Genomic DNA, 69,014 nt, shown 5'->3' on the forward strand with positions numbered 1-69,014 from the left:
ATCTCACCCAGAACTTGCCTCTGCCCCTTCTGCCTAGCATCGCCCATGCACCCCCAGTGCAGCCCTGGTTTCTCGGGGGGTGCTCAGCCCTGGGCCCTGCCTGCCCCCCAGGCATCTCCCCCCCAGCAGGAGCAGGCAGGTGGGGGCTGTGCCCCAATAAAGCCAGTTAACTCTGCCGAGGGATTCAGCAGCTTTAATGGTTTTAGCTTATCTATGTACAGTGCGGTTACACACCAAAGCTCGCCGTGGGCACCGGGGCTGCCCGCTGGCCCAGCCAGGGTGTGATCCTGCCCCCAGGGCCAGGCTTCTGCCCCTCCTGTGCCAGGACGGGGCTGGAGGCTCCTCTCTCCGCCAGCATCTCCCGGGGACCTGCAGGGTCCCTCGCCGGTGCAGGATTTGTGCCTGTGACCGCTCTGCGTGGCAGGGGTGCCCGGGTGGGCTGTGCTCTGCGGTGAACGTGCCGGGTGGGTGGGGGGGTGCTGCCCCCAGTCCCGGGGGAGCTCGAGCCGCTGCCTCCGTCCCTGCCCCTCGCTGCAGCCCCCTCTGATGCATCCTTCCCCCAGCGCTGGGGGGCTGCGGGGACCGGGTGGGCAGCAGGGACTGGGTGCTGTCCTGCCCCTGCTAGGCCCGAGGGTCCCCCGGGGGGGTCTCCGGGGCGGGTGCGGTGGGTGGGAGTCAGGTACCTATTGCCAATGGGATGAGGTCTGGCGCCGAGTGCAGTTGTCTGTAACATCGGCACGTCGCTCCGGCCATGCCAAGCGCGTAGCTGCTCGCCCGGGGCCAGCTGCCCCGTGGTCCCCCCACAGCAGAGCCCCCAGCCTGGCATGGGGGCCAGGGGCCACGCGCCTCCTGTCCATGCTCCAGCCAGGAGCGGAGAGGAGCTGCAGGGAGAGGGGCAGGATGGGGCTCATCCCCACAGCTGTGGCATCCCCTGCCAGCCGTGACCAGGCTGTCCTGGCCCCGTGTCTGCCCAGAGCTGGCATGGCTGCCCACGGGCATCACTGCTGGTGGCTGGGCACGTGGGCAAGAAGATCTGCCCATGCAGGACCCAATGCCTTGGGAACTGACCCTCCTGGAGAAGGGGTTCACCCTCTCTCCAACACCAGCCTGTGACCCACCAGGGCAGGGACACTGCCAGTGCCTTCCCGCCCCACCCCGGACATCACCCCAGGGGCTGGGGACGAGCACTCACGTCACACAGTTGCTCCTCGGTCCTGCACCACGATGCTGGGCTCCTGTGAGATGGAGGAGGGAGGTGGATGTCAGCACTCCCACAGGAGTGGGGTGCCGGGGTGGGGGGCCAGGTGTCCCTTGGCCACAGCAATGACCCATGGCCCAGTGGGCAGAACCCCGCTGAGGCTCCAGGAGCTGATGACAGCCCGAGTGCCATCTCTCTGCCCTTCCCCATCACCTGCAGGACACATTGAGCAGCAGCTAACAACCCTTTTGGTGGCCCTGGCTGGGACCTAAGGGATGAGGGAATGTCCAAGTGGTGCCAGGGCTTGGTGACAAACATCCCAGTGAGGTCTCATCACCGTTCTCCTGGGACCCCATGTTGTGGAACACACCAAAGCAACATGCCAAAGCCTGGCGCACGGTCCAAGGCAAGAGCCTGGCACCATAGAGAGGACAGACAACGAGGAGGAAAATCACCGTGTCCCTGGGCTTGCCCTGCGCCTAAGTGCTTCCCCAGTGATCAGAGGGACCACAGCCATCACCCAAGGCATAGTGGGCCATGGGAGGAAGGAGGACCTGTTGCCACCTCTCCAGGTCTCTGGAGAAGGGCTACAGCCCATCAGCTCTGTCCTGCGTGGCTGCCTGAGGCTGCCCTTCTCCATGAAACGGCTCAAACCTTCCAGCCTGGCCACCAGAAAGCAAAGAGGGAAACAATAAACACAGCAGGTTCCTGCTTTTTCCTTAGCCTACGTTCAGCTAGGCACCTTTCCCCAGGCTCTCCTACGCTGACCCAGTCCTGCTCCATCCCACCTCCCTGCCAGGGGCTGCTGGCATGTGCCTTGCCCGGCCCAGGAGATACCAGGGTGCTGGGAGCTCCAGCTAGGGTGGGCTGTCCTCATCTCTGAGCACAGCCATCACCAGCCCCTCTGGAGCAGGGAAGAACAACCAAGAAATGACCAGTTGGCTTCACCAGTTCCTAGACTTCAAGGCAAGAAAGGCTCCTGGAGACATCTGTCTCTGCCCGTATGTTGCTGGCAATGTTGAGCCCCAGCACTGCAGTGAGGCTACAGTTTTGGAGAGACCAAGCTATGTGCAGCGGCAGAGCTCCCCCAGGTCAAGAAAAAGTGATCCCAATGGATGTCCCTAAAGAGCCCGACCACAAAGGAAAATGCATCCCTTACCCAAGGGGCAGCTGGCAGCGGGTCTGCAGCATCCCCCATGCAAGTCAACCAGTGACCTGCGTTTTCCCCTGCAGTGTGGGTACCAGCAAGGTGGGAACTGTCATGGTGACTCTGCATGCCCCAGAGATTAGAAAGCAGATGGGAAAATGCAATCAAAAAAGGTACGCAGAAACAGGGTGGGCAGGACAGGGCAGATCCCACGCCGCAGTCAGCCCGGCACAAGGCTTGGCTCGCCTGTCCCCACTGCACAGCTCACACCACCACGCTTGGGCTGGTTGATCTTGTCAGCAGCAGGACTTGGGCTGCTGTGCCACAACCCTTCAAACCCAGGGGACCACATGGGGACAAGGAAGAGGAGGAACTTACCTGCTGCCCCATGTCCTCTGCTGCGGGCCATTTTCTGCTGCTGTCATCTCTTCCCAACTCATCAGCCTGTTCATGCAGACTCAGGCTCCCATGAATATCCGACACTTCATCTGCCGACCCCAGTCCGGTCTCCTCCAAGCAGATGCTGGCTCCTTCCTGCACCAGCTCTCCCGGGATGCTGGGACTTGACCCTCCCAGCACCCGATGGCTCAGGAGCTTCCTCTGGTGGCTTGCGCTCCCGGGAGCAGTGCCAGCATCCTGCAGTGAGCCTGCCACGCCGGACCCCTTGCCGGCCCGCCTGCTGTCACGAGTGCTGGAGCTGGCTGGTGTGTTCGGGGCTGGGGTGCTGGAGCGACTCTGCTCCCCACCCTTGCTGCTCGGGGCACCCTTCTGGACAGCTCCGTTCTGCAGGCCACCCGCGGGGACAGTCCCATTGCGAGCCTGCTCCCGCTGGAGCCGGTCGCTGCTGTGCTCCAGCTCCTCCGTGCTTGGCTCCCGGCTGCCGTCGGGCAGGGGACCATCCTGCTGCTCATGGAAAGTGGGTTTCTTTCCGATGTGTGTGACACGAAACCTGGAATGGGGGCAGGATGGATCAAAATCCCTTCCCTCCTCTCTCCCAGCTGTATTTCCAGCTTGTCTGCACCTCCAGCCTCGGTTGTCCTCTCTTTGTCATGGACTGGTGCTGATCTCCAACCTTTCAGACCCATTCAACACCACTGAACCCCACCCAAGCCATGCCCCCACTGACCTAACCCCATTTTTCCCTTCATTTTTGGCAAAACAAACAGAAAGAGAAGGATGAAAAGGTCAATCCAGATGTTGGCGGGTGCAGACCCTGCCAGCCCATCCTCCATGCAGCAAGATGGGTCACAGCTCTTAGAAATGTTCTGAGATGCAACCTCGACAAACAGGAGCTTGTACAGAAACTCAGGTGAAATGCAAATGGTCTGCGCCTGGTGAGGAAGGGACGGCTGTGTAGAGCCATGTGGATGTTGCACCCACTGACCAACCACCATCGGGGGAACGAGAGCCAGAGTTTTTGGCAGGCAGTGCACCCTAAGTGAAGGCAGGGGCAGGGTTTTGGTAGGGCAAGCTACATTTGGGTACAGGGATCAAAAGCCAGGAGGAGTTGTTTGGCTAAAATCTGCCAGAGCACCTTGTGCGCCATCCCCTGGAGTGATAGATGATACCTAGGTGGTTCACCAAGGCTCCACCATGTACCAGGTAACAGGTCAGAGCTCCAGGGTAGGCAAGAGAACAACTGCAGAAGCTGGTCTGACACCCACAAAGGGTGCATTTATAATCGGAGGTGATGCAATATTGCACCTGCAGAGAAGAGAGAAGTTAGGGATCTACCATAACTTTGGGATTTGTGAGAGGTAACGCGTAGGCAAAGCCTAAAAGTCTGAATTGCAAGGGAGATGGTTGTGACTAACGCTGTGATTCCTCTTCGTAAGCGATGCAAGCCAGTGCTGGACCAGCAGATGGGAAATCTCTTCCACGGTGAGCTGGTGTCCACCAGCCAAAGAACGCAGATCCCACCACAGAGACTTCATGCAGCCCATGACTCACCCAGCAACTGCTCTTCCTGCGCTTGAGTCACTCATGAAGAAGCTGCAGATGGCCCTGGCTCTGCTGAGGTTCAGCTGCGATTTCAGCAGCAAAGTTCAAGCACTGATGGGGTTGAAAGAAGAACAAGACCCAAAGGTCAAGCAAATGGCAGTACGGCATTCCTGAAGGAAGAAGCTGAGAAGAAAGGTCCAAGAGATAAGAACAGATCCCAGATGAGAAGCCAGAGATGAAGGAGACTGCCACCAGACTGAGGATTGGGCTACAGTCTGTGGACAATACAGACCACTCAGCATTGCAGTCAGAAGTGCTGCTCATGACCAGAAGGGTCAAGAAGAGACATGCTCCAGCTCTGGACTAGGTACCCACAGGACTGCTCAGGTCAGGCCAAGCAGCAGCAAATGTGACCTTTCAGGTCTATCCAGATATTTGGAGACATGGCACCAGCACTGCGATTCGGGAAGACCAGAGAACGTTCCAGTCCCGAGGAGGGATGGGGAGGAGGCATGAGTGGCAGGATTATTTCTTGGTAAAGCTATTGAGCAATGTCAGCCTGGAAGAGCTGGGAATGTATTCAAAGGAGCAGGCAGGTTTCGGACTGGAGGGGGCACAAGAGGTAACATAACCAACCTCTGGATCATGAGGGGAAAGACAGGAGAGCGTTGACAGGCTGCCTAGTCAGCATCGCTAAGGCATTTGCTTCAATAGGACATGACACGCTGCAGGTGATCAGGCTAAGGACGAAGGGTCAGACGCAGATGCTTTGGTGGACGAGCTCTGCCACTGGCAACTGGTTTAGGGAAAGCCCTGAGAGAGATGGTAAATCATTCAATAATACGAGAGTGCAGATCATATAACCCTGATTACCTCAGAAGTATAGAATAATTTAGGTGGGAAAAGGCTTTGGGAGGTCTCCCGTCCAACCCTCTGCTCAAAACTGGGCCACCTCCCACCCTCAATCAGGTTGCCCAGGACCCTGTCCAGTATGGTTTTGGAAATCTACAAGAATGGAGATCCCTCCACACCTCTGGGTCCTGTCCCTGGGCTGCATCATTCTCAGGGTGATAGTTTTTCCTTAAGTCTTATCCAGATTTCTCTTGTTGCAACTTGTGGCCGTTGCCTCTTGCCCTTCCCAGTGCACCTCTGAGAAGAGTCTAGCTCCGTCTCCATTTAAACTCCCCCCCACCCCTGTCAGTAGTTTTAGAGAGCAATTTGTTCCCCCCCTTAGACTTCTCCAGGCTAAACAAAGCCCGTTTTCTCAGCAGCTCCTCACATGCCACATTCTCCAGCCCCTGATGATCTTAGTGGACCTCCACTAATCTCACTCCTTTCCACTCCTTCAGCAATGAGCCTGTGCCTACCAGCTGGGGACCAGACTCAGTCAATGAGCCGTAGGTAATAGGGAAGGGAGATGGACTCTCAACCACTGTGTCCAAAACAAAAGCAAAAGCAAAAAAAAAGAGAGGTGCAAGACCTGAGGATTGCAACAGAAGAGCTGGGTTAAAGGAGCTTTCATATGTAGGATCAGTCATGAACCAAGGTACTTCGTGCAATGAGGATGTTCACAGTAAATAAGACACAGCAAGGGCAGTCCCAGAAAAGTCATCCGGGATCTGAGAGCAAAGGGGCCAGCTTGGAAACGAGAACCAGAATTTGGAGGAAGTTTTGTACCTCATGGGCACATAGGTCCCTTAGCTGCTGGACCTCACACCAAGGAGATTCAGGAAGCGGAAACTTTTAAAATATAACCTCGGAGAAATGTAATGGCTATCCCATGGAGAAGGCTGATGTGACACGGGATATTAAGTATAAAAAGAGGAAACCGAGATTTGAGGGAAAGTGCCTTTAGAAAAGAAGTCCACCTTCTCCAGCACTCCGAGGTGAGTGAGAGGAGACTGAGAAGAGCATGGACGAAGGACATAGAGGAGTGGATGGAGCTGGGTACTTGCCAGGGAATGAGATTAGCCTTGAACATGCAACTTTTGCAGAGATCTGGCTTACCAAACACCACCCCTTAAACCAAAGACAGCTGACAGCAACAGGCAAAGAGGAAGCCAGAAGCTATCGGTCTCCAGAAGGTGTGATCTTAGCTGGAGTCCGGTATGAGGAGGTCTGGCATGTCTCTCCCCTTTACCAGCTCCCCATATAGCTCCCAGTTCACCTTCCTGCTGAGACTCCTAGCTGTGATGGTGGAAAAACCCACACCCCCCGATGCCCACTCTGGCTCAGCATTGCCATGAACGGACTGTCACTCTGGACCACAACATGGAGCTGCATCAAGGCTCAGGCCCTGAATGAAGACCTGCTGCAGATCTGAGCACAGCAGAGCTTTGTGCCTCACCAGGGTGGCCATCCAGGGACCATCAGTTGCTTGTCACCCTGTCCCAGTCACCATGGTGGTATGGAGCTGAGCCCTGGAAGACCTTGCTAAAGGTCTTGTGCCTGCTTTCTGCTGGGGAATGGGGCAACCAGGGCAAGCCTGCAGATTATACTAAAGGTTACTGACTACACAGAGACCACAGGCGGCTCAGGAAGTCCCTTGAGGTGAGACCAGGTGGGGACTGGAAGAGTATTTGTGGGAAGTATTGGGTACACTCCCCTATTCTTATATTCCTCCCGTGGCATCTAATTACAGTCATCATTGGAGGCAACGACCTGGAGGAGCATAGCCACTCTTTCATTCTGAAGGTGGTGGCTGGTAAATTGCACCTGGGACCTGCTGTCACCTCCTCCCGCTCCTAATGAGATCCCTAAAACTGGGGTCACTGCCCCTGTTGGGCAGCAAGAGCCCTGCTCGCATGTAGCTGGGACAGCAGGCTTTAAAAAGACGTGGATTTGGGGCTCTGCCCAGCACTGAGTCAGCAGGACAAGCCAGGCTTGAGTCACCTTCCCGGAGAAGGAGGAGGGAAGCCACCCGTGCGTCATGACCTGCCACATACCACAGGCATTTCCAGGTGCGGGAGGCACCTGGGTCCTCGCGACTCCCAGCTGCAGAGCTACTACTGGGGCGTCTAAACAGGGAAGAGCAAGAGGGTGCCTGGCGTGGGGCAAGTGGGGAAGGGAATAGGGGAACTGAGAAGACTCTCCTCAATGCTTGGTCCATCAGAGCAGATGGGCCATGTCTGGCAAAGCTCATTTAAGTACCTGCCCACTGAGAAGACGGTGGTCTCTCCAGGATGCATCCTGCCTTTGCCATCCTTGGACCGTCCTTGCCGATGCAGTGGGTGCCTCTTCCTCTTGCTGCAGTGGATGCAGGGGGCCTGCGTGGAGCCCAGATGCACTGTGTGGTGATGTGGTGGGCCCCCATCCTGGCTGTTACGGTGAGGACAAAGGCTGCAATAGGAGAAGGACATGACAGGTCATGTTATCTGGAGGAGTCTTCCCAACCTTGGTGCAGCCTCACTGCGGCAAGCCCTGAGAAGCAGCAGCTCTGGAAGGGACCTCCTGTGAGGACAGGAATGAGAGGGCTATTCCCCTTGACAGTGGGGTGAAGCACTCATCACAACCCTCAGGGGAGCAGGACTTCTTCTTGGGAAGATTCTTTATAACAAGTTGCAAAGGGGCTGGCTGCAGAGTCTGCAGACCAAGGTGATACCCAAAGGCTGCTTCTCCCTTACTCTGCAAGAGTCAAAACCTGGTATAGGCTTCCCTCACCTGGGCACTGGCACTGGGATGTCCCCTTCATTGTCCCCCAGCATCTCCTTGAGGGCCTCCGCATTTGCTGAAGAGAGAGGAAAAAGGGAATGTGTCAGCCAAAGCGGTCAGCAAGTCTCTGGGCCAGCCCTAGGAAATGCTCACCTTCATTTTGGATGATGCATCTCACAATCTTCTCCACAGTGTCCTCGTTCAGCTCCTCTTCTTCATCTGAAAAGAGAAAACGTGGCACTGAGGGCTGGGATTCAGACACTCAGCTTGCCAGTCCCTCCCCAGGAGCAGCCACGTTGACAGAGAGGTCAGAGAAGCCTTGTGTCCCCCATCACGCCCGGAAGCTCCTGGGGAACAGCAGATCCCTCGCCCTGGAAGAGAAACCGCTGAAACAGCAGCCATGTGTGCAAGGAGAGGGGGGTTTGCTCCTTCAGAACTGGGGAGCATCATGGGATGCAGGTTCGAAACAAGTTGAAAGAGAAGGCTCCTTATGGGGACAGTCCAGCCCTGGAGCCCCTGGATGCAGGATGCTGCGGGTGCTAAAAGTCTCCAAGGGTAAATGGGACGAGTTCACAGAAAAGAAATCTGCTGGGGCCTGTTAAATACGGAGAAACCATCTCTGATGGAGAAAGCCCTGGAGCTACACACTGTTAGAAGCTTAAAAGAGTATGCTGGGGAAACTTGGCTCGGTGTCTGTTCCGTTGTGGTTTTCAACCCCAGCATTCATCGCAACCTGCTTCTGGCCACTGTTGGAGGCAGGAGGCTTGGCTGGCTGGACCTTCAGCCCAGTCTGCAGTGTTATATGTTCCTGCGAGCAGGTCAGAGTTGTGGTCTGGCAGGCAGCCGCCTCAGAGAGCACAGTCAGGGGCTGCCGCTGCGCTCCTGGAAGCCCACAGAGATGTTTCCCTGGGCTGTGGCAACTCCAACGGGCAAAGCCAGTCATGGAAGTTTCAGACGCTGTCTCCATGTCATGTGCAGCCAAGTCATTGAAGCCAGAGGAGCATATCCAAGGACACCTGGAAGTTCCCGCTGCATCCGTGGGCAAGCTGAGGGAGCCACGTTTCCCTCCCATGCACAAGAAGTGGCAGAGGGAGGTGCTGACCCTCCTGAGCGCTGACGGTGGCACAGAGGAGCTGGAGGAGTTATGTTGCACTATTTGGCTGTTTTCAGGCAAGGAAGCAGCCGGAGGAATGTGTCTTCTCCATTTCAGCAGAGACTATGAAAACGCTAAATGACAGAGCTTGCTTGGCCTGAGCTCTGGCTTGCACCCACGCTGAATGTTGCACTGACCTCCTAATCCTGCTACCCAAGAGCAGCTTACCACGGCCTGAAGCGATGGAAAAACCCCTAAAGGTCCCCTTTCAGCGCGGGGCAGCGAACCCAAAGGAAACATCCCTGTTCCTCTGGCCTGCATGAGCACAACAGGGACTATAAGAGCAGGTGACTGAGAGCAAACACCATGCTGGTCCCATGCCGGACCTCCTAATGCCAAAGGGGCAGAGGGACAGCTCGTGTCCTGGCTGGGGATGCATTCCTTGTAGGGGACATGGGTCAGGCGCTGGGGGTTCGGCAGGTTCTGGCTGTTGATCAGAATTACCTTTTGGTGGTAACACTGCTTTGAGAAGGGCCAGATGCTGGCTCCCACCTCCCTGGCACCACCAGCCTTCGCCAGCCTGCGGAGCCGGCAGATCAGAAGGCTCTCTGGGCCACATGCTTCCGATCCCCAGGGAACACCACGCTGCTCTCGCCACCCCATCCCTTTTTTCCAACCCAGCAGCACATGATGGGTAACCCTCCCACCCTCAGCCCGCGTCCCAGAAGCGTGTTTAAGGAGCATCGGTCCACACCAGCAAAAGGCAGCACCCTGCTGAGCCCCCATCACCCCAGCACTCACTGGCCTGGAGCTCTGCCAGCACATCTTTGTTATCTGGGTCGAGCTCGTCCCGGAAAGTCCGACACCGGTAACCCTTCTTCTTCAGGACATGGCAAATCAGGAAACCCACCAGCCCCATGATGAAGAAGACGAGGACGAGGAGGAAGACCATAGACAGGCTGTGCTGGGGGTCTGACTCCCCATTGTCGGTGCTGTTCTGGTCTGACATGCGGATCTACAAGAAGGGGTAAGGCAGATCAGAGACCCTGGTGCTCACCCCCCGCCAGGCTCCCTGTGCCCATCCGCCTCCTCCTCTTCCTCCCATCTGCCTTGGGCAAGAGCCAGCTCAGGGTGGGCTGCCAAGGGCTCATCTCTCTCCCTGCAAGGTCCAGCATGGCAGGGGCCCCGTGGAGGAGAGGGCAGGCTGGAGTCGGCTCTGCACCGTCTCCCAAGGACACCGCCACCCCACACGCACCCGGCAAGAGGCATCCCAAGGGCAGCAGCAGCGGCGGCAGCATCCCTGCAGGCCTGCCCGGCCCTGGGCTGCGGCGCTCCCCTGTCCCTTGCAGACAGCTTCCCAAGGGCACCGGTTCCCCGGCCTCCCCCAGGCTCTGCGGCGGGCAGCATCACCCTGCTCGCCCTTGCAGGGGGATGAGCATCCTCACCGCGCCGTGCCAGCCCGCTCCCCCTGCATCCCTCGCTACTCACAGCTGAGGGCCTCCGCCAGCAAAGGCAAAGGCAGGGCAGGCAGGGAGCCGCGGCAGCCGGGCTGACAGAGGGCCGAGCCGGCCGGTGGCTCCCGCATCATCCGCCCGCAGAACCGAGCTTGCTCCCTCCGCCCCGGCTCCCCTGGGCTTTCCCACTCTCCCTTCCCGGCGGCTCAGGGCTCGGCCACCCACTCGCCGGCTCTGCATCCCGGCGCAGGCAGCGTGTCCCCCAGCCGTCCCCCCATCCCCACTGCAGCGGCAATACCTGGGCCTGCGGTCCTCCGCAGCGCTCTCCTCTTCACCTTCACCTGCCTCCTAGCAACCCCGCATCCCCGCGGCTGGGGACCACGGCGAGCATCCTCTGGCCCCCCGGCTCCCGGCTGCCTTCCTTTCTCGGGAAGAAGCCAAGCTGCTTCTGGCTGCCGCGGCAGCCTGCCGCTGTCTGCCAGCGAGAGCACCCGCCTGTCTCGACCCCGGAAAAATCTCTCCGAAGCAGTTTCAGCGGATGAAGGTGCAGAGAGAAGCTCAGGGAAGCGCCGGCAGCTGCAGCAGGGAGCAAACAGGAGTGCCGCTCAGGGAAGCCCGTGCTGGCAAGCTGCTGCCCGCCCCGGGGTGAATAACCTCGCCCGCATGCAAGCCAGCCCCGATTTCCCCTGGCACCCTCTTTACCGAAGCACTCGGCGATTTTTAGAGCACTGAGCTGTGGCGATGGGAGAGCAGAAGGGTGAAAGGGAGTCTCAGCAAGACCAGGACTGGTCCCACACCAGGGTGTGCGGGGGGAGAGGGGTGCAGAAATCTGCACCATGATCCCAGCACCAAGGAGACAGTGGAAAAGGAGCACCGGGAGACCCCGCAGCCCAACACCATACCCCAGGCCAACTGCCTCTCCCTCCTGCCTGAAAAAGGGATGGATAAGTCATTCAAAATCTCCAGCCATGGTCGTCCCATGACCTCCTTCTCCATCTCCACCACATTATCCTCACTTTGGGAGGCTTCACGCAACCCTCCTTTGCTACACCAAATTAGGCTTGCTCCTCTCTGTCCTTTGCCCAGTGGCCAGTCCTCCACCCAAACCTTGAAAAGCACAGGCAACCCTTGAAATCCCTCCCACCCCATCTCTACTGAACTAAGTGTCTATCTATATAAATACTCATTTGTGAGAATTATCCCACCACACTCTGCATTGCTGTGAGGCAACTAGCAACTCCTCCATCAACTATGTGATGATGAGGGCTCCTGTCCCTCTCCACAAGTGGCCAAGAGTCAGCTCTCAGGAGCCCAGGACCCTCCTCCATCGTCATGAATTCAGGAGGTCACCTCATTGTAGGTGCCACCCTTCTGTCTGCTGTCCTGGCAGGGAGACAGGCCCTAAAACGGACCAACTGTAGCAAGAAAAAAGACCACAGGCAGCAAGACTTATAGCTCCTGTCATGCATTGCTAGGGCTGCAGGAGAGAAGAGGTCTCCTGATGCTGGACCAACAAGCTGCAACATCATGCGAGTCTCTGCTGATCGAGACCTTAAAGGCGGTTTACTCCTTGCGCTTGTTTCTTCGAAGGGGGGCACCTCACAGGTCTGGGTTCCTGCGGAGCCCCGAGGGGATGCAGTCATTGTGAACTTATTCCCATTTTTCCTCGTGCCCATGCATGCTGTCCTGCACAATAAATCGCTCTTTCTGCTCCCGGGAGTTTCCACCCATCCGACGCATTGCTGCACCCTACCCCCCTTCCAGCCTTCAGCCATGCCGGGCGAAATGAGCCCGGGTTGCTCAGCCCTCCCTGCTTTGAGAGAAGATTCCCATTTTCCCACAGCCTCTGGTGTTGAAGCATTTCCACAACCCAGGGACACAGGACGGAGAGAGGGAGGACGGCACAGCAGCCTGCCTGGGGACAAATCCTGGCCCTGTGTGGGGTGAACTGGGATAAGGAGGGGGCTCTGCTACCATCAAGCTGCTCCCATGCAGCTCCGCAGCTGGGTTATCCCAGCTGATCACATTTCTCCTCCCAATACTCCCCCCAGGCATCACGTGCCCCCAGTCTCCATCCTGCTTCCACCACCCCAGCCTCAGCATCCCTCTGGGCTGCTCAGTCCTTGTCCGGCTGCGGGACCCCGTTAGCACTTTTATGGCCAGGCCGTGAGCCTTGTCCCATGCAGTGCCTCGCAGGTGCCCCAAAAAAGACACCACAGCTTCTCTCTGCCCCGAGACCAGCCAGCATGGCAGGCATGAATCCACACAGCCGAGCTCTCCGTCCCAAACAGGCTGGCCGTGTCCATCCCAGCCAGTGGGGGTGGTCCCTGCATGGGGCTAAGCCCCACACCATGCCGGGGAGGTGCAAACACGGCTCTGGGTTGGATGCTCACGGCATGTCTAGTGGTTGGGCCCTGCATCCTCCGTCCCCTCCTGCCCCCATCCCAGCTCCTGTCCCCATCCTGTGCGACCCCACCAGCCAAGACGGCGCAAGCTGAGACACAACAGCAATCTGGCCAGAGCTCTGGGGCAGGCAGCTGCCTGCTTGCTGCCTGCCCGCTGCACTCACCACTGCCATCCCCCTGCCCTTCCGCCCTGGGTCACCCACTCAGGGGTCCCCGGTGGGTGCAGGTGTGAATCCTGGAGGGACCTTGGAGGCTTCGGTCCCTCTCGTGACATTGCCTGGAAGCCCTTAAATTTCAAGCCGCCAGGTTGAGAGGTGGCCAGGGAGGGAGGGGACAGAGCAACCGAGCAGCAACGGGTGTAGGGACATCACCATTCCCCATCGCCCTGTCCCGCGGCCGGCTCCGGTCCCAGCGTATCGCCACGTTACCTCTCGTCCACTCTCTTCCCGCGCCTCCTCCGCAGCCATTACAACAGACGTCACCCCACGAACAATGTGAACGCGCCCACTCGGGGGATCGTCCGCCCTGGCCCCGCTGTTGTCCACGTGGCAGCTAAACAGGCCAGATTGCACAGCTCCGGCAATCCCGTGGGCAGGCTCCTCCTGGGGTCTCTACTACGATGCTCAGCCCAGAAATTGCCATCATCTCTGCAAAAATGCTACATCCCATCGTGTCAAACACCTCACTGAATCTTAAGCCCTTAAGTTTTTCAAACATCCCCAGCAAGCTAATGGCCTTTAAACCACAGCGTGGTTTTACTCTCTGAGCACAAAGAGCATGTAAAAATATCCCTCTCCGATGCTTTCTTTGCACCTCTTCAAGACCCGTGAAGATGCCCGGAGCAGCAACCGGCTTCCAGAGAGCAAGCTCAGCTGGCAAAGTGATCCCCGCTGGAGGCAGGGACGTGTTTCTCCCCTCCTCGCCCCTTTCCCCCGGGCGGGTGGCTCGGCCATGCCGCTCGGGTGGCTCAGTGGCCCCAGCCGGACGCTATCTGGTGGCAGCACCTTGCGGAGCAGCGACCGGGCGATCGTCATGCCGAGTGAGCAGCCCCCTCTGAGACGTCAGTGCGCTCCACGCGTTTGCTGCTACACCCTTGTTTTTCAGCACGTTTAAAGCCTATTTATTTAAGATGGTGGGTGCTGGGCTCAGTGCTCACTGCGCCAGGGATCACAGCTCTTAGTGTCCCAGACCACAGCTGTGCCCTGTGGGGTCATGGCCAGAGGGTCCCGGCATCCCCGGGAGCATCCTCGCTCCATGCTTGGGAGCTGGCATCCTAAAGGGAAACATGCACGAGGAGCTGTGCGGAGGGACCAGCGTCCCCACAGTAAGTGGCAGAGCCAGCCAGAAGCATTATTTAATAGTTCCACAATTTAATCGCACCTTGACACTAGTTCTCTCACCTGCTTGCGGCCAGCACAGCACCCAAAATCCCATGCTGTCCTGCCATCATCTTGCTGCCCCACCAGCCCCATCTCACGCACTCCGGACCATGCACACGTGAAGCTCCCCGTGGTGCACGCCAAAGGGGTTTTCCTCCCGTAGGTTCATTGCCCAGAATCAAAATCCCATCGCAGAGAAGCCAGGGAACATCCAGCTGCTGACCTGCCATGGTCTCCATCCTCAGCCGGCTCTCGGTGTGCCCCTTGGGGATCCTTGCCCTTTGCCTGCTCCTCTCTGAGACCCTGTTTTATTGCAGGCAGTTTGGGCAGCCTGCCTCCAGCGTAGCATCCTTCTCCCCCAACCTCCTGCCCGCGGGAAGCGGGCATCGAAGGGATCGGGCAGGAGACCGGCAGGACCAGGTCCTTGCCAAGCACCGGTTTCGGCTAATTTGTTTTCCGAGCCTTTGGGCAAGACTACCTGCTCCTTTCATCCTTTCTTCTTTCCAGCCCACAGGGAAAAGTGTTTTGCTGCCGGCGTCACCCGTGGCACGGCCCCGGCCCCGTCCCTCGCTGGGTCCAGGTGAGGCTCAGGGTTTTTCCCCCGTTCCCCATGGCTGCTTTTTCTTACACGGCAATTTTCCGGCCAGCTTTTGTTTTCCACCTGCTTGGCGGTGCCTCCCTGTCCCCGCTCCCTGCCAACCCTGGCGGGTTATTTTCGAAGGCTGCCAGAGGTCAGGAGGACCTGCACCCTGGTGGGGTGGGACCTGGGAGGGCTGCTTGGCCGGGTGGCAGCCAGCGGTGGCGGTCCCCAACCCTCACAGCTCGGGGGGGCTGCTCCCGGGAAGGGGGCGAGTCCCACCGAGGTGTGGGCGCCCCATGGGGACCCCACTGCCCATCCCCTGTGCCCTCGGCGGGTGCGCTGTGGCAGCTGGGGGGTGACTGAGGGTGATTGGGGGGCAAGTGGGGGTATCTGGTGAGCAGCTGAGGGTGACTGGGAGGCAGCTGTAGAGTTACAGGAGAGAATCCAGTGGGCAGCTGGGAGTAACTGGGGGCAGCTGGGGGTAGGTGGGGAGCAGCTGGGGGTGCCTGGGGAGCAGATGTAGGGTTATTGGAGAGAATCCAGTGGGCAGCTGGGAGTAACTGGGGGCAACTGGGGGTAACTAGGAGCAGCTGGGTCTGATTGGGACACAAGTGGAGGTAACTGGTGAGGAGCTGGGGGTGCCTGAGGGCAGCTGGGTGTGACTGGGGGGCAGCTGTAGGGCTACAGAAGAGAATCCAGTGGGCAACTGGGATCGCCTGGGAGTAACTGGGGGCAGCCGGGGGTGCCTGTGTGTAGGTGAGGGGCAGTGAGGGGTGACTGGGGGCAGCTGAGAGTGACTGGAGAGCACATGTAGTGTTGTGGGAGAGAATCCAGCAGGCAACTGGGAGCAGCTGGGAGTAACTGGGGGCAGCTGGGAATGACTGGAGGCAGCTGGGGTAGGCAGGGGCAGCGAGGTGAGATGAGGGTGACTGGAGAGCAGATGTAGGGTTATGGGAGAGAATCCAGCAGGCAACTGGGAGCAGCTGGGGGTGACTGGGGGCAGCTGGGGGAGGACAGGAGCAGCGAGGTGAGACTGGGGTGCAACTCGAGGTAACTGTGGGTAGCTGAGAGTGCCTGGGGGCAGTTGGGGGTGATTGGAAGGCAGGTGGAGGTAAGTGCTGAGCAGGTCGGCGTGCCTGGGGGCAGCTGTAGGGCTACAGATAGAATCCAGCGTGCAACTGGGACCAGCCGGGAGTAGCTGGGGGCAGCTGGGGGGACGGCGGTGGGCGGTAGGACCGCGGGGGCGCCGCAGCGATGATGGCCCCGCCCCTCGCCCCCGGCCCCGCCCCCGAGCCCCGCCCCCGGCGCCGTCCGTCGCTCGCTGTCGGCGGCGCCGCGCAGGCGTGGGCTCACGGCGCGGTCGCGGTGTGATGACGTGAGCGGTAGCGCGCGGCGGCGGGTCCCGGCCTCTCCGCCATGGCGAAGACCGTGGCCTATTTCTACGACCCGGACGTGGGCAACTTCCACTACGGTGCGGGCTGGGGCGGCGGCGCCGGCGGAGGGGCCGGGCTGGGGCCGGTCCCGGCTCGGGGCGGGGGTATAGCCCAGCCCTGGCTCGCCAGCGCGGCCCGGGGTCGGTCCCCTCACCGCGTCCGGGGCCGAGCGGGCCCGGTGGGGGGTGGCTCGGTGGGTCCCGTCACAACCCCGGGGATGAGGGGCGGCTGGTGTTCCCCGCCACCCCCCCCACCCCCCCGGTGACTCCCCGTGTCGTTTCCTTTGCAGGAGCGGGGCACCCCATGAAGCCGCATCGGCTGGCGCTGACCCACAGCCTGGTCCTGCACTACGGGCTCTACAAGAAGATGATCGTAAGCGGCGCTTCTCCTGGGGCCCAACGGGGGCCCCCCCTCCGCCCAGGCGGCGGGGGAAGAGGGGGCTGCGGCAGGTGGCTTTGGGCAGGCAGCCACCAGAGTGGGTGGTTTAGGCTTCAGCATGTGTGAAAGGTGCTGGAGGCCTGTGCACCGTCCTGCTGACTTCAGTCGTGGCCTCCATGTTAAGGCTTGGCCTGTGTTACTAGGTTCTTCACAGCTTTCTTGTGTCGCTGCCTCTCCTTCAGCTCTGCTTTTGGCACAGCAGTTAACAGAGTTGTTGCAGACAAGGCTTTACGCAGTCTCAGGCATTCTCATCACCCTGAGCCCCCACCATACCACCCAGAGCTGCTTGGAAAGGCACTGTTGTTGGTTGTCAGTATCTTGTTCCAACTTGTGCATACAATGCCGTGCCTGGAGCTGCAGCAGTGCCACTGGGGACCGTGCATGAAATTTCTGTGTCTGTAGCCGCTGGTAGGAAGGACCCGGTGACCACTGTGGACCGTGTGGTCATAGAATAGTAAAGCTGAAAAAAAAACCCGTCAAGAGGCTTGCTAATTCACTTTGATGCCTTAACAGGATTCACTAATCCCATCTTACACCTGCTCAGTGATTGTCCAACCTGCTTTTCAAAGCCTTTGTTGCCTAGCCAGCTCAGTCAACCTAGTCCAGTGCGCTCTGGTTCCTAGCGTTAGAAATATTTTCTCTTCCTGAAATCTGGCCTTTGTAAACCTGATAAAACATAATCGGCACGTAGCGAAAATCAAGAAGACAACGTAAACCTTCGTCTTTCAAGAAGTTAACTAGTTTTGGGATGATGGAATATCATTATGAATGTGTGGCATCCCTCTTCGCTAGAATACTTGTTCACTTTTCTATCCGTTCTTGCAGCACAGAGCAAATGAAAAGCTCTCAGGAGTATAGGGCGTGTAACTTAATGCCTCATGATACAAGATGGAGGCAGGAATGGTAAAAGTCTTCTACCATGCTACCCCTTTTGAGATGGCTTTTGCCCATTTTGACATATAGAACGTGCTACCTGCAGCTGCTGAATTATTTTGGGGCCACTTGTTTTGTCTCCTCTTGGCTTATTCTGGCTTTTGGTGAGGCAGGATTGCTTCTGACCTGTTTCAGACCGTTGAGCCGTTTAATTCCTGGGCTGGCTGGCGCAGTTCCAGGTCGTGCTATCTGATCCAGAGGCTGGGTGTAGCTGCTGCCTATTGTCTCCACAGTCTGTGATCTGTTTGATGTGCCCTGGGGAAGGGCCCGTACCCAGAATGTTACTCTAAACTTCATAGGCTACAGCTCCGGGCACTTCTGGTTTTATGTACACATATGTATGTATTTATATATGTACATATATGGGCATACATAAATGCATTTATAGTGTCTTTTCATGGGAATTACCTCATTAAGAGTTGAAGAACGCTTCTGTCACAGTCATCATTGTGCATAGCTAGCAAACGGGGAGGGGAGGTGAAAGAAGGGCACTAAACCGTCATAGCTCTGATCTGTGAGGGATGTGACTTTCCCCCGTCCTTCCTCTTTATGTTCATGCCTCCCATGTGTGTTCCTTACCCTTCTGCAGTCGGGCTCTGCTCCGTGTGACACTCTGCAAACCAGCTGCTTCCCGTGTTACTCATGAGCCTGAACTGGATGACCCCAGAGGTTATGCAAAGGCATGTGCTTTCAGAATGATGGTAGAACTTGATCGTGGGTTGTTGCTTGCAATTGTAGAGGATTGCAAGTAACAGGCAACAGTTGGGCTTGTTTTGAGGCTGTGGAGAAGAAAGCGTGATCAACTTGTCTCAGTGATGTGTTCTCACATCTGCAGCATGCTTTAGGGATGAATCGTGAACTTCTGCAAAAACACAGTGATCGTGCAGAGCTGTCAGACGGAAAAGTGCAAATTCCAGTCCCTCTCCAGCTAGACTAGGCACTTCTCCAGACTATGGTTAGCTTCCCAGGCTCCCTCGTCCCCACTGTTAGACGTTAAGCAAAACTATAACCAACTTTGACTGCTCCCTTAAAGACCTAAGTAAATATTTAGTTGTTGTGATACCAAAAAAAGCCTGTCCTTAAAGGTCACTTCTCAAGCCCTTGACAATCGGGCAATGTTAACGTCAAAGTTGTATCACTGTGAGCGCAAGAGAGCAGGATTAGACAAGTGGTTTTAATTCTGTCATGCTTACAGTGTCTTCACTATATGGGCAGGACAAGGTGCAAAATTCATGCAAGCATGATAGCAATAGAGTTTTCCTGCTTTGTGTTTTTTAGAGCAAAGTCTGAACAGCCAAACCAATACAAGTGGGGCAGAGGGAAAGCTAGATCTCGGCTGCTTTGTACCTGCGTGTCTGTGCTGCACAACTGTATCATTATCTCTAGTGCTGTACAAGTGCCTGGTGTTTGGCACAAGCTCAAGTTCAAGCTCTTCCACTGCCAGCGTCTCTGCTTCTGTGGTGAGAGACTTGCGGATTAAGCAAAAGCAAATAGAAAATAAGCTGTCCCAAAACTAAAGCACAATATCAGTTTTTAAAGGGAGGTGCTAAAATGGACCAGTGGAACAGTTCCTTGATGCAATATATAAAATTAATTTGGTATGTTTAAACATTAGGAAAGCTTCCCTGTGTAATTAATCTAATTCACTAGTAAAATCGCATCCAGCCGTGGTGACCTGCTGTTGTGCTCGCAGGGGTGGGGGGGGGGAGGGGATGCAGCTGGAGTACATTCAGGGTATGTGGAATCTTTGCAGAATTTATCTCTAGATTTTTACTGTAAATGTATGAACTGCTATGAATAACTTCCCTAGAGTTGGGATTTTTCTTGCCGAAACAGCAAAAAGCATATTCTGACATAACACTTCTAAATGTCAAATCGATGTCTGAATGAGGCAGTAGGCAAAGCTGTACTCTTCACCATATTTTTAGTCTTGAAACCCTTTTTTGGGGGTTATATTTTCCACAAGATGCCGTCGTGAAGCTGAAAAACACAGAGGAAACTTCGTCATGAACAGTCAGTGACTGGCAAAGTTACGAGCAAATAAAAGCAGGAATTAAGGTCAGTTGTGACTATAAAAGGTCCTGTTAACTTCGCGTTAAGGTTACACCATTATCCGCCCTCTCTGCCTCCTCCAAATAAAAGGCTGCTATCCCATCAAGCTGGGTTTGCCTTTTCGCACCTTTCCCACCTTATCTGTGGCTGGGGCATGCAAGAACGCGGTGAACCCAGGCTCAGCGTTGCCGAAAGAGGGAGGATTGTCCTACTGCTCACCTTCCCTGCTCCTCTGCTGTGTCTTCCCGCTGCCTTTCTTCTGCTGCGTCTGGAAGCCGCTGGATCCCTGCGTGAACTGATGCAATTTAATAACTCGGCAAAGCTGGGAGAATTTTCTGTAGAGTTAGAAACAGCAGCGGACAGAGGGGGCTGAGTGCCAAAGCGTGCTTAGGAAGGTGGGTGGGATTGCTGGGAGCAGAGTGAAGGGTGGAAGGAGGCAGGTTTTTTCTTCTGCCAGCAGCTTAGTCAGTCTTGAGGACTTTGGTCTTTTTTTTTAACCCCCTTTCTGTTTTGAATCACACATCCCTACTTTTTGTTGTCCAGGAGAGCCTCTGAGTATCTGGTGAGAGCTATTTCTTCTCTGTGACGACTGTTAGCATTGGTTTTGGTCTTGTTTGATTTAATCAGCCATTTGGATTCCTGGGAGGTACCTGTGTGGAGCCCTCATGGGGAATAGGTCTTGCCTTCACCCTTAGCAGCTGCACTAAAGGCTCATGCTTGTGAGTTGCCTCATCCTCGTTTGAGTTGTCAGAGGCAGCAGCCTCCGAGACACACCGAACCCCATGCATCCATGTGGAAAACACCGTACCGCGTGCAGATCAATTTGGGAAAGGAAACGACATGTTTGTTAGGGTATATTGTGTCTCTGAAAATTAACATGTTTCCTGCTTAGTCCAGGAAACAGGCGTGTTGGTGCAGTTGCCCTGATAAATTTTCCCTTTGGAGACGAGCTCATACATCTTACTATTTTTTTCATGTTCCACTTTATAGAAAAAGTGCATGCTTTAATTAAGAGAGATTGGGAAATACAAACAAAATCTCCTCTTGATTTCAGTGCAACTTTAATTTCCTCTTGCCAGGTATGTGGTGTTAATTTTTAACTTCCTGTATATTGAGGTATGTGCGTTAAGTGCCAAACTGGCAAGCCTCTGTTGTCACAAGATCTTTAATTTGAATCCATCCAGTTCCCCCATCATTTTTCACTGGCTTTCCAAAGGAAACAAAGCTTATGCAACTCTTCCATCTGTCTGTGAGCTTTCTACAAATAACTTTTGAACCTATCAGCCCATTACAGGCAAATCTGTATCAAGGTCTTAAAATTGTATGAAAGCTGGTGACTGAGAAGGGAGTAGTGCTCCCCAGTGAAGAAAAAGCTGTAGTTTGAACTCATCTGTTTCATTCTGCTGGCTTGCCCAAGGAGGGGGATGTGTACAGTGGGGGAAGGAAGGCATCAGAGAGTATGTGGCAAGAGCTGCAGTTGTTATGAGAGGCGGGACATGGGTTTATGCCTGAAAGAGGAAAAATTGGTAGGAAAGCAGACTTCGTGGAGCAACTTGTTGAATTTAAATGAACACGAATGTCAGGAAGTCAATGTATTGGAACATTTTTTTATATACTTTGTGCAGGTTGTTTGTTGATTAGCTTGAGATTTCTTACAGCCAAAGCAAATGTGAGTTTGGATGAGCAATAAGCCTTGCCTTTCTCTCTTGAAGGTTTTCAAACCGTACCAGGCATCCCAGCATGACATGTGCCGATTCCACTCTGAGGACTACATAGACTTCCTCCAGAGAGTGAGCCCCAACAACATGCAGGGATTCACCAAGAGCCTCAATGCCTTCAACGTGGGTGATGACTGGTGAGTGCTCTGTGCTGCCTGTGAACACACAGTCAGAAAGGGTGCTCCTGCATTGCTCATGTCCAGAGAGCTCTTTTAGAATTTCCCATTTCTTACTTGTTTTTAACCAGAATGAGGTGCGTGTCCCTCCTGTGTACATTACTGGAAAATCCTTGATTCCTTTCCCTTCTCTTTAGATCTTGCAGTCCTCCTTTTTAGATCTATATTTAGGCTGTAAGCTTGGTGGGTTAGAGACTGTATCTCTGCTTGTTCTTGCAGAGCCTCCAGTTCTTCTTGAACATGCTAACTATTTTTTTAAATGATTGCCTGTCATTTTAGCTACCTGAATATGTGCATCTTAAATTCAAGACAGCTTTGAGAACCTGATTTTCAGGTAGAACTAAGGAGATGCTCATGCTTCTGTACAAAACTACATGAGATCCTGTTGAGAATATTCAATTCCAGTCTTTAATGCTCGTGAGAGATGAAACTTGAAAGAAACGTGTGGAAGGGCTCTGTGGGTGACTGAGGAAATAGCAATATGCCTTATCTGTTTGAGGATTATAAGGGCTGTCAGAGAGCAAGATTATTCTTACGTATTCTGTGGAGAGGAAAGCTGTAAGTACTAGCACGGGAGGAGTTATATTAGCTAGAGAACAGTGTTATCCCAAGAAGATGTTAATATAGCCTGTTTTTTAATATTTAGGCTGAGAATCAGAAGCCTGTTTTGTAACCTTGCTGCTCTGATCAGAAACCATCTTCTTATCAGAAGTGAAAGGGGAAATAAAACCCCACAGTCTTTAAGCCATTGCTTGTCCATGAATGAAATGTGTAATGTGATGCCAGCAAGCTGGTGACACAGGGGCTCCCTGTCCTGTATTTCTGTACTCTCCTGGGCTGGCTCTGTGTGGTGGGATGCATCAGACCTCAGCGCTGTCTTAGGAGCAGTGTTCATCTCTGGTTGCAGTATACTGCGTGCTGGGCTGTGCGCTTGGAAGCTGTATCTTCCAGATATAGCTGGGGGGAGATAGTGCAGGAGCAGACCAGTCCTCTCCTCTCCTGATGCCATGTCTCACATCATGTCCTTGCTCTGGGCACGTGTCAGCAGAGCTGCAGGACAGATGCCGGCATATGTTGTGAGCAGGGGAGCCTTTTCAGGACTAGCTTGGAAGCTTTGGTAATTAATCATTATCAAATTCACTGAATTTCCCATTGTGTTTGCGGCTAGATTGCTCGCCTGCTGGTACTCAGTGTGTTATAAGCAGGGTCAGAGTGATCCCAAATTAACTCTTTCACAGAGAATGAGTTTTGATCTTGCTCAGGTAATGTCCTTGAACAGTTTTATTCCTGGCTTTGCTCTGGAGAAAGGGGGAGGAATGAGAAGTTGTTGTGTGTTTGAATCATGGTTTCTTTTTCAGCCCAGTGTTTCCAGGCCTCTTTGAATTTTGCTCTCGTTATACTGGGGCCTCTCTGCAGGGAGCAACACAGCTGAACAACAAGGTAACCGAGCTGATGTGCTTGTCTTCTTGAAACACAGGCATAAGCCTACTGGTTTTCAATTTAAGGAGAACCTCATGGATGTATTTTGTAAAACAACACAGCAAGCACCGCTGTGTTGCAGTGTAAATACCTAGTGCTGTAGGGCTGTTAAGCTTGAGACCATTCCTGTACTGTCAGAGGCAACCATTTAGTAGGTGTTTAATCCAGAGGGAGTCACAGGATACTAACACTGGACATACTGAAGTCACAAAGTACTCTCGGCGCTGTAGAACGAACCTGGGGTCTTCAATGAAACGAGCTGCTGGGAGACCTCAAGGTTGCTGCTAGATTTCTGCTATGGAAATGCACTAAAAGAGATCCTGCAGAAGGTCTGAAGAAAAGGGTCCCTCGGGAGGGTATAAAAAAAAAAACTACAGAGGTTTGAGTCTTTTAGAGTCCTGAGAAAGGTCTAATGAGTGTCAAGAACAAGTGCAGGAGCAAACTGTATGTGCTAGGTGCTCTGCCTGCTGCTGGCTAGGGGGGGAGCCGTGGAGGTTGGAAATGATCTTTTCTGGTCTAACAAGGAATGTAGAGCACAGGACTAATCTGGTATGGACATGATGTAGCCAAAGCTGTTGGCTGGGCTAATGACCAAGATGGAGCTTTGTAAAGGCCTCTGTAGGAGAAGGAAAGGCCAGAAGGGTGTTTGTGGGTCACAGGTCTGGGCAGGTTGAAGTGGGTGCACTGGGGAGGTGGGTGCAAGGTGGTTGTTACCACATTGTCACCTTTAACTAACTTATCTTTCCTTTCTTAGATCTGCGATATTGCAATAAACTGGGCAGGAGGCCTGCATCACGCCAAAAAGTTTGAGGTAATGAGACAAAACTGCGTACTCCTCTGTCTTTTTTGAGGCCCAGGATCTGTGTTGATCCCATTCTAATGCTCTTCGGTTTCCTCTGTCTTGCAGGCTTCTGGGTTTTGTTATGTTAACGACATAGTTATCGGCATCCTGGAGCTGCTCAAGTAAGGACATGGGGCAAGTGCAGTGCTGTCCTGGCTGGCGTGTGCTTTCCCTCCACTGCTTCACTGTTCTCTCTCTCTCTGTTCCCCCCCTTATTTGCCTTTCTAGAGTCCAGGAAGGCCAACAACTTGATTTTTGTCCTGGCCTCTTTAGGCATAAGAAAGGGGGCTTAAGAATTGCAATATCTGACTTCAGTTTTGTTGCGTTTAGCTTAAGTGATGCAGAAAAGTTCTTCAATTCCATTTCTCCTTATTCATCTGTGAAATACTCATTTCAGGGTCTCCTGAGTCGCAGCGTTTTTGCCACAGCGAGCCTTTTGTAGGTAAATGCACGTTATGGCTCACTGGAGAATTAAATGACTCAAATATTTCTTGATTTGCTTGAGTGGCTTAAGAACAGGACTTGAGCAACACATGGATGATCAAAGGACACTTGCTTTGAGTAAAAAAGAGTCAGTTTGGGTTTTGAGGTTTGGTTATTGGGGGGTTTTTGGGTTTTGTTTTTGGTGGTGTTTTTTTTTTTTTAAATGAAAAATAAGTTTGGGATGGGAGGAAGAGTTACAGAAATGCCTTCCGTTTCTTGGATTGATCTGTGAATTTTTTTTTATTTTTGTACTCTGAAATGCCCTCCTTGTCACTGAATCTGAGACAAGATGTTACGGAATTATAAATATTTGAGGTCCACCAGACAATAGTTACATGCCTGGTGGCAAGCTTACTCACTGTCAAAGTCAGATTTACGGGATGTACTGGGGTTTCTTGTACCTCCTTCCTCTCTGCCAGTCTTCCCTGCTCTGTGTCTGGAACCTCAGGTCTTCACTGTGTATCTCCGCACACTCATTTTCTAGTCTCACGAGTCCTATATGGCAGAGGCTTCAAATACAGCCCAGTTACCCCTCATGGGAGATTATAATATGCCCCTATTCTTTTGCTCCCTGTTTTCAGGAGCCATTTCTGCAGCAGGTGGATGCATACTTGAGTTTGCTTCCCACCATGGGAGTACTGTGGTGCCTCTGCTCTTAGAAGATCCCTTTCTCCCTTTAACCAGTGTGCAAGGGCTGTGTGTACGCATCCCCTTTTTCTCCTTGCTGTCATTTGTCCATGGGATGAATAATCTGGGCTGTCTTAAATAACTTATGTCTCTCTTGAGAGACTGAGGCAAGGTACTGGTCTGCTCATCAGCATGGGTCAGCACCATCAACCAGTTTGATCAGATCACTGCAGACACACTTAAAGCCATGGTTCCAATGCAGATGACACAAGCCACATGCTCCTCCTCTCTGCTTCAATGTTGTCTTGTCTTTTCAGGTCCCTCCCCAGTCCCCTAGGATTTTGGCATGGATACCAGATCCCCTGCTGTTTGGGGACTGACCAGATGCAGTATTTCCTTGCAAAAAGTTGGAGAAGTTCTCTCCAGCCGAGCAGAGAGCTCTAGAGCTGGCAGGCAGGGATGGCTTAGGGCCATGTCTCCAGTGCTCGACAGCACATCAGCTTTGACCATTACCCCAGTGTATTTACTTTTGATGATCTCCCCTTCTTCACCCTCTGTCTCTGTGACCCAGCAGGCTCCTTCTCCAGTAAATTTAGTCCAGCCTGGTGTTCTTGGTGCTAGCCAGCTGGGACATCGTGCTGCCAGTAATCTGGCATGTGGAGGAAGTAAGTGTTCCTGCCTCCTCCTTGGCTAGATTACTTTTCACTTACGCAATGGTTAAAAATCGTTGGAGCTCTTAAAGATTAACTAACAGCAGGTTATTTGTAGAAGAAACAAAACCCCACAACTTCCTAACCCCCAGGTGGTTAAAATAGGTTCTCTTTATCATGTGCTTTCCAAGATATTTCTGGTCCCATGTGAAAACACTTTTATTCTACTATCTCTTTCCAAGCAAAATGTTTTAGTGGTGGGGTGTGTTTGACTGTATACCAATGTCACGTATCTAAAGCCATTTGATATGCCTGGGGTGGGACAGGTGACTTATTTTGGCAAGTGGGCTTGCAGGTAGATGTTGGTGGTCATTTTCAGAGTGCCAGATGATACTGAGGCATGTGGAGAATAGTGAGGTTGGGTGTGGTGCAGACAGTAATGCTGTTTTGCCTCCTATATTCAATAGATATCACCCACGTGTTCTGTATATTGATATTGATATCCATCATGGAGACGGTGTACAGGAGGCTTTCTACCTGACGGACCGTGTCATGACAGTGTCATTTCATAAATATGGGAACTATTTCTTCCCTGGTACAGGTATGTATCTTCCCTTATAGTGTGAACCTGGCCTCGCTTTAGAATCCTTTGAAAGTTCTACTGGAGTATAAAAGTGTAAAATCACGAAATTAAGAGCTGCAGGGAGAAATGATGGAAAAGCAATTAGAGAGGAACAGAAGTATAATTACTTGTAAGAAAGAGGGATCCTAGCTAGGTTAAGAGATCTAAACCCAGACCAGATCTGGCCTTTCCACACATCTGAAGTCTCAGAGCTGTTGTGACTCTTCTGTCTTTCCCTGGCCAGGTGACATGTATGAAGTTGGTGCAGAGAGTGGTCGTTACTACTGTCTCAATGTGCCTCTACGAGATGGCATTGATGACCAAAGTAGGTGTTCCCTGCTGTTTCCCCTTGCTCAGACATTTGCTGGTCCTTCTGCTCTAGAGCCATGACAAATCTATCTTTCTCTCCAAAGGTTATAAACACCTCTTCCAGCCAGTCATTAACCAGGTGGTAGATTACTATCAGCCCACCTGCATAGTACTGCAGGTAAGAAAGCAAGCCTCTGTGCACATGTCCATCCCTTTCAGAAGCTGTAGGTTGGTGGGGGCTGCTATCGATGCATTACCTTCTGTTCCCAGGGGATTAGGGTTGGTGTGTCCTAGCTGAGCTTCCGTCTGTACCCTTTGGTGAATGCGGGTGGCCGGGGGTGGGGAAGCTGATGTGTGTCTGGAAAGCAATGCCTCCATAGCCAAAATTCAGTTGTTCTTTTTCTGTTCCCCAGTGCGGTGCTGACTCTCTGGGTTGCGACCGTTTGGGTTGTTTTAACCTCAGTATAAGAGGACATGGGTAAGTACAGCGATGCTGGGGCAGAGCAGTTAGTTGAAGGACCATCCTTTAGTCTGAAGGGCTTTAATGAGTCCTCTGCTGTGGGGCTTGAGCTTTGACTTTGGCCTTCCAGCAGCACCAGCAGTTTTTTGGGGTTTTTCTAACTCTTGTGTGACAGGAGGGGGTCTCGGAGTGAGGCTTTGTACAAGGCGCTGCAGAGTGGTGGTTCACAGAGTAGCACACAGTTCAGGCTCCCTGGGTGGAAGCCCTGAACTCCAAGTGTATCACACCAGCTGCAGTGGTGTTTGAGTGCACAGTGGCATTTCTGACACATGAATGTGTGCTGCAGTTAACAGCTCTGACATTTTTTTGTTTGGGGTTTCTAGGGAGTGCGTGGAGTATGTAAAGAGCTTCAACATCCCCTTGCTGGTACTGGGAGGAGGTGGTTACACAGTCCGCAACGTGGCACGATGCTGGTGAGTCTCTTCTGTGCTTGTTGAAGATCACTGGTTAAGCAGTTTCTGTGGGCTTTGTCCTTGCATGCACCATGTAGCTTTCTCTGGACTGAGCTCATCTTATTCCATGTTTTCAGGACTTACGAAACGTCATTGCTGGTAGATGAAGCAATTAGCGAAGAGCTCCCGTATAGTGGTAAGTTGGAGTTCCGTTTTCTCCTCATTAGCTGAGGTAAAGTATTTGTTTTATCAGCTGGAGAATTAACACTTCTATTCTGCATTGACCAGAGATAAGACCAGGGCCAAAGTGACAGCACTTTCTGAACTTGGAGATGGCCTTAGTCGTCTCCTACCACCCACTTGTGTGTCTGCCCAGCAAAGCCTACCCCTACTGTGTCATGTGTCATTTAATTTGGATTGTTTCCTCTTCAGTGACCTGAGCATTACTTTTGCTCGCTCTGTTGTTTCATATAATTCCTTGCGGTTGCAGAGCTGTATGTCACTGTGCTTTTTAAAGTCTGGTCACCCCTAGTGTGGTGGGAGAGTGAGCTCTGCTTCCCTGCAGAGCAGTTGGTGGCTGGGCTCCCTTGCCTCTCTGCTGCAACTCTCTTGCTTGTTCCATCACAGAGTACTTCGAATACTTCGCTCCAGACTTCACCCTTCATCCTGATGTCAGTACGAGGATTGAAAATCAGAATTCCAGGCAGGTAAGTGCTTGCAGCCTTAATGTGGTATCAGCTATGTACTCCCAAAACCCTGTGGTTGATGCTCTGTCCTGTGAAACCAGGTGGAGCCCACGCAAGGAACTCTTGCAGGGCAGAAAGCTGACTGAAAACAAGCAGAGCCTTTCCTCTGGGATATCAGAAAGTCTCATAGTGTTTGAGAACTTTGCTGGGTATTATCACTGTTTTCTATGTGCTTGATTATCAGTGATTGAGTTAAGCCTCCCACCTCCTCTGCTCAGATAAATAGCTTTTTGCACAAATGTGTTTCTTATGGCCACCACATAGGTGATGCAGACAGATAGCAGTGCTGACAGTTGTGACTCTGCAGACTGCCAGATCTCACTGTGGTGATCCCTCTGTTTTTTCTACATAGTATTTGGATCAGATCAGGCAGACGATATTTGAGAACCTGAAAATGCTGAACCATGCTCCCAGCGTGCAGATCCACGATGTCCCTTCTGACTTGCTTAGCTACGATCGCACAGATGAGCCTGATCCAGAGGAAAGAGGCTCTGAGGAAAACTACAGCAGGTACCAGCTCTTGTTCTGGAGAATTGGGCTTCCCTTTCCATCCTTGCTAGGATGGGCAGGTGATATATTGGAGACCGTCTGTTTCCTAGAACAAATACTGAGTCACTTCTGAGTCTCTGGTTTTATCCCAGAAGCCTCTCTCTAGAAACGCGTGGTCTCCTCACATAACATTTTGTGGGGTGTTTGGGTGCAGGGCATCTTCTGACCTTGGGCAGTGTGACCTAGACATTCTTCTCTGACCCCAAGGGTGTCAGGGCTCTCCTCACTGATGGTGATTGTCTTTCCCCCAGGCCTGAAGCTGCCAACGAGTTTTATGATGGTGACCACGATAACGACAAAGAGAGTGACGTTGAGATCTGAGGGCTCTAGTGTGGGGCTCTGGACTCTGGGGGGTCCCACATTGGACATGGGTGCTTCGGGCAGATAACTGGGCCACGCAGGAGCCAGTTAGCCCTCCCTTTATATTTGATTGCATGTGGTGGCAGCAGAAACAGCACCACTGCAGGCTTCTGCTACCTGGAGAGGCAGAGAGCAGTGAAATGTGTTCCTTACCTTCCACCACATGTCACGGTTCCAGCTGTCACCCCTCTGGGAGATGGAAATTCAAGTAGCGCTCGAATCTGTGCTGTGTACTGGCTGGCAACCGTGCGACTGCCTTCAGTCACCTTCATAACTCCTGTGTAGGCTTCTGCCAACAAGGTGGGAGCCGGAGCGGTTGTGCCTACGATCTCTGCCTCTCTTCAGCAGCGACGCCTGACACATCCTGCTCTCCCTGACCCTCTGCTCAGATACCCAGTTGACTGTCCTCTGAAGCCTGCACTGAGAGTTGCTTCCTGATATCCCTTCTAACCATCTGATGCTCCACAGCTCAAGGAAAACTATTTGAGAAGACAAGGCCAGTTGTGGGATAGGGGTCGGGAGTGTCCCTGGAGCAGGGAGCAGCTTGATGGAGCAGGATGGAAGAATGTATGCAGAGCTTAGTCTTGTATGTTCCCCCATACTCAGTTTTGCGTTCACAAACGAGTACTGCAACACTTTGCGGAGTTGGACCTAACTTACCTGTTTTCTTTATTCGTCGAGAGGCTAAAATCACTGTGGAACAGAGGTTTGGCTGCCAAGGTCAGTACATAGTGTGTCTTGCACCTCTAATGTAGCTTCCAGCTGTGTTTTCCAAGTTCACACGTGGCTCTTCTGTGTGTTAGCAAGAGATTTGAGCTGCTTGCTCAGAGTGGAAACCATTCCTTCTTGACTGTATGCAGGAGACATTGCTCTGCTCGTGGGTGAGGGAAGCTGCTTCCTCCAAGTCCTGTCATCTTGCCCTCATGCAGCAGAGATTTCTCTCGGCCATCCCTCAAATCCCAGACTTGACGACTCCTGAGAAGGAGCAGCAACCTGGTACCTGTTGTGTTTTGGAGTGTGCCATCTGGGGAGACGAGAGGGGTTTAGCCTCTGTCTGTACTGTTCTGTTTGTTTATTGATGTCTTTAAACATTAAATGAAGAGGCAGTATTTTTCTTACCTGACCTGTTGTTCGTCTGTTTAATGCTCACACCTTTGTGGCTCCTGTCCTCCCAAGGATTGAGAATGTGCGTGTCATCCCTGGCAGGGTACTGTCCTCTGCCATCTGACCTCTCTGAATGAATGGAGGGCATTCAGCTCCTTGAAGTGTATGCTGGTGAGTGTGTACTGATGCTCAAAAATAAGGAGAGACCCCTGAATTCCCTTACAAGAGGACATGTGGGCTGGTGGACACTCCTGCTTGTGCCTCTGATTCCAGTAAAAGCTTTGCAGGAAGCTGCAGAGCTGATTCAAGAAACCTTTCCTGCAATTGTTTTATATATCATGGTTTCTTTGAGTTGCAGTTTTGTAAGAGTCTGCTCCTGCAGTCTCGCTTTCCTAAAGCCCTTGTTGGTGACTATTTTTCGTCATTTTTAGACCTGCCACTAGCTCCCTTTTCATTCCCCTTCCCCAGGTCCATGACACTTGTCCTTTATCAAATAAGCTTGCGCTGGCCTGTCTGGATTCATGTTCCTCTTCCATCTAGTCTCCACCAATAAACCTGTGGAAAAATGAGAGATGTAGAAAAGAAAAAGGTATCTAACATGGTAGGTGAAGGTGAGAGGGAGACACCAACTTGACACGATCTGTTGATGTGTTCACAGGCGAGGCCTATTCCTGTTAGGACATATACACAACCGTCAGCGCAAGGCTTCAGCTTTTTGAGGAGGAGGTGACGCTTGGCCACAAGTGAGCTACAGTTCGTGTAACTACAGCGTGAAGCAGGCAGTAAGTCAGTCTTACTCCCACTAGGTGCCCAGAGAAGTAAGTTATGGTAGAATTAGACTAGGTGTGGAGAAGGATGATCAAAGGTACGGGACAGCTCCTGTATGAGGAATGACTCAATGGATGAGGATTCTTCAGCTGAGGAGAGAGAACTGAGCTGGGAAGGGATATTTGTAAGGTCTGTAAAACCGCAAGTGTCTGACAGGGTTTCTCCAAATACTAGAGGAGCATCAAATGAAACTTGCAAGTGGCCAGCTCAAAAGAAAGGTTGCTTTGCACAAAGCTAGTTGAGCTGTGCAAGCTTTTGCCACCAGGTAATGTGAATGTGGGTTCAAAAAGGGACTGGGGGGGGCGGAAATAATCAGGGTTGTTAATACAAAGATACTAGGTGCAAATTGTTGGTGATTGGGTGAGTGCTCTGGAGTATTGCTGCTCACCCTGTGCTTGTACCATTCCTGCATCTGCTGCTTGGCTCCTGCAGGGTGGGCACTGGGCTAAATGGACCTTACTCTGATCCCTCTTTGGTGAGCTGTGTTTGTTTCTAGTATTCTGTAGCCGAGAAAATGTTCTTTGCAAATCAGAAGACACAAAATGCTGCTCCAGCAACGAGCCAAACTTGGGGGGAAAAAGAAACCCTTGTGTCCGAATAGAAAATAAACTTGTTTTATTCCAGCTTGCCATCTTGCCTGGTGTCAGAGCTGGCTTGTCCCCTCTGCTGCTGTCGTCATGCCCTGTAGCAAAACTGGTTTACAGGGGGAATCCAGGCTCCTACCTTGGGTAGCAGGCAGTGTTTGCTTTTGGGGGATGGGGGAAAGGGAATTCCTCCCCTTGTAATTCTCTCTCAGCTGTGAAGATGGGGATGAACTTCCCTGGCAACTCTCCCAGCCAACTTTTCCTCTCGGCACTGTTCCAGCTTTCTCTTTTCAGAGCCCTGCTCTCTCCTGGGTTTTGAAACAGGGCTGGAAATCTGGAGTATCTTACCTGGGTTTGTAAAGGTGGATTTGTTTTCTTTTTAGAAAACGAGTTCAGTCTGTAGAGATATTTTTTTTTTTCCCCTTATAATTGTATTTTTGCAGTGCAGCAGAGTTGTCAAAAGAAAGAAAGTGCATACTACGCTCACTATCCAATATTGCAGGGCTACTGGAGCCGCCTTAGACCAGCGTTTATCCCTGGCATCGCCCGGTCGTGGATGCCTGGTGCCGGGGTGAGACAGGGATGAGCCCGATGCCCCCCGCACCGCCCTGATACCCCAGCTGAGGTGGCAAAGCTGCACCTCCTGGCTGCTGGCTCGCCATCCATCCCAGGCGCTGAATGACTGGTAGGCTGCTCCCTAAAACAGAGGATGGGCTGAACCTCAGTGAGGCCTGGTTTAATTATCCCTAGGGAACCTCTGGGAAGGCGCGTTCGCACACCTCTGTACAAGGAGGGCAGTTTCTAAGGTGCACTCCTGCCCTGAGTCGCAGTCATGGCTGCGCAGCGGGGCTCAGGGGAGGGTGAAAACGATTTTTGGGTGCTAGAGCGTGGGTTTTCCTGCCTCTCTTGCCCTTTTTTTCTTCCTCTTTGCCTCGTCGCCCAGCCCAGCCCCTCCGGCCCTGGAGTCCCGGGAGCGGCGCCAGGGATGCGCTCCCTGCCCGGGGGCGGGGAGAGCGCGGCGGGGTGGGCGGGGCCGGAAGGCGGCGCTTCATGAATATTCATGGCCGGCGGGGCGCTGCCTGCGCGGGCTCGTGGCGGCGGTGAGCGCGGCGGTCCCGGGGAACGGGGCGGGAGGGGGGGTCGGTCGCGGAGCGGGTCCCGGAGGGGGTCCCGGAGCCCGTGTCGCGGTTCCTCCGCCGTGGGCTCCCGGGTCAGCGTCCAGGGGAGGACGCGCAGCGGGCAGAGCCAGGCGGTCCCGCCGGCTCCTCCCGCGCTTCCAGCTTTTAAAGGAGCTAACAAAAACTCGGGGGGGTTTCCCTCTAAATTATCGCTGATCGATATAAAAACACTTATTGGACTATTCGGGGGCTTAGCTCAGGTTTAATTGCTGCTTGGGTGCTTGATGCAGGTCCCCGGGCTCGGCAAACTGCAGCGCTCTTTTCCTTTCTGCCAAAAAAAAATAGTATATTTCCATTTTATGTTTCCATTCTTACCCTTGAATTTTGTCTTTTCAGGAGACTCCAGAAATACTGAGTTTGGCCCTCGGTGTTGCTTGGTTTAGGTTAATCCCTCAGCCCGGGATCCCAAGGCTCTTTGCACATCAAAAGCTGGAGCAGGGAGTGTTTGCGCTCCTGTTGTAGCACCCGGCGGATGGATGGGATGAAAATCTGCCCTTCTGAGTCCATCAAAACCCAAAATGACTCTGGGAGCGTGTGGAGGACGTGAAGTTGTGCTTGTGCGTTTTGATAATCAAGTAATGCCGTTTCTTTTCAGGTTTTGGTGGATGGATGCTCCGAATGTGGGATCCAAAGCCTTTGAGGAGCTCCTCTGTCATGGAAAGCGGAGAGGCAAAGCCTGGCTCAATGGGTCCTGATTACAGGTCTGTGGTTTCTTTGTGCTTCTCGCTTCCCGGAGGTGCTGGGCTTTTGGAGTTAATGAGCCTCTTTGAAAGCTGCTGATTTTCCAGGCAGTGCTGGCTGTTAAACCTTTGTCCCCCACTAAGGAGGGGAATAAATGTTAATATCTTATCTCCTTCTCTAGTCTCCTGTTCGGCCTGTTAGTTAGTGAGAAAATTTCTGTCTTTTGCAGGAGTTTTCTCTTTGCTCCTGATATTATTAATATTACCCTTCCCCAAGGATAATATCAATATTATCCTTCCTGACTTCTGAACTCGGGTGAGGTGTGCAGGATTTTGGGAGTGCTGTGGCCGTTATTGATTCCAGAGTGTGTGATTGAGATCGTAAAAATCTCTCTCCCAGTCCCTGATACTGTTGGATTGGACAAAGGCTAACAATTATAGAGTAAATTTTCCTAACAGCATGCAGAGATGAAGGATGCTGCCTTGTTTTAACTCTCGGTCGGTAGCCTTTGATGTGAGCTATGACTCCTACTTTGGGGAGGATTTTTCTTTTTCTCCTCTCTGCAGCCTAACACGGGCTGGAAGGCAAGTTTCTTTCTTCTTTACTAATTTCATTTTTCAGGATGTGGAAAACAAACTCAAGCTCTTCCAGCCAAAACGCAGCCCTCTTAGGTGACGTCAGTGGTGGGGGAAGGCACGTTTTAAGCGTCTTTGGTCAATAGGTATGAAAAGTGCATCTTTTCCTATTTCAGACCCTTTGAGTAATGTCTGTGCTGGGTGATGCTCTTCCCTTCCAGCTCCACAAACAGAGGTGAGAGGGGCTGGGGTGCTCGGGGGGCTGTGCAAGCCTCAAGGGGTGAAGTGATGTCAGGAGAGCTTTGGTCCCCTGGCATCATTCGGCTCCAGCAGCCCTTCCTGGCCCTGGCATCACCCTTTGTCAGCCTTCTTCTTGTCCTTCTTGTCCCTTTTATTGAACTTGGATTGAAGGGAGACCTTTCCTTCCTCTTTAGTGCCTCAGGGGTTCACCTGAGGTATCTTGTGTTTGTTTAATTGCTTTTTATTTGCTGTGCTCTGTTTAAAAAGCTTATTGTAAGTCTTTGGATTGCTGTCAAGAAATTATGTAGCATTTTAGATGTCCAGCAAAGACTGTCCTTGTACGCTATCAGCAGCCTTCAGCCTAGTGAAACATTTAGTGTCTGTTTAATGATAATGTAACTCAAATGCCTCTTAAATATACAAGCTCTGCCCTTGTTCCTGCTCTGCCTGGGGGATAAATCCCAGCAGGTCATAAATGGTATGCTCTGCTGTGCTTTACCAGTTTAAAAAAATAAATAACCAGAAAGCCTTCTTTAGTTCCTACACAGGGCAAGAACCTGCAGCAGCAAGGGCATGGATGATTTTGGGCAGCTCCAGAGCCATGGGTAATTCTACTTGGGTCACCAAACTGATCCCTTGGTTAGTCCACAGGACTCCACACTTGCTCAGCATGGCAAAGCTTTTTCTGGATGGAGGTGGATGAAGTCAGTGTCCTGTATAAGCAGGTGTTATAACTGGCTAGGCAGCTTATCTACAGAAATCAAAAATTGCCTTCGACTGGAGCTGTATGTCTTTGAAGGGTGTTGCTTTTTCTTTTCTTGATCTCAGCATGGGCTACTGAGAGGCGTCTGGGGCAGGGAAAGTCGATTACCAGACATCATCAGCCTCAGGGTTTGTGGTCCTTGGTGGAGGCTGAACTGATGAGGACTATTTTGCTGGTATGCTGTTTCTAATTCTGCTCCTAGGTTTTCCCATTAATGTGTGCTATTTGGTCAATTAGCCTTTGTAGTGTTTTGTAAATATTTCCCATTCCTAGCTCTGAGTACCTTTGTGTTTTGTGGTTTTTTTAATGGTAGGTGAACTGCATGTTCCTTTCTTTGAAATCTCATAAACAGCTTTGGAGGAGCAATTTGCTTAGGACAGGGTTTAGGGAAAAGAGGAAAATAAACTTGCCTCAATGGGCTGAAAGCAGGTTTTGGGTAGAGCTGCATCTCTGGTTTCTCTCAGAGTGGATTTTAGCTTTCTAATGAGACTAAAATCCGAAGGCTATTTGATAAGCTTCATAGTAGTTGTATTTGCACCACACTTGTGTAATAGCTTGTGTTGGAAATTGTGCTCTGCTTGCTGAACTTGCTCACTCCACGAGTGTAGGTGTTTAAAAAACGGCATGCTTTTCTTCAACAGCTGGAGATGAACCTGAGCAAGGAGAAGCAGCAGCCTCTGAGGGAGAAGGACATGATGATCTGGGTGAGCTGGCATCCTGCAACCTGCAGCCAGTGCTGTAAGTATTCCTGACGCTCGCTGGGGTGACCAGGAGGAGATACTCCAGGCTCTGCAGCGGCAGCAAAGCAAAAACTCCAACCTGGCTTCTAAATACAAATTTTGAAAGCTTCTTAAATTAAACCAGGACCTAAAACAGAGTCTTTTGAATAAGTTGAAAGAAATGTATGTATCTAGACAGTACGTTAAACCTTACTGGCAGTAGTTTATCAAACCAGAGTTCTTTATTTGGTTGCTTACTGCAGCCTTGCAGGAAGCTTTCGGGGAAGTGGTTGATCAGGCAGTAATTAAGCCAACCTTAAATAGTAATAAAGATTCAGCTGTCCCTTGTTTCACCATTTGGCCAACTTCCATAGCTTGGTGTTAGAAGAACAGGGGGCTCTATGGAGTTCTGCAGCCAGCGATGGCATCTTTTCTTTTAATACAACTTTTTGAAAGCTCCTGAAGCTGCTCTTTGTTATTCAGACTAGAGTTTTTACTATAAAGAAAACCTTGATGCATTCTGAATGTTTTGTGTGTCTCTTGGTATGTTTAAAAATCTCTTTGCAAGAGAGAAAATTAGTGAAACTCCAGTTTCAGAAATTTTATGTATTAAATGTAGCTTTTATGTATTAAAAAAAAAGTAGCCCAATGATGGGCCCACTTGCACATGTTTAATTTGGGGTGAAGCCCCCTGCTATCTGCAGGCAAGTATCTTCTGCCCTAAACCTAAGTGCACCTTGACTGCTTTGAGATCCTTTCAAAACCTTTGCTGGAGATCTTTTTTTAGAGGGGGGAGAGGAAAAAAAGGTGTCTTGGAGCAGGATTTCCAGTGAAATTTCCCAGTAATTTCTGAGGCTGGGGACTAACATATGTGGCCATATTCTTTCTGAAGTTCACTTGATGCTTTTTTTGGCAGTCTCTCTGAGCAGTTTGCACTGAGATGTTGCATTTGTGAGCTGAGTGTTCCTATAGCTGCTTTCTTGACCTTCTCCACTTGACTGTTTTCAATTCCTCTGCTCCCTTATTACCCCAACTCTCCTCCTCTATAAACACTGTCTGAACAGGTTGCAGCTCAGCTCTTTCCTCCTACCCTCGTGCCTGGCAGTGCCTGCCTTTGGTTTCCTCTTGCTGCTCCTGCCACCCCAGCACTTGTGGTCTTTGCTTTTTCATGGCAACTGGTAACTTTCATGCATCTCTCCTGCAGTTCTTGGAGTTAACCTGCTGTCTTGGGATCCCCTCTTTTTTTTTTTTTTTGTACATGGGATTTCTGGAAAGTGCTAGGATTCATTATGCCAACATGGTACCCTGTTCATGGAAGAGCACCCTTTATTTTTTTCTTCTTCCCACCATGTCTTTTTGGGGCATCTCAGCTACTTCAAATCTGTGCTGAGATCTGTGTTTGGGATAGAGCTGAGGGATTCCTGTGTGTAGGGGCAGGCAGTTCATAGCAATATGAACATGGGCTGTATCAGAGCTCAGTCTGGTAGTTTCCTGCATAAACGACCTTTTCTCCTGTCTTTTCTCTGTAAGATGCAATTGAGGCAGGATCTTGATGTGGCTGCTAACAGCCTTGTTTGAGCCTTGCCGAGGAGCTCTGGAGGGGAGAGGGGATGTATTTTGTTCCATAAGTTTGTCAGCTGGCTGATTGTTTTCATCACAGCTTCTATGGGATGTGGAGCAGATGTGAGATCATCCGATGCCTGAAGGCTTTTGGGAACAACCAGGCAAAAGCCTTGTCCAGTGCCCAGAGACAACCAGCCCTAGCTTTTGCCATGTGGTGTCTGCGTGGGCACCTCCGGGCAGTCACTGAAACAAGCAGGGAAAATGGCGGTGCAAGCTTCTTCCTCTTTAGTAAATCCTTACTATCCCCACACTGCTTTGCTTTGCTTTTTCCCCTGCTGTACATTTTCTCATACCATCATCTCAATCATCTACTTGTCCTGGGGTGTACAAATACTTTCCATCTCCTTCTCCAGCCCTGTGGGACTGCAACTGCTCTGCCCTCTTTTTGTGGCTTACACTGCTCAGGTCTGATTATCTCTCTCAGCTTATCTATGAGGGCTTGATGCGCTTCAGTATTTCTTTCTTCCTTGTCTTTCTATGTGTCTGGGGTTTTTTTTTGTTTTGTTTTTCCACTGCTGTGCAGCAGAGACCTGTTTTCCCTTCCCTGGGAATGAGCTGGGGTTCTTTCTCGTCCCTGTGCATGCCCTTCCCTGCTCTCCTTGGGTCAACTGAGCATCTCTGCTTCCTCTCAAGTCTATACATTCCTTCTGTGGCTCTTGGAGTCTGAAGCTTCCCTGAAAGCCTTTCTTTTACTGGCAGGGTGGGGTTTGAGATGCATCCCTCCCCTCCCTTTCTGGTCCCTCCTCTGTCCCCTGGCAGCAAAAAGGGTAACAGATGTTTGAACAGGGCTTTGGAGCAAGTGTCTTAGTTTTGTCCCTCTGAGTGCTCTCACTTGGGAGGCATGCCCATCTCCCTCTGTTTTAGAGCTGGCTTGGTCCTTAATTTGGAACTAAAACACTGCTGGGCACAGAAGAGGGAATGCTTCTCCTGGCGAGATCTGTTGACCCAAAAGTCCCCTCCACGATGAAGGATGCTGTGAAGCTTCTGTCTATCCTCCGTGTCCTGCCTCAGTCCAACAACCTGTATGTGGGGGTAGAAATCCTGCCTCTTGCTGCTCTTGAGCTCTCCGCTGTTACTGGACTCTCTGTGGAGTCTCTCTTCTGACTCTGGTTCTTCTCTTCATTTTAGAGTCGGTCTCCACAGGCGTACTCCTATCCTGACTTGTGAGGGAGCTGCTGATCCTCTCTCACAGCTTGGATGAGTGGGCTCTGGAGGCATTGAGCAGGAATAGGTGAGGTGGAGCAATTCCAGCCTCTGTTGGATGGCCTGAAGAGTAGTGCCTCGGGGGCACTGAAGGTACTTAATTCCTCAGGTTTTGTGGACATGGCACTTGGAGTCTAGTGCAGAAGCTGGAGAGCTTGTAGCAGGATGGGTTTTGTATGGACGAAATGCCTTTGGCTTTGCCGCTTTTTTCTGCTGCAGCTTTGTGTGTGGTCTTCTGGCCTTGAAAGTCCTGAACCACTGACTTCCAGCTCATGGTCAGAAGTTTTCTCTCTTGATTTTTTTTGTTTTGTTTTTGTTTCATTGTTTTTTAGGTGGCCTGTGTGCAGCTGATCAATGCCACAATCAGCCCTTCTCATGAGCTGGACTTCAGAGTTGACATTCGTAGGGAGCTGATGTGTCCTGGATTTTAACACCTCCTTAAGGTGAGGAGCAGCTTGCTTCTCTACTCCACCTGGAAAATGGAGGAGGCAGCCGGTGGTTCCTGCCTGGCTTTGGCATGGGGTGGGCAAGAGTAAAGAAGTGAGTCAAGACCCTACTGTTGCTCTACTAACTCCCATGCCCTCCTTGTGGGCGAGAGACTCAACTGAAACCTTTCTATCCCTGCCCCAGAAGTGGCCCCTGCACTCTTTCCACTCGAAAATTAGTTCTGGTATCATTCCTTGAGGCACTAAATCGCCTCATTAGAAAACAGAACAGGAATTTTAGGGTTGTTTTTTGACAGGAAGGTGAGAGGTTTTGAGGAGAAGGTGGCAGGAGTCTGCTTGCATGCAACTCTGCTGTTGGCTCGGACCTGTAGCCCAAGAGCTGAGGTGGCCTCCTTCTGAGGGCTTTGGTCATGGCATGTATGTCTAGTGCTGCTTGGCTGTGCTCTGCAGCCAATTTGCTGCTGTTCTTACTCCAAATTAGTCTTAAAAACCAATTAACAAAATTGCTGTAATTCTTCTTGTGCCTTTGCCTGCAAAGAGCAGAAAAGAGAAAATTCATAAATTCTTTTTTTCACAGCTGTTCTGTTTTCCTTTTTTGTTAAAGTGGCTTTATTCTTTTCAGTTGTGAGGAAGACTTGCAAGATTAATATTTTTAGGGGGAAGAGAGAGAAAAGGAATATTATGCAGAGGATCCCCAGGGAAATCCTCAAATGCAAAAGGTATCCCCAAACTTGCAGACGCAGCAGCTGCTGGTACTGGAAGCATCTGCTTTGTGTTTCCCCTCTTCATTTCCAAGTTGAAGGCTGTTTTTCTGCATGCCCTGACCATTTTTTTTTTCCCCTAAGTTCCGTAGTCTGAGGTGTCCATAGGACTTGGGAGCCTGACAAACATTTTGCTACTGGGACGGAATTCATCTGCGTGAAGGAAAACCTACAGGTGTTTTCTGGCGGTCTGTGTTGGTGTACTCTAACCTGCAGGTGTTTAGGACAGGTAGGGTGGCACGCGATGTTTCTGCAGCAGAGTAGGGTGGTGCTTGTCCCGAAGGTGGTATTATTTCCATGTCAGACAGGTAAAACTCTTCCTCTCTGGGCAATTCGGGTCACGGTGCAGAGCTGCTTTTGGACACCAGGTGGCACATGGATGTCTTGGTTTTGCAGGGAAGCTTTGTGTCCCTGCTGCAGCCTGTGTTTACAGCCCTGCTTCAGAGACTGTGTGAGTGAACTTCCAGTCCTGGGTGTGGATTTTTGGGGGAGCAGAGTCCTGGCTGTGGCCTGGGAGAGGTCTGGGGGTGCCGGTGCACTGCAGCGCCTGCAGAGCCCGTTGGAGGCAGGTTTCTGGCACGACTATCACCAGGCTGCAGAGCAGCGGAGTGTGCTCACTGCTGCACGTCTGTGCCTTTGCTGCGTGAGCTTCCACGCTGTCCCAGAAATGCTCTGCCACCAAGAAAGAGTGTGGCCAGCTGGGTGACCAGAGCTGTGGCCAGGGTGGCCCGGCCCTTTCTCTGCGCTGACTCCAGCGGCAGAAGAGCCCTGTCACCCAGAGATCCCCTCCATGGGAGCAGTTCCTCTTCTTTCTTAATTGCTCATAAAGAATCAGACAAAATAACTTTCTTGCTTGTTTTGTGTGGTTGTTTACCTGCCCCAGCCCCGCAGAGCAGAGCCGTGCCCTGGGGCGATGCTTGCCCTGGCTGTGTTGGTAGCACAGTGCAGCCTGGGTGCTTCAGGCTCAGATGTGCTGCTCCAAACAACTCATTCAAGAGCGTGCAGTCATTTTCTGTATTGGGTTGTTTTCCATGTCAAGCAGCCTGTGGATGAAGCTCCTTCTGTATTGATGTGTTTTATTTTCTGGTGGGTGTAATCTAGAGAGGCAGGAGGTAGTAATACTGAGAGACCATAGGATGGTTTGGGTTGGAGGGACCTTCAAAGATCATCCAGTTCCAAGTCCCCTGTTCTATGGGCAGGGACATCCTTCACTCGATGAGGTTGCTCAAAGCCCCGTCTGAGCTGACCTTGAACCCTTCCAGGGATGGGGCAATTCAAATCCAGAATGGTGCTGTGTTTGGGCAGGGAGCGGTGTCAGGATTCAGTGGTTTATATTGACAGCAGTTTCCAGAAGAAACCATTATCCCTACAAGAAGGGCATGTTAGTCTTTGGGCAGAGGTTCTGCCGTAGCAGATAGTGGGCAGATGGGATTTTCTCAAGCACAAGGGCAGGGCACAGCCCTGCAGTGAGTGACGTGGGGCATCGTGAGGCTCGTGGGATGTATTGGAGAAGGAAAAGGGGAGTGTGTTTGCAGCAGTGCTTTTCTTAATTGTATTTCCCTTCCTTTTGTTTCTAGATAACTCGATTGATAAAACCAAGGTGGAGAAAATTGAAGCGGAGCGGTGGAACTGGAGACAAAGGTTTTTTGCTGATGTGGTTGGGTAAGAGGTTAGCAGGGATCAAACTAAAGCCTGTTCTACCTGATGCTGGACTACAAGCGCTGCCACTCACTTCTGCCGAATGGATTACCAGTGTACATGTTGTGCTTGCTCTTTCTGACAGAGCATGTGCTTACATCTTCATTTAAAAAAGAAAAACCCACCACAGGTTGCAGCTGTCACAGTGAGGGAAAACAACATTTGAGCTGTGGCCATGGGTCTCCCCTACCTCTTGAAGACGCAGGCAGTCAGATAGTCCCCTGCAGTTTCTGTCTGGTAGGAAATAATGGAAGCTGTGATGGGGTGGAATTGAACAATGCTGTTCCCATCACTGCGGTGCAGGCAGCTGCCTCCAGACTGTGCCGGATCTGTAGTGAATCCTTCCCAGCAAGAAAGGTGTCGCTGCCTGTGTTTCAGTGTGCATGTGTGCCTTGGGAAGCTTGTGGCCAGCGCTGCTGGACTGGAGATGGGCTGTTAGGAGGGTTTTTTGCCTCTTGGGTTAGGCAGAGGCATGAATCTTCATCTCTGGTTTTGACTGGAGTAGTGCATGAGGGCTTGGGTGGTCGAGGTTTTGCGAGGTTTTTAGGAAAAGAAAGGAAGCCCCACCATCCCTGTGTATACCCGTACTCCTTGTACGTCCCTGCTCAGCCCTGTTTGTTGCCTCTGCAGCTGGACTCGGAACTGATTGCATGGAAGAGCTGCAGATTGAAATGAAGAAGACAAAAAGGGACTCTGAGGAGAAACTACTTGATGCCTGTGCTGGGAAGGAGATGCTGGACGTGGAGAAGCAGCAGATGACTGCGGAGAAGTAGGAGCTGGCAAGCAAAGTCTCTCATCTGAGTGAGGAGGTCCTTCTCGGGCTGAGACGTGAGCTGATGAGTTGGGGATGGGGTACAGCAGGCCAGAGACTGCGTTCTCTTCAAAGAGCTCTGTCTCTCTGTGGGGAGAGGTGGCATTGGAAGGAAGAGAAACAGTGATGAGTCTCCCCTGGTCAGAGATTTGGGGAGTGCCCTCAGGAGGCTCTGAGCCACTTTTGCTTAGACAGGTAGAAGGAGGAGAAGGACGAAGAGGCTGAATGACACTAGGGCTGCTCCCTGCTTTCTTATACTCCTGGCGGTATCCATAGACATGAGGCCAGCAGGATCAGTCCACAGATGACTACCTTAATTTCTCCCTAGCCCAAAAGTAGTCTCTGGGTCGGCTTTCCTTGAGCTCATTCTCATCCTGTTCTTCTGCTCCACGGGCAGCTCTGGTCTTTTGTTGTGCTCTAAAGGGGTTTGAATCTTAGATTTAGTATGAATAGAGTTGTCTGCCTTGACTCTTTCCTCCTGTACTTTGTCCAGCATTCCCCTCGTACACGTCTTCCAGCTCAGCATCACCCAGATGTGCCCTGGAGAGACCTAGCATATGTGGGACTGACCCTAGAGAGTCTTGGCTTTTCCCTGAACACACAGATTCCTCCCAGAATTTGATAAGCATATCCTCAGAGTTGCTTTTTTGTATTAATAAAAGTGTGGGGGAGGAAAAAGCAGAAACATTGTGATCGTTGTTTTCAGGATGCCCGGTGTTAGCTGGCGTCCTCAGTTCAAGCAGTCTCCTATTGCTGCACCGAGTGCCATGCTCTGCCTGGAGCCCAGGCTGTGTGTGCGTACTTGTCTTTGCTCTCCAGAGAGCAAAACTCGAGCAGTTAAGGAAACTTTTGGATTTGAATGTGGATATTTCTGCTCCTAAGTCCCTTGTCTGATAGAATAGAAATTGCACACTGGTTATTTTTTTGGAAAAGTATTGAGTACTTTACCCCTGAGAAAAATAACAGAAAGCAAGATAAAGCTTCTTGCAATTGTTTATACAAAACAAATGGTCTTGAAATCAAAGTTTTACCGCAATCCCTTTCTTGGTGACTTTTGTAAGCAGCTCCTCTGATGGAGGAGAGGAAGAAAAACGTCTCTGTTATTGAACTTTCTCCCTCTGGCTGTTTACCTTTGACGAGATGAGAAAGCACAGATTGGAGGGAGGGAAACATTTGAGTAATTTTGCTGCAGTTCTTGGGCTGCTTGGGACTGGGCTGTTGGTTGTGGCAGCTCCTGCTCTGCCTCTCCCCCATCACGAGGCAGGAGCGAGCTGACCAGGGGACACCTCTCCTTTCTGAGATACTGGATACTGTGGGCAAGAGGTTTCATCTCACCAGGCTTGTAGTGCCTGATGCCCGGTCAGGTCAAAAGCTGAGAGAGGAGGGCACATGGTGAAAAGGGGTTGTGCAATGCAAGAGAAAGTCTGTCAGGGTCTCCGAGGTGTCAAACAGTGAGGGCTACGGGCTGACCGTGGTGTGGATGCCCCACCACAAGAGCACAGGCTCTGGCTGTCCTTTAGGTCCACAGACTTTCTCCCATTTTTCTCCTCCCTGACACTAGGATTAGCAGTTGATGGAGAGAATTGGTGTTTTCTTTCCATGTGTCTCTAGCACCCTGCTTGATTTTCAGGGACATAGATCACTGAGGAACTTTCATATATATTCACCAGCTTCCTAACAGTTGAGACAGGCTTAATAAACCACCAGACATCTCTGAGGCCTGTTTCAACCCCTGACTTGTGGGGTTGGGAGCAGACTCGACTGTGCTTCTAGCTGTGGCTTGCTTGCCAGAGCTCTTCTGCGGTCGCCCTGCTGCAGGAATGCATCTTTCCCTCTATCAGCTCATGGGAGGAGGACATCAAGTCCCCAGATGATCGTACAGGTCACCTGTTATGCTGCCTTCTGCTCGTTTTTCTTTGACAAGGGAAGTTGGCAGCATCTTGTGAGGGAAAGGATGGGGGTTTGAGGTAGACCTGATCACTTGGGATATGCTTCAGGGTGGTACCCTGTTTGCCCTGGGCAACTGAGCAGGAGCTGACCTGCGGCATGTTCTTGTTTCTGCTTCAGATGGAGAGGCTGCAAGAAGATCTTGAAGACACCAAGAGCGAAAATCCTTCAGGCTCTTCTTCCCTGCCTGCAGCTTTGTTTCCAGGCACTGCAGGGAACACCCAGCCACCACCACCCATCCGCTACCAGGGACTGTTTCTGGAGACATCCCACCAGCTCCTCCGCTCGTAGGTTGTTCTGGCATCCCACCACCTGCCTTTGGCTTTGGGTTCAGGGGAGCCTGTGCACCTCGACTGCTTCCGTGGGGATCGTCTCCAAAGGAGATTCTCAGCCAGCCATACAACGGCAAAGACCACCCTGGACTAAGGTAGGACCTGTATTTTAAAGGCCACCTTACACCTTGTTCTTTCACCCCAGCAAGCTCGTCCTTTCCCTTATGGCTCATCTCGCATCACCCTGGCTGAGGGGTTTCACGGCCCTGCTTTCTGTACTCCATAGAAACGGCAGTTTTCTGCAGAAGGAGGTGATTTCTTCTTTGCCTCGGCGTGCAGAGAGGGCAGGGCAGAGCCGACAGGGAGCTGAAGTGCTTGGTCCTCCTGAAACCGTGCGGGAGGCCCGGCTTGCAGCGTGCTGGCACGTGCTTTCCTCTGCCACCTTTGAGGGCTCTGGTGGACTGGAAGGTCTTCGTGGCTGAGCTGAGGTGTCTCTCCTGTGTAAGCCAGCTTAATAAGCTGGCTGTCCTTAGTAAGATCTCGTGATGACCTGGAGGCCCTTCCAGATGATGAGGTCCTCTTTAGCTATGAGGGGAGGGAGGGATCTCCTGGCTAAGCCGCGGCTGCACGATGCCTGCGTCTTGGTGTGACTCGCAAACAGCCTGCGAGGCAGAGCTGGGTCAGCTGTAGGCAGGGTTTGTGGCAGTGACAGGATGTTGTGGCACGTGTTGCACTGCTGCACCGTCTGTGCCTTGCATTCTCTTGAGTATGGATATTGTGCTTTCTGCACCATCTCTCTCACTTCTGCTTTGTTACCTGTCCCAATAGTTGTGTTAAGAGTAGGCTGCCTGGCAGAGATGTCTGCTTGGCACCGGGTACAGCCAGTTATGGCTTTTCTCACTGGTTTTCTCTCTGCTCCTTCCCCCTGCATTATCAGGTAGATGCAGGGGCTCTCATGGCCGGTCTCTGAGTGCTCTCTGTAACTTCTCTCTCGCTGTTAAACATCTAGGGAGCTATTTCCCCACCTTTGCACTGGAGGCAGGAGAGCAGCAGGACGCAGGCACTGTGTGTGTGCATCGCCTGGGTAGAGGGAGCGCTCCTGCCTGCACGCTCTCTGCCCTTCCCTCTGCCTGAATCTCCAGGCCCTGCCCTTTGGAGGGGACATGCCCCTACCCTGAGGACAGGGTTTGGGACTGTGTTATGTCCTAGCACTTAGGGCTGTGCAGTATAGGGGATGTATAAATAGGAAGGTGTGAAAGGTGATTAACACAGACATACCCAACCTTATGTTCCTTAAGAGGGTGGAAAGGGAGAAAAGGCTCGTGCCTTTGAGCTTTTCTTCTTGGTCAGGGGAAGACAACGGTGAGTTCATCGTAGAAATCTGTTCCTCCCCAAAAGTGCAAGGAGATGGCGGCAGGACAGACCACAGCCAAGAACAGGCTGCCTCGCAGTTGCCAGCAGGTGATGCTTGTGGTCTGGCTGCAGCCTCTTCCTCATGCTTGCTTCCCTGAATTCATTGCTTCCCCAGCACATCTGTCTCAGCTTCAGCCTCTGGGTATTTGCTCTAATCTCCAAAAACTTGTAACATCAAATCCTGAGCTCCACAAATGTGCTGTGAGGTCTTAGCGCATCACTTCACCTGTTCTGGTCCACGCGTGCACGCAGGAGTGACATGGCCAAAGGGCTTGGGAGGTCACGATGACCAGGAGGATTGCCTGCTGCGTCTTCAGGCACTAACGGAGCCCCGGCCGGTGTCCCACTCCCGGGCTAAGGTGCAGCAGAGCCGTGGTGGTGTCATCTTCTCCCCTCCTCTGATCTTTTAGGGACTGAGAGTTTGGGGAGCAGAGAAGTGGTTTAAAGTCATCTCCCTCCCTTTGTGCTGAGCGAAGGGACAACTAGGCAGGTGACAACCCACCAGGCGAATTCTGGTTACCTGTTTCGGTGGTGGGTGTGAGAGAGCTGTTTGTTCTCCAGAGCTGCCCTGGTCTCTGCCCTGCTTCTGCTGCAGGCAGGGCTCTCTGGAGAAAGAGACCTGGGTTTGGCCTGAGTGCTTTCCCCAATTGCCTCATTTTGTCCCGGTTATTCTGCTTTAAAACCACTTTTGCCTCCTTCCTTTAAGCTTCTGGGGCGTTGCCTTTAGCAGGCAGACACCACGGAGCATGTTCTGTTTCCTCCTTGAGGTTTGGGCAATGTAAGAGGGATGTGATGGGAGCAGAAGGTGTCCCTGGAGAATTTCTGAGGAGCAGAGTGGCTGTAGGACGGGTAAGGGCTGTGCATGACCCGTGGGGATGTTCTGGGAAGAGATGAAGGGTAGGGAGGGAGCAGTGGCCCATCTTGGTTGTCCTCTACTGTCCAACTGCCCCGAGAAGCAAGGCTGGCCTGCCAGAGGGTGAAGTTTCTGGAGATGCCCTGAGACCCGTATGCTGAGGATCAGCTCTGCAGCACCCACAGTTCCAGAAAAAGCGGGAAGCTGTTGTTGGGTGCTTTGCCCCAGGGCCAGCCCCGACTCTTCTGGCTGCTGAAGGGCACGGCCCGGGACCTGCTGGGTGGTGGCACCAGCTGCAGGGACAGCACGATTTCACTTTAAGGCCATTTTAGGCTCCTTTTTAATCAGCAGCCCCTTGCTCTGTTGCTGTGTGGTATCTTTAAGCTTGCAGTCGCAGCAGCTGCTGGTACTGGAAGCATCTGCTTCGTGTTTCCCCTCTTCATTTCCAAGTTGAAGGCTGTTTTTCTGCATGCCCTGACCATTTTTTTTTTCCCCCTAAGTTTTATAGTCTGAGGTGTCCATAGGACTTGGGAGCCTGACAAACATTTTGCTACTGGGACGGAATTCATCTGCGTGAAGGAAAACCTACAGGTGTTTTCTGGCGGTCTGTGTTGCTGTACTCTAACCTGCAGGTGTTTAGGACAGGTAGGGTGGCACGCGATGTTTCTGCAGCAGAGTAGGGTGGTGCTTGTCCCGAAGGTGGTATTATTTCCATGTCAGACAGGTAAAACTCTTCCTCTCTGGGCAATTCGGGTCACGGTGCAGAGCTGCTTTTGGACACCAGGTGGCACATGGATGTCTTGGTTTTGCAGGGAAGCTTTGTGTCCCTGCTGCAGCCTGTGTTTACAGCCCTGCTTCAGAGACTGTGTGAGTGAACTTCCAGTCCTGGGTGTGGATTTTTGGGGGAGCAGAGTCCTGGCTGTGGCCTGGGAGAGGTCTGGGGGTGCCGGTGCAATGCAGTGCCTGCAGAGCCCATTGGAGGCAGGTTTCTGGCACGACTGTCACCAGGCTGCAGAGCAGCGGAGTGTGCTCACTGCTGCACGTCTGTGCCTTTGCTGCGTGAGCTTCCATGCTGTCCCAGAAATCTTCTGCCACCAAGAGTGTGGCCAGCTGGGTGACCAGAGCTGTGGCCAGGGTGGCCCGGCCCTTTCTCTGCACTGACTCCAGCGGCAGAAGAGCCCTGTCACCCAGAGATCCCCTCCATGGGAGCAGTTCCTCTTCTTTCTTAATTGCTCGTAAAGAATCAGACAGAATAACTTTCTTGCTTGTTTTGTGTGGTTGTTTACCTGCCCCAGCCCCGCAGAGCAGAGCCGTGCCCTGGGGCAATGCTTGCCCTGGCTGTGTTGGTAGTACAGTGCAGCCTGGGTGCTTCAGGCTCAGATGTGCTGCTCCAAACAACTCATTCAAGAGCGTGCAGTCATTTTCTGTATTGGGTTGTTTTCCATGTCAAGCAGCCTGTGGATGGAGCTCCTTCTGTATTGATGTGTTTTATTTTCTTGTGGGTGTAATCTAGAGAGGCAGGAGGTAGTAATACTGAGAGACCATAGGATGGTTTGGGTTGGAGGGACCTTCAAAGATCATCCAGTTCCAAGTCCCCTTTGCTATGGGCAGGGACATCCTTCACTCGATGAGGTTGCTCACAAAGCCCTGTCTGAGCTGACCTTGAACCCTTCCAGGGATGGGGCAATTCAAATCCAGAATGGTGCTGTGTTTGGGCAGGGAGCGGTGTCAGGATTCAGTGGTTTATATTGACAGCAGTTTCCAGAAGAAACCATTATCCCTAAAAGAAGGGCATGTTAGTCTTTGGGCAGAGGTTCTGCCGTAGCAGATAGTGGGCAGATGGGATTTTCTCAAGCACAAGGGCAGGGCACAGCCCTGCAGTGAGTGACGTGGGGCATCGTGAGGCTCGTGGGATGTATTGGAGAAGGAAAAGGGGAGTGTGTTTGCAGCAGTGCTTTTCTTAATTGTATTTCCCTTCCTTTTGTTTCTAGATAACTCGATTGATAAAACCAAGGTGGAGAAAATTGAAGCGGAGCGGTGGAACTGGAGACAAAGGTTTTTTGCTGATGTGGTTGGGTAAGAGGTTAGCAGGGATCAAACTAAAGCCTGTTCTACCTGATGCTGGACTACAAGCGCTGCCACTCACTTCTGCCGAATGGATTACCAGTGTACATGTTGTGCTTGCTCTTTCTGACAGAGCATGTGCTTACATCTTCATTTAAAAAAGAAAAACCCACCACAGGTTGCAGCTGTCACAGTGAGGGAAAACAACATTTGAGCTGTGGCCATGGGTCTCCCCTACCTCTTGAAGACGCAGGCAGTCAGATAGTCCCCTGCAGTTTCTGTCTGGTAGGAAATAATGGAAGCTGTGATGGGGTGGAATTGAACAATGCTGTTCCCATCACTGCGGTGCAGGCAGCTGCCTCCAGACTGTGCCGGATCTGTAGTGAATCCTTCCCAGCAAGAAAGGTGTCGCTGCCTGTGTTTCAGTGTGCATGTGTGCCTTGGGAAGCTTGTGGCCAGCGCTGCTGGACTGGAGATGGGCTGTTAGGAGGGTTTTTTGCCTCTTGGGTTAGGCAGAGGCATGAATCTTCATCTCTGGTTTTGACTGGAGTAGTGCATGAGGGCTTGGGTGGTCGAGGTTTTGCGAGGTTTTTAGGAAAAGAAAGGAAGCCCCACCATCCCTGTGTATACCCGTACTCCTTGTACGTCCCTGCTCAGCCCTGTTTGTTGCCTCTGCAGCTGGACTCGGAACTGATTGCATGGAAGAGCTGCAGATTGAAATGAAGAAGACAAAAAGGGACTCTGAGGAGAAACTACTTGATGCCTGTGCTGGGAAGGAGATGCTGGACGTGGAGAAGCAGCAGATGACTGCGGAGAAGTAGGAGCTGGCAAGCAAAGTCTCTCATCTGAGTGAGGAGGTCCTTCTCGGGCTGAGACGTGAGCTGATGAGTTGGGGATGGGGTACAGCAGGCCAGAGACTGCGTTCTCCTCAAAGAGCTCTGTCCCTCTCTGGGGAGAGGTGGCATTGGAAGGAAGAGAAACAGTGATGAGTCTCCCCTGGTCAGAGATTTGGGGAGTGCCCTCAGGAGGCTCTGAGCCACTTTTGCTTAGACAGGTAGAAGGAGGAGAAGGCCGAAGAGGCTGAATGACACTAGGGCTGCTCCCTGCTTTCTTATTCTCCTGGCGGTATCCATAGACATGAGGCCAGCATGATCAGTCCACAGATGACTACCTTAATTTCTCCCTAGCCCAAAAGTAGTCTCTGGGTCGGCTTTCCTTGAGCTGATTCTCATCCTGTTCTTCTGCTCCACGGGCAGCTCTGGTCTTTTGTTGTGCTCTAAAGGGGTTTGAATCTTAGATTTAGTATGAATAGAGTTGTCTGCCTTGACTCTTTCCTCCTGTACTTTGTCCAGCATTCCCCTCGTACACGTCTTCCAGCTCAGCATCACCCAGATGTGCCCTGGAGAGACCGAGCATATGTGGGACTGACCCTAGAGAGTCTTGGCTTTTCCCTGAACACACAGATTCCTCCCAGAATTTGATAAGCATATCCTCAGAGTTGCTTTTTTCGTATTAATAAAAGTGTGGGGGAGGAAAAAGCTTGTGAGGGGAAGGATGGGGGTTTGAGGTAGACCTGATCACTTGGGACGTGCTTCAGGGTGGTACCCTGTTTGCTCTGGGCAACTGAGCCGGAGCTGACCTGCGGCATGTTCTTGTTTCTGCTTCAGATGGAGAGGCTGCAAGAAGATCTTGAAGACACCAAGAGAGAAATGGCTTCAGGCTCTTCTTCCCTGCCTGCAGCTTTGTTTCCAGGCACTGCAGGGAACACCCAGCCACCACCACCCATCCGCTACCAGGGACTGTTTCTGGAGACATCCCACCAGCTCCTCCGCTCGTAGGTTGTTCTGGCATCCCACCACCTGCCTTTGGCTTTGGGTTCAGGGGAGCCTGTGCACCTCGACTGCTTCCGTGGGGATCGTCTCCAAAGGAGATTCTCAGCCAGCCATACAACGGCAAAGACCACACTGGACTAAGGTAGGACCTACATTTTAAAGGCCACCTTACACCTTGTTCTTTCACCCCAGCAAGCTCGTCCTTTCCCTTATGGCTCATCTCACATCACCCTGGCTGAGGGGTTTCACGGCCCTGCTTTCTGTACTCCGTAGAAACGGCAGTTTTCTGCAGAAGGAGGTGATTTCCTCTTTGCCTCAGCGTGCAGAGAGGGCAGGGCAGAGCCGACAGGGAGCTGAAGTGCTTGGTCCTCCTGAAACCGTGCGGGAGGCCCGGCTTGCAGCGTGCTGGCACGTGCTTTCCTCTGCCACCTTTGAGGGCTCTGGTGGACTGGAAGGTCTTCGTGGCTGAGCTGAGGTGTCTCTCCTGTGTAAGCCAGCTTAATAAGCTGGCTGTCCTTAGTAAGATCTCGTGATGACCTGGAGGCCCTTCCAGATGATGAGGTCCTCTTTAGCTACGAGGGGAGGGAGGGATCTCCTGGCTAAGCCGCGGCTGCACGATGCCTGCGTCTTGGTGTGACTCGCAAACAGCCTGCGAGGCAGAGCTGGGTCAGCTGTAGGCAGGGTTTGTGGCAGTGACAGGATGTTGTGGCACGTGTTGCGGTGCTGCACCGTCTGTGCCTTGCATCCTCTTGAGTATGGATATTGTGCTTTCTGCACCATCTCTCTCACTTCTGCTTTGTTACCTGTCCCAACAGTTGTGTTAAGAGTAGGCTGCCTGGCAGAGATGTCTGCTTGGCACCGGGTACAGCCAGTTATGGCTTTTCTCACTGGTTTTCTCTCTGCTCCTTCCCCCTGCATTATCAGGTAGATGCAGGTGCTCTCATGGCCGATTTCAGAGCAGAGTGGCTGTAGGACGAGTAAGGGCTGTGCATGACTCGTGGGGATGTTCTGGGAAGAGGTGAAGGGTAGGGAGGGAGCAGTGGCCCATCTTGGTTGTCCTCTACTGTCCAACTGCCCCGAGAAGCAAGGCTGGCCTGCCAGGGGGTGGTTTCTGGAGATGCCCTGAGACCCGTGTGCTGTGGATCAGCTCTGCAGCACCCACAGTTCCAGAAAAAGCGGGAAGCTGTTGTTGGGTGCTTTGCCCCAGGGCCAGCCCCGACTCTTCTGGCTGCTGAAGGGCATGGCCCGGGACCTGCTGGGTGGTGGCACCAGCTGCAGGGACAGCATGATTTCACTTTAAGGCCATTTTAGGCCGCTTTTTTGTCAGCAGCCCCTTGCTCTGTTGCTGTGCAGTATCCCCAAACTTGCAGTCGCAGCAGCTGCTGGTACTGTGGAAGCATCTGCTTCGTGTTTCCCCTCTTCATTTCCAAGTTGAAGGCTGTTTTTCTGCATGCCCTGACCATTTTTTTTTTTCCCCTAAGTTCCATAGTTTGAGGTGTCCATAGGACTTGGGAGCCTGACAAACATTTTGCTACTGGGACGGAATTCATCTGCGTGAAGGAAAACCTACAGGTGTTTTCTGGCGGTCTGTGTTGCTGTACTCTAACCTGCAGGTGTTTAGGACAGGTAGGGTGGCACGCGATGTTTCTGCAGCAGAGTAGGGTGGTGCTTGTCCCGAAGGTGGTATTATTTCCATGTCAGACAGGTAAAACTCTTCCTCTCTGGGCAATTCGGGTCACGGTGCAGAGCTGCTTTTGGACACCAGGTGGCACATGGATCTCTTGGTTTTGCAGGGAAGCTTTGTGTTCCTGCTGCAGCCTGTGTTTACAGCCCTGCTTCAGAGACTGTGTGAGTGAACTTCCAGTCCTGGGTGTGGATTTTTGGGGGAGCAGAGTCCTGGCTGTGCCCTGGGAGAGGTCTGGGGGTGCCGGTGCACTGCAGTGCCTGCAGAGCCCGTTGGAGGCAGGTTTCTGGCACGACTGTCACCAAGCTGCAGAGCAGCGGAGTGTACTCACTGCTGCACGTCTGTGCCTTTGCTGCGTGAGCTTCCACGCTGTCCCAGAAATCTTCTGCCACCAAGAAAGAGTGTGGCCAGCTGGGTGACCAGAGCTGTGGCCAGGGTGGCCCGGCCCTTTCTCTGCACTGACTCCAGCGGCAGAAGAGCCCTGTCACCCAGAGATCCCCTCCATGGGAGCAGTTCCTCTTCTTTCTTAATTGCTCGTAAAGAATCAGACAAAATAACTTTCTTGCTTGTTTACCTGCCCCAGCCCCGCAGAGCAGAGCCGTGCCCTGGGGCGATGCTTGCCCTGGCTGTGTTGGTAGCACAGTGCAGCCTGGGTGCTTCAGGCTCAGATGTGCTGCTCCAAACAACTCATTCAAGAGCATGCAGTCATTTTCTGTATTGGGTTGTTTTCCATGTCAAGCAGCCTGTGGATGGAGCTCCTTCTGTATTGATGTGTTTTATTTTCTGGTGGGTGTAATCTAGAGAGGCAGGAGGTAGTAATACTGAGAGACCACCGAATGGTTTGGGTTGGAGGGACCTTCAAAGATCATCCAGTTCCAAGTCCCCTTTGCTATGGGCAGGGACATCCTTCACTCGATGAGGTTGCTCAAAGCCCCGTCTGAGCTGACCTTGAACCCTTCCAGGGATGGGGCAATTCAAATCCAGAATGGTGCTGTGTTTGGGCAGGGAGCGGTGCCAGGATTCAGTGGTTTATATTGACAGCAGCTTCCAGAAGAAACCATTATCCCTAAAAGAAGGGCATGTTAGTCTTTGGGCAGAGGTTCTGCCGTAGCAGATAGTGGGCAGATGGGATTTTCTCAAGCAAGGGCAGGGCACAGCCCTGCAGTGAGTGGCGTGGGGCATCGTGAGGCTCGTGGGATGTATTGGAGAAGGAAAAGGGGAGTGTGTTTGCAGCAGTGCTTTTCTTAATTGTATTTCCCTTCCTTTTGTTTCTAGATAACTCGATTGATAAAACCAAGGTGGAGAAAATTGAAGCGGAGCGGTGGAACTGGAGACAAAGGTTTTTTGCTGATGTGGTTGGGTAACAGGTTAGCAGGGATCAAACTAAAGCCTGTTCTACCTGATGCTGGACTACAAGCGCTGCCACTCACTTCTGCCGAATGGATTACCAGTGTACATGTTGTGCTTGCTCTTTCTGACAGAGCATGTGCTTACATCTTCATTTAAAAAAGAAAAACCCACCACAGGTTGCAGCTGTCACAGTGAGGGAAAACAACATTTGAGCTGTGGCCATGGGTCTCCCCTACCTCTGGAAGACACAGGCAGTCAGATAGTCCCCTGCAGTTTCTGTCTGGTAGGAAATAATGGAAGCTGTGATGGGGTGGAATTGAACAATACTGTTCCCATCACTGCGGTGCAGGCAGCTGCCTCCAGACTGTGCCAGATCTCTAGTGAATCCTTCCCAGCAAGAAAGGTGTCGCTGCCTGTGTTTCAGCATGCATGTGTGCCTTGGGAAACTTGTGGCCAGCGCTGCTGGACTGGAGATGGGCTGTTAGGAGGGTTTTTTGCCTCTTGGGTTAGGCAGAGGCATGAATCTTCATCTCTGGTTTTGACTGGAGTAGTGCATGAGGGCTGGGTGGTCGAGGTTTTGCGAGGTTTTTAGGAAAAGAAAGGAAGCCCCACCATCCCTGTGTATACCCGTACTCCTTGTACGTCCCTGCTCAGCCCTGTTTGTTGCCTCTGCAGCTGGACTCGGAACTGATTGCATGGAAGAGCTGCAGATTGAAATGAAGAAGACAAAAAGGGACTCTGAGGAGAAACTACTTGATGCATGTGCTGGGAAGGAGATGCTGGACGTGGAGAAGCAGCAGATGACTGCGGAGAAGTAGGAGCTGGCAAGCAAAGTCTCTCATCTGAGTGAGGAGGTCCTTCTCGGGCTGAGACGTGAGCTGATGAGTTGGGGATGGGGTACAGCAGGCCAGAGACTGCGTTCTCCTCAAAGAGCTCTGTCCCTCTCTGGGGAGAGGTGGCATTGGAAGGAAGAGAAACAGTGATGAGTCTCCCCTGGTCAGAGATTTGGGGAGTGCCCTCAGGAGGCTCTGAGCCACTTTTGCTTAGACAGGTAGAAGGAGGAGAAGGCCGAAGAGGCTGAATGACACTAGGGCTGCTCCCTGCTTTCTTATTCTCCTGGCGGTATCCATAGACATGAGGCCAGCATGATCAGTCCACAGATGACTACCTTAATTTCTCCCTAGCCCAAAAGTAGTCTCTGGGTCGGCTTTCCTTGAGCTGATTCTCATCCTGTTCTTCTGCTCCACGGGCAGCTCTGGTCTTTTGTTGTGCTCTAAAGGGGTTTGAATCTTAGATTTAGTATGAATAGAGTTGTCTGCCTTGACTCTTTCCTCCTGTACTTTGTCCAGCATTCCCCTCGTACACGTCTTCCAGCTCAGCATCACCCAGATGTGCCCTGGAGAGACCGAGCATATGTGGGACTGACCCTAGAGAGTCTTGGCTTTTCCCTGAACACACAGATTCCTCCCAGAATTTGATAAGCATATCCTCAGAGTTGCTTTTTTCGTATTAATAAAAGTGTGGGGGAGGAAAAAGCTTGTGAGGGGAAGGATGGGGGTTTGAGGTAGACCTGATCACTTGGGACGTGCTTCAGGGTGGTACCCTGTTTGCTCTGGGCAACTGAGCAGGAGCTGACCTGCGGCATGTTCTTGTTTCTGCTTCAGATGGAGAGGCTGCAAGAAGATCTTGAAGACACCAAGAGAGAAATGGCTTCAGGCTCTTCTTCCCTGCCTGCAGCTTTGTTTCCAGGCACTGCAGGGAACACCCAGCCACCACCACCCATCCGCTACCAGGGACTGTTTCTGGAGACATCCCACCAGCTCCTCCGCTCCTAGGTTGTTCTGGCATCCCACCACCTGCCTTTGGCTTTGGGTTCAGGGGAGCCTGTGCACCTCGACTGCTTCCATGGGGATCGTCTCCAAAGGAGATTCTCAGCCAGCCATACAACGGCAAAGACCACCCTGGACTAAGGTAGGACCTGTATTTTAAAGGCCACCTTACACCTTGTTCTTTCACCCCAGCAAGCTCGTCCTTTCCCTTATGGCTCATCTCACATCACCCTGGCTGAGGGGTTTCACGGCCCTGCTTTCTGTACTCCATAGAAACGGCAGTTTTCTGCAGAAGGAGGTGATTTCTTCTTTGCCTCGGCGTGCAGAGAGGGCAGGGCAGAGCCGACAGGGAGCTGAAGTGCTTGGTCCTCCTGAAACCGTGCGGGAGGCCCGGCTTGCAGCGTGCTGGCACGTGCTTTCCTCTGCCACCTTTGAGGGCTCTGGTGGACTGGAAGGTCTTCATGGCTGAGCTGAGGTGTCTCTCCTGTGTAAGCCAGCTTAATAAGCTGGCTGCCCTTAGTAAGATCTCGTGATGACCTGGAGGCCCTTCCAGATGATGAGGTCCTCTTTAGCTACGAGGGGAGGGAGGGATCTCCTGGCTAAGCCGCGGCTGCACGATGCCTGCGTCTTGGTGTGACTCGCAAACAGCCTGCGAGTCAGAGCTGGGTCAGCTGTAGGCAGGGTTTGTGGCAGTGACAGGATGTTGTGGCACGTGTTGCGGTGCTGCACCGTCTGTGCCTTGCATCCTCTTGAGTATGGATATTGTGCTTTCTGCACCATCTCTCTCACTTCTGCTTTGTTACCTGTCCCAACAGTTGTGTTAAGAGTAGGCTGCCTGGCAGAGATGTCTGCTTGGCACCGGGTACAGCCAGTTATGGCTTTTCTCACTGGTTTTCTCTCTGCTCCTTCCCCCTGCATTATCAGGTAGATGCAGGTGCTCTCATGGCCGATTTCGGAGCAGAGTGGCTGTAGGACGAGTAAGGGCTGTGCATGACTCGTGGGGATGTTCTGGGAAGAGGTGAAGGGTAGGGAGGGAGCAGTGGCCCATCTTGGTTGTCCTCTACTGTCCAACTGCCCCGAGAAGCAAGGCTGGCCTGCCAGGGGGTGGTTTCTGGAGATGCCCTGAGACCCGTGTGCTGTGGATTAGCTCTGCAGCACCCACAGTTACAGAAAAAGCGGGAAGCTGTTGTTGGGTGCTTTGCCCCAGGGCCAGCCCCGACTCTTCTGGCTGCTGAAGGGCACGGCCCGGGACCTGCTGGGTGGTGGCACCAGCTGCAGGGACAGCATGATTTCACTTTAAGGCCATTTTAGGCTGCTTTTTTGTCAGCAGCCCCTTGCTCTGTTGCTGTGCAGTATCCCCAAACTTGCAGTCGCAGCAGCTGCTGGTACTGTGGAAGCATCTGCTTTGTGTTTCCCCTCTTCATTTCCAAGTTGAAGGCTGTTTTTCTGCAAGCCCTGATCATTTTTTTTTCCCTAAGTTCCATAGTCTGAGGTGTCCATAGGACTTGGGAGCCTGACAAATATTTTGCTACTGGGACGGAATTCATCTGTGTGAAGGAAAACCTACAGGTGTTTTCTGGCGGTCTGTGTTGGTGTACTCTAACCTGCAGGTGTTTAGGACAGGTAGGGTGGCACGCGATGTTTCTGCAGCAGAGTAGGGTGGTGCTTGTCCCGAAGGTGGTATTATTTCCATGTCAGACAGGTAAAACTCTTCCTCTCTGGGCAATTCGGGTCACGGTGCAGAGCTGCTTTTGGACACCAGGTGGCACATGGATGTCTTGGTTTTGCAGGGAAGCTTTGTGTCCCTGCTGCAGCCTGTGTTTACAGCCCTGCTTCAGAGGCTGTGTGAGTGAACTTCCAGTCCTGGGTGTGGATTTTTGGGGGGGCAGAGTCCTGGCTGTGGCCTGGGAGAGGTCTGGGGGTGCCGGTGCATGCAGTGCCTGCAGAGCCCATTGGAGGCAGGTTTCTGGCACGACTGTCACCAGGCTGCAGAGCAGCAGAGTGTGCTCACTGCTGCACATCTGTGCCTTTGCTGCGTGAGCTTCCACGCTGTCCCAGAAATCCTCTGCCACCGAGAAAGAGTGTGGCCAGCTGGGCGACCAGAGCTGTGGCCAGGGTGGCCCGGCCCTTTCTCTGCACTGACTCCAGCGGCAGAAGAGCCCTGTCACCCAGAGATCCCCTCCATGGGAGCAGTTCCTCTTCTTTCTTAATTGCTCGTAAAGAATCAGACAGAATAACTTTCTTGCTTGTTTTGTGTGCTTGTTTACCTGCCCCAGCCCCGCAGAGCAGAGCCATGCCCTGGGGCGATGCTTGCCCTGGCTGTGTTGGTAGCACAGTGCAGCCTGGGTGCTTCAGACTCAGATGTGCTGCTCCAAACAACTCATTCAAGAGCGTGCAGTCATTTTCTGTATTGGGTTGTTGTCGTGGTTTAAGCCCAGCCGGACTAATCACCACACAGCTGCTCACTCACTCCCCTTCCTCAGCTGGACAGGAGAGAGAAAATATGAAGAAAAGGCTCGTAGGTCAAGATAAGGACATAGGGAGATCACTCACCAATTACCATCATGGGCAAAACAGACTTAACTTGGGGAAATTAGTTTAATTTATTACCAATCAAAATCAGAGTAGGATAATGAGAAGTAAAACCAAATCTTAAAAAAACAACACCTTCCCCCCACCCCTCCCTTCTTCCCGGGCTCAACTTCACTCCTGAACCTCTTCCCCCCCCGAGCGGCGCAGGGGGACGGGGAATGGGGGTTGCGGTCAGTTCATCACACGTTGTTTCTGCCGCTCCTTCCTCCTCACACTCTTCCCCTGCTCCAGCGTGGGGTCCCTCCCACAGGAGACAGTTCTCCACGAACTTCTCCAACGTGGGTTCTTCCCACGGGCTGCAGTTCTTCACGAACTGCTCCAGCATGGGTCCGTTCCACGGGGTGCAGTCCTTCAGGAACAGACTGCTCCAGCGTGGGTCCCCCTCGGGATCGCAAGTCCTGCCAGCAAACCTGCTCCAGCGTGGGCTCCTCTCTCCACGGCTCCACAGGTTCTGCCAGGAGCCTGCTCCAGCATGGGCTTCCCACAGGATCACAGCCTCCTTCAGGCATCCACCTGCTCCAGCGTGGGGTCCTCCAGGGGCTGCAGGTGGATATCTGCTCCACCGTAGACCTCCATGGGCTGCAGGGGGACAACCTGCTTCACCATGGTCTTCACCACGGGCTGCAGGGGAATCTCTGCTCCGGCGCCTGGAGCACCTCCTCCCCCTCCTTCTTCACTGACCTTGGTGTCTGCAGAGTTGTTTCTCTCACATATTCTCACTCCTCTCTTCTCTGGCTGCCGCTTCCCGGTTTTTCCCCCTTCTTAAATATGTTATCACAGAGGCGCTACCACTGTCGCTGATTAGCTCAGCCTTAGCCAGTGGCAGGTCCGTCTTGGAGTCGGCTGGCATTGGCTCTATCAGATATAGGAGAAGCTTCTGGCAGCTTCTCGCAGAAGCCACCCATGTAGCCCCCCCTGCTACCAAAGCACTGCCACGAAAACCCAATACAGTTGTTTTCCATGTCAAGCAGCCTGTGGATGAAGCTCCTTCTGTATTGATGTGTTTTATTTTCTGGTGGGTGTAATCTAGAGAGGCAGGAGGTAGTAATACTGAGAGACCATAGGATGGTTTGGGTTGGAGGGACCTTCAAAGATCATCCAGTTCCAAGTCCCCTTTGCTATGGGCAGGGACATCCTTCACTAGATGAGGTTGCTCAAAGCCCCATCTGAGCTGACCTTGAACCATTCCAGGGATTGGGGCATCCACAACTTCTCTGGGCACCCTGTTCCAGTGTCTCCCCAACCTCATCATAAAACATTTCATCCTTCTGTCCAGTCTGAATGTCCCCTCTTTCAGTTTAAAACCCTTGCGCCTTGTTGTGTCACGACAGGCCCTGGTAAAAAGTCTCTCCCCATCTTTCTTATCATCCCCTTTCTATTATTGAAAGGCCGCAATAAGGTCTCCCCAGAACTTTCTCTTCTCCCAGCTGAACAACCTCAAGTCTCTCAGCCTCTCTCCACAGCAGAGCTGTTCCAGCTCTCTGACCATTTCTGTGGCCTCTACTGGACCCGCTCTCACAGGTCCATGTCTCTCTCATGCTGGGGGCTCCAGAGCTGCATGCAGTGGTCCAGGTGGGTCTCACAAGGGCAGAGCAGAGGGAGAGAATCCCCTCCCTCCACCCGCTGGCTACACTGCTGGTGATGCAGCCCAGGACACGATTGGCTTTCTGGGCTGCAAACGCACAGTGCAGGGTGCAGGCTCATGTCCCATTTGTCACCCACCAGTACCCCCAGTCCTCCTCCACAGGGCTGCTCTCCAACCATTTTTCCCTTCCTCTGTACTAATATTGGCAATTGCCCCAACCCAGGTGCAGGACCTTACACTTGGCCTTGTTGAACCTCATGAGGTGCACATGGGCCCGCTGCTCCAGCCTGTCCAGGTCCCTCTGGATGGCATCCCCTTCCCTCCAGCGAGTCAACTGCACCACTTAGCTTGGTGTTGTCTGCAAACTTGATGAGAGTGCACTTGATCCCACTGTTTATGTCATGAATTGTGATATTAAATATTATTGGTCCTGGAACAGACCCTTATGTGACACCACTCATTACTGGTTTCCATTTGGACATTGAGCCGTTGACTGTAACTCTTTGGATGCAGCCATCCAGCTAATTTCTTATCCATCTAATAAGATCCAGAGCTTTGCTAGAATTCAGTGACTCCTTAGCTCTAGAAGGCCAGGTCCAGAAGGGTATTTAGTTCCTAACACGTGGAAAGGTAAGATACCATTGCAGACAGCGGTACTTTATACACCTTGCTAGGGGTCACGGCCCTGAATACCTTGTGTGGACCCAAACCAGAGTTTCTCTTGAGAATGAAACTTTGGTTTTTTTCTGAAAATGCTGCTCAGCACTGTGGACTAGCTTGCAAAATGTCTGTTGCTGGTTTGCTGGGCCCTCCAGGTGCTCACAAATGCATTTAAAGGTTCCCCACATGCTCTTTGCATGTCCTCAGATTTCCAGGCTGCTAGGAGGCAGCGCGTCCTCTTGCTGCTCACAGATGTCTTGCTGCAGGGATCTCTGGCACAAGTGTCTTCTCTGTCCAATACCTCCCTCCCTTTTCCAGCCCAGTGTCCCCAGCTCCATCACCTCTCTCTGGTGAGGCAGAGGCCTTCAGGATTCTGCAGCTGTAGCTTCTCTCTTCCTCGACCATCCACATGTGTTGTGCCGATATTGGCTGAGAAACGGCAGTGAACATGGACAGAAACTTCTCTCTTCGCCTGTTGCTCAGGAACATTCTCGAACAGAATGGAGAAGTCTGTCCACAAACCTGGGAGCTGGTAAATCCTGGTTCAGAAGTTTCTGCCAATGAGAACAAATGGGGGAACTCACCAGGTGTCCTTCCAGCATCACAGAATGACTTAGATTGAAAGGCTCCTCTGGAGGTCTTGGCTCCAAAAGGGCTAACCCAGAAGTTGGAGATTGCTCACGGTCTTTTGTAGTTGTGTTTTTGAGTCTCTTGAAGGACAGAAATTGCCCCAGCTCTCGCTTCCTCAATTCTCTAGGAGTAGCGTTGGGGAACACACAGTAACAGCATCAGCATCCTTTGACGGGGCTCTGGGAGGAGTGCTGGTGGGAAACTGAACGTTCATTTGCTTTTCAAGAGTGGCAGAAGCTATTTGGAGAGCGTTCTCCCTAGATCTTTTATGTGATTCATCTCTGCAGATTATGTGGGCTATCCGTTCCCTGAATCATGTCCTAGGAGAGGGTTTTGAGCCTGTTCCCTGGAGTTTCTGGAAACTGAAGTTACTCTTCATCGCACGTATGCAATCTATAAGTAATCTACAATGTTGACTGGTCTGGGAGGTGTTTGCACATTCCGTCTGTTTCCCACCCATGTCTGTCAGAGTCTGGAGAGAAGAACCGCAACCATCTCACAAACTTTCTGTAGCACAGCCGTGTATTTTAGCAGTTGATGTTTTTATCTCGCAACAGGCGATGGTGTTGCCTGTGTGGCTTGGACTGACCTTTCCTTACACCTTAGGGCAAGCAGCATTTTTCCTGCTATTGCAGTGCCGTCCCCGGGGCACCCAGCCTGGTTCAGCTGCAGCAGACATCCTGGTGCGGATGTTTTGCCGGGTGGAGGTGATGTTTCTAACAGAGAACCTGTAGAAAAGTAAGTTGGAGCGAGGTTGGGCTGTGACCCAAGGGTGTCTTCTTGGGAGCGAGGAGCTGCTGCTGTCCCCGTCGGTGCTGGCACTGCCGGCGCAGCAGTCAGCTGCCAGCACTCGCTTTTGGGGGTGTTGCAGGTGATGGGTGAGCCCAGCTCTGGGGTGCAGCTCCTGCCTGTTCCAGGCTGCTGCCACGCTGCTGCTGCCACGAGAAGCACTTGAGATGCTACTGGTGGGCTCTCTGCAGGTGTGTGGTGCTTACTGGGAGATACTGGGAGCTGGACTGTGCCTGTAGTGCCCACAGTGCACATCCTTGGTGTTTGCACTGGGGTGTCAGCACTGGGCAGTGATTTTATTTGCAATTTGAGCTTCGAGAGGCCCCTGGGTGAACCCCAGGTTAGGGCTAGGGGTGCCCTAGGCTTTTTCTGGCCTCATGTGGGTGTTGGAGCTTTTCTGGCTTTAAAAACTGGGGGGTTTCTCTGTACTCCCCTTGCTGTGTGTTAATATTCCCAGGTCCCTTGCAGTGCTGTTTCCATCCGCCAGATGCGCGCAGTTGAGCTGCGTTGGCTCAGTTCCTGGGGATGAGGTCAGAAGATGGGGATTGGGAGAAGCGATCAGCTGCTTTTCTGACGAGGGGCTGACGCAGTCCTGCATCCTCCCCTGCATCCCCCCGTATCCCCCCCCCGTGACCTCCTTTTCCAGACAAAGAGAGGAAGTGCCGGCTGCGTGCGCATCCTGCCCTGCGCCGCTGGCAGCCCCAGCCCCCCTCCTTGTGCTGTGCCCCCCCCACCTCCGTCCCCGCTCTGAACCTAGAAAAAGCAGCTCAGCTCCCATTTCAAGGAGCCTTTGTCCTGGCAGACAGCTTTCTTTGGGAAATATGTCTTTCTTTTTTCTGCCTGTGACAAGACCATAATTAGGAAGGGGGTCTCCATCTGCTGCTGGGGGGAATGGGGGGGTCGCAGGGAGAAATCACCTGCCCTGGCACACAAAGGCAGCACTTACTCCCCAGCCAGCATCACCAGTCTTTTGGCTCCTTAGTTATTAGGCAGTTTGAGAGTAGGAGCAGAGATTAGCAGTGTTTCATCCCATTAAATAAAACAGGGATCTCTGGGGTTTTATGCCAGCCCCTCTCTACATCCCTCTGTTGCGGGACTCCCCGCATCTCTCCAGTGCACCCCATTCCTGCCCTGTGCTCGGAGCCATTGCTGTTGTGCTGGTGTAGTGCTCCTCTGTTCCTGCACCCCCCAAACCCCCTTCCCTGCTGATATTGCAGGCTCAGGTGGCTGCCCAGCAGTGCCAGCGTACCCCGGTCCTGGGCTCCCCCAGAACTCTGCCCATCTCCATCGCTCCTGCCCCATGGCACTGTCTTACCAGGCTGGGGTCCGCCCTGATGTCTCGCTTTCCCAGCCCTCCCAGACTGAGTCACCTAGGGTGTGCTGGGAAAACACCCATGTTTAGTAGCCCCAAAGCTATGTTTTGCAATTTTTTTCAGTCCCTCATTGCTCACAGGATGAGGTGTTCTGGCACCTCACCTTTTGATGCCCCTTTCTATGCAGCAACACTGCAAAAATACCCGCTTGTCACCACACCATGATACTGATCCCCCTGCCCTGCGCTGCTGTCCCAGTGCCAGCCTTGCTTGTCTCCTGCCATGCAGGGGGGACATGCCCGCAGTTTCTGCAGCTGCAGAGATGACAGTAAAATCAAGCCTCCCTGGGCATCCCATCCCGGGTGTCCCATGCTCTGCCTGCACTCAGGCATGCTGCTGCAGCAGGAGCATCACCGCAGAGCTCCAGCTCCAGGTCAGCCTCATCCCGATCCCACAAAAACAACTGTTCTCTCTCAGAAAAGGCCCTCAGAGGGTTTTTAGTGTAGTTAGTTATATAGCCAGCATGACTTCGTGTGCAGCTTTGTGGCATGTAAGTGCTGGTACCCCCAGAAGTGGCGCTTGCTGGGCTCTGTCCTTGCAGGCTGGGTGGGTGCAGCTATGGTGCTGAAATGTCTGCTGGGCACCCTGCTCCTGGCCGAATTTAATCTTTTGGTGTTAGGATATTACCTGTAGTCACCTATATAAGTGCTTTCTCTCTGTTTTTTCCTCTCATTTTTTTTTAAACTCCTTGCTTTTCTTCTTCATCCTCTTCTGCTTTTGTTTCAGTTGCTGCAAAGGGCTTGGGATCCTGGATCGATTTGTTTTGGTCTCGTAGCTCTCTTGGCCCATTTTGAGCTGATCCCAGGGAAAGTTCCTGCAAGATTCACACAGGAATTTAAGCCTCAGATTCAGCTGGATTTGGCCCTACGCTGATTTACTCCTGGCTTGAAAGTTGGATGCTCAGGGAGCGACTTGCAAGGTATGGTATGCTTGTGCTAGTTTTGCATGTACCCTTTGGTCCCTAAACTTTTCCTAGGGACAACATCTGGTCACCCCACTTCAGGTGGGTGCTGATTCTCCCCTCATGTCTGTCTTTAGCCCCTTCTCCCATCCCTGGGCCTGAGCATGTTCCCACGAGAGGTAACACCAGGCTTCGGGCGCTCACCCTGGTATGGAACGTAACACAGGTGAAATTTGGTGTGTTTTCTCAAACCTGAAAAATATATAAATGTGGAGGGTGGTGGCATTAGTTGTTGGGAGCTGTATGTGTGAAACATGCTGTTTTAATACAAAATACTATCCTTTTCCTAAGGATTGTAAATGTAACACAGTGAGGAAAAGCAGAATATAAAAAGGGTGGTGGGGAGAGGCAACCAGGAGAGCTCAGGAGACAACAAGGCTGCTGAAGGGTTTTAAGCAAATATTTTGGCTATAACAACAATTTAAGTGACCTGTAAGGGCTGGTTGGAGTCTCTTTTTTCGGGCTGGAGCAGGGCTGGAGAGCTGCCCCCCCCCTGCCCTGACCGGCTCATCCAGCAGCAGAGGGTGCTCGTGTACTGCTGTGCAAATCCTTCTTCTTCCTCAGCCATCTTAGGCAAAGTGTTTTCCTTCCCTGCAGTCTCCATTTTATGTTTCTGACGCAGAAAATAAAAAGGTCGGCAAAGGGGGGGAGGGTGGGGGGGAGCGGGACGTGCCGAGGCAAAGCTTGGCCGCGGCTTTCTCGGTGCCGGGGCTGCGGCGGAGGGAGGCAGTGAGCCCCAACTCATACCCAGGGGGATGCAGAGTGAGGGGCTCTCTTGCGGGGGGGATGCCAGAATTGGAGAGGGGAGTGGTCTGTAGAGAGAGCTGGTGTTTCAGATGAAATACTGCTCGGAGCCCCCCTGCCTGCCCCTGCCAGCCGCTGAGGCTGGATGGTGCCCACCCTCCCTCCCTCCCTCGCTGTCGCAGGATGCTCTAGCTGCAATGTTCCTTTTTTTTAACCCACATCTCCATAGGAGGCTGAGCAGACCCCACAAACTGCCTGGAAGCAGGATGGAGCTGAGGCTTTGCTGCAGAGCTGCTCTTGTCCAGGCTCCCCAGAGAAGAGGGACTTTCCTGTTTTCATTGTTCAGGACACTGAGATCTATTCTTGCTCCTTTTTTCCTTCCTGCCTGTGCAGGTTGGTGCAGTGGCTTGTTGCCCCAGGTTTGTTACGAACAAATCCTGGCAGCGGCACCTTTGCCAGCTGTGTGGAGAGCCCCAGGAGAGCTGCTAGCATCTGATATTGAGTAACTATTGTCAGCGTCTCTATTTGTAGTAACCATTTTTATGCTGTTTGTCACTACATCCTTCGTGTTATGCAGTGGAGCACTTAGGGGCGAGCAGACATTTCCCAATCCAGGATATGAAGCAAGCCGGCAGTCCAAACTGCTGGAGGCTTCTCCAACAGTGAACTTCACTGAACCAACCAAACAAGGGTTCTGCGGGCTCGGAGATGGACTCGTGCATCTGAGGTCTGGTCCCAGGCTCTTGTTCTGCAATGAGCACAGCACATCTCTCCCTTCCATGAGAGCCAGTTGGCAGGAGGCGGTTTTGTGAACCTCTGTAGGGCTCCTGGGTTGGTTTGGGGTGTTTTTCAGACTAAGGAGTGCACTTTAAGGGTTTTCTTTTGTGGCATTTGTTGTTCCAATACCTGAGAACCAAATTGCTATATCCTCACCCTTACAGGTATGTGCATAGAGACAGTAGCTGGCGTAAATACATCCAACTAACTTCAAACCAGCTGAAGCTGCCAGCTCCAAAACCTGCCGGAGGTGCGGATTAAATACTTTGCAATCTGGTCCAAGTCCATGAGCAAACTTGAACAAAAATCCGTTGGAAAGCTGACTTGTTTAATGTCTGTTTAGGTGAGTCTGCACAAGCAGCTCATCCAGCAGTGACAGGGAGGTGGGGGACATTCCTGCAGGACTGCTCAGTCACTCCTTTTTATAGACATTTGTTCCTTCCACGTAGGTGAGTCCTGGTTGCTCTTGTGCTTATCAAGTCCTAGACCCAGTTTATTCTCAAGTTCTTACATCCCTTTTTGTTGCTTTCCTAGAAATGTGATTTTGCAGCTTAATGGAGCTTTTTGTTTTGCTTTTACTCAACTGCTCTATGCTTCTTTTTTTTTTTTCTTCCCACAGCCATGCACAAGGATGCTTCTCGGGAAGATAATAAACGTCATAAGAGCTGCTGTGGTTTCTGGGGATAGTTAGATGAGTATCTTTTCCTTTAAATATCCTAAGCTAAAGCGCCCTTTGTTTGTGATCTTGTGCATGCCCGCATCTACGAAAATAGGTCAGCGATTCTGTGCCGACAGCAGCCGTGCTGTCTGCTCGCTGGCCCGGGGCGTCAGCGCGTCTGCGGGAGGAGGCACGGAGGAGCGGCACAGCCATAGGTCAGCTCCGAGGGAGGGATGCTCGTCCTCCCCTGCCTTGTTACTGGGCAGCGTGCTGCCTCCGGGACTGGCGAGCAGGGTGGGGGGCAGTGCTGGGGGTGCTGCAGGCTCCTGCAACCCCCTTGCCCGAGCTGTCGAAGGGGGAGCGCCCTGCGGAGCAGGTCAGGGTTGGGTTTCTGTGCTGCTTCTCCCCCTCCCTATGGTTGGGGTACAGCAGGAAGGGGTGTCTTGGCTTTCATGGTGGGCCTGGGATGGGCACAGACCCCCTTGCTTGTTCCAGCCCGTGCTGAAGCAGTGAGTTTTTAGGCGTCTAAGCATCGGGCATCCCTCTCGTGGTGTGGAGCTGGCAGAGGCAGTTGGAGTCGCAGGACAGGGGGCGAACCCTTTCCACGCTCCTCTGTGTGAGTCCCAGGAGGGTTGGTGGGACTGTTCATGCTCCTGGAGAAGGGGATGTTGGTAACAGCCTGACTCCGGTGCAACGCAGAGGAGGGGGCTGTTAACAAGGGGCAAGAAAGTCTAGGGACTGTGATGATGTTGGGCAGCTTTCAGTCACTCTTCTAGCACCAAACCTGCAAACACGTTACCTGAAACATTTCCCCTCGTGCTGCTCCACGAATCCTTTGGCGTTCAGTGTCTCACACTGAGCTTTGATATGCGGGTCGATATTGTCAGGCCTGAAGTCGCTGCATTAATTTAAGGCAATAGATGTCTTTAGCGAGTTATCTCGCTCTTTGTGGGAGAGTTGCCTGTGTCCGTATCTGTGAACACCAGGGAGAGCAGTGCTCTGATCTTTCCCTACCCCTTTTGTAAAGACATTTGTTGCATGGGGCAGCCAGAGCTTTTGATGCTTATTAGGAGGGCAGTTCTGGTCAGCTGTTGTGTGAAGAAAAGCTGCATGGTTACCCAAGGGATAACTCCTTCAACAGCTTGTGGCTTACCTGGGTTTGCTGTACTCAGAAAAGAACAACCAGGAGGACGAGAGAAGGAAGAACCTCCAAAGAAAATAGGGGAAGGAGCCACACTTGTTGAGTTTGGACAACCCTCTGCCAGTAGGACCAAATCAGAAACCGCTTCTCTTTGGTGCTCCTCAGGGGGTTGTCCCTAAGCTTGACCAGTGCTTCTTCCTGGGCCCTGGCAAATGTTTTCCTGGGGTTTCTCCGCTTGCCTTATGAAAAGATCAAGACTGTGGTGCTGGAGCTGGACGAGACTGTGCTGAGTGCTAGCGTAGAGCAGCTGAGTTTCTGTGCCTGCCCTTTTGTGTAAGGATGGGAGAGGCATATAGTCAGGGAGCTGTTTGTACTCTGCATCTCTTGGACTTCGCCCTGGTGTGGGTCCAGGCAGCTCTGTCCCACTAGTTTGTGCTCTTCTCTTGCAGAACTTGCTCAAGCTGCTGCCACAGCTGGTGAAACTCAGAAGAATGCAGGTCTGGCAGAGTATGAGCAGTTTGGGGTTCTGGTAAGTGACTTTTCCTGTAGTTAGAGAAATAGGTATCACATCAGCATCTTCCCCTAGCAGAAAACTTGCATTTTTCACTGTTTTGTTCCTTGTGTGATGCCCCATTCCACCTCCCGCTTCATGCTCCTTGCAGTGTCTCTGCGTTTCCCCTGTCTAGTGATGCACAGAAGAGGACGAGACAGGCTAACACGCACACAGATTTATTCTCAGGATCTGGTGCTAGTGATAAACATGAACTACAGCAGTAAAAGTTCCTTTTTTTTTTTTTGGGGGGGGGGGGGGGGGGGGGTGGGGTGGTGAATAAATGGGAGAAAAGAGAGAAAAGGGAAAGGGAAAACTCTCCCCAGTGGCCGCCTGGGATGAGAAACAGCAGGAGTCTCCCTGAATAAGCACTTTCTCCAGTGCAGCAAGGAGTCCCCCAAATACTTTTCCTACAGGAACTCTTTGGACTCTTCAGGTCTTGCTCAGTCTCCCGTTGTCACTCCTTAGACTGAGAGTGTTGACTGGAGCAGGCTTTGATTAGGTGCAGATGTTGCAGCGCTAATTGCCCATTAGGCTTTGTGCTGTCCATCCTTGGGTGATGTTTCGTTGCTTTAATGACCGTTGTCTCCTGCTGTTGTCTGCTGAGGGCCCTGGTACAAGGTTACAGCTCACAGCACAAAGCGAGGGCAGGAAAAGGAAGATCAGCTCTCCGATCAGTAGTAATTAACTATTCTATTCTAATTGCTTCCCATTGCAACACGCGGCTGTAAGTGAAAAGACAATTTAGGGGAGCTGAAGGAGAGGCTTCAGAGTTACACAGGTTATGGCACAATGTGGGCTCAGGGTTAGGCTCAGGTCTAGGTCTAGTTTTGTAAGCTCTTACATGCTCTCAGGGTAAATAACTCTGGAAAGTCTCCTCCGCCCGGTCTGTCTGCTACATACCCTGTCTTACAGTAGGG

The 69,014-nt window shown here is 52.3% G+C and overlaps 2 protein-coding genes across 2 annotated transcripts; one reads left to right on the plus strand and one right to left on the minus strand.

Annotated features, from left to right (window-relative positions):
* Positions 1 to 1,193: 1,193 nt before the first annotated feature.
* RELL2 (RELT like 2) lies at positions 1,194 to 10,039 on the minus strand. The gene is made up of 7 exons (XM_059825392.1): positions 9,832 to 10,039; positions 8,091 to 8,156; positions 7,947 to 8,013; positions 7,437 to 7,625; positions 3,048 to 3,294; positions 2,724 to 2,981; positions 1,194 to 1,235 (listed from the first exon to the last, which is right to left on the minus strand). Exons 1-7 carry the CDS (start codon positions 10,037 to 10,039, stop codon positions 1,194 to 1,196), a joined length of 1,077 nt encoding a protein of 358 aa, XP_059681375.1.
* Positions 10,040 to 16,253: 6,214 nt separating this feature from the next.
* HDAC3 (histone deacetylase 3) lies at positions 16,254 to 30,294 on the plus strand. Its single transcript, XM_059825391.1, has 15 exons — positions 16,254 to 16,319; positions 16,571 to 16,653; positions 21,417 to 21,559; positions 22,957 to 23,038; positions 23,832 to 23,888; positions 23,985 to 24,040; positions 26,146 to 26,279; positions 26,545 to 26,625; positions 26,714 to 26,787; positions 27,023 to 27,087; positions 27,453 to 27,542; positions 27,659 to 27,717; positions 28,149 to 28,228; positions 28,620 to 28,777; positions 29,068 to 30,294. The coding sequence occupies exons 1-15, from the start codon at positions 16,265 to 16,267 to the stop codon at positions 29,135 to 29,137; spliced, it is 1,287 nt and encodes a 428-aa protein (XP_059681374.1). The 5' UTR covers positions 16,254 to 16,264; the 3' UTR covers positions 29,138 to 30,294.
* The last annotated feature ends 38,720 nt before the right edge of the window (positions 30,295 to 69,014 follow it).

Source organism: Gavia stellata, chromosome 16 (assembly GCF_030936135.1).
Source record: "Gavia stellata isolate bGavSte3 chromosome 16, bGavSte3.hap2, whole genome shotgun sequence".
In the NCBI taxonomy this organism is placed as follows: Eukaryota; Metazoa; Chordata; class Aves; order Gaviiformes; family Gaviidae; genus Gavia; species Gavia stellata.

Coding starts and splice junctions, on each gene's coding strand:
- HDAC3 (XM_059825391.1), top strand. CDS start 16,265: ATGGCGAAGACCGTGGCCTATTTCTACGACCCGGACGTGGGCAACTTC. Junction 21,560..22,956: donor TTCAACGTGGGTGATGACTG/GTGAGTGCTCTG, acceptor TTTCTTTTTCAG/CCCAGTGTTTCCAGGCCTCT. Junction 26,788..27,022: donor CCACCTGCATAGTACTGCAG/GTAAGAAAGCAA, acceptor TCTGTTCCCCAG/TGCGGTGCTGACTCTCTGGG.
- RELL2 (XM_059825392.1), bottom strand. CDS start 10,039: ATGTCAGACCAGAACAGCACCGACAATGGGGAGTCAGACCCCCAGCAC. Junction 2,982..3,047: donor CCCCAGCCCCGAACACACCA/GCCAGCTCCAGC, acceptor GGCTCACTGCAG/GATGCTGGCACTGCTCCCGG. Junction 1,236..2,723: donor CAGAGGACATGGGGCAGCAG/GTAAGTTCCTCC, acceptor TCCATCTCACAG/GAGCCCAGCATCGTGGTGCA.